At 38.1% G+C, this 72,089-nt stretch overlaps 2 protein-coding genes across 3 annotated transcripts in view; one reads left to right on the plus strand and one right to left on the minus strand.

Annotated features, from left to right (window-relative positions):
- BRD7 (bromodomain containing 7) overlaps positions 1 to 5,911 on the plus strand; it is a 15,007-nt gene extending 9,096 nt beyond the window's left edge. Inside the window, exons 11-17 of one of the 2 annotated variants that reach the window (XM_082005599.1) lie at positions 377 to 509; positions 1,428 to 1,539; positions 2,705 to 2,761; positions 3,147 to 3,258; positions 3,409 to 3,552; positions 4,616 to 4,759; positions 5,718 to 5,911. In XM_082005599.1, coding sequence (XP_081861725.1) covers positions 377 to 509; positions 1,428 to 1,539; positions 2,705 to 2,761; positions 3,147 to 3,258; positions 3,409 to 3,552; positions 4,616 to 4,759; positions 5,718 to 5,782 — 767 coding nt within the window. In that variant the 3' untranslated portion in view covers positions 5,783 to 5,911. The remainder of the gene's footprint in view (positions 1 to 376; positions 510 to 1,427; positions 1,540 to 2,704; positions 2,762 to 3,146; positions 3,259 to 3,408; positions 3,553 to 4,615; positions 4,760 to 5,717) is intronic. The other variant, XM_082005600.1, reaches the window with a different exon arrangement.
- A 2,944-nt stretch (positions 5,912 to 8,855) lies between these two features.
- Positions 8,856 to 40,644, minus strand: ADCY7 (adenylate cyclase 7; the record flags this gene model as incomplete). Its single annotated transcript, XM_082005909.1, has 26 exons — positions 8,856 to 9,678; positions 9,796 to 9,920; positions 10,499 to 10,613; positions 11,406 to 11,513; positions 11,951 to 12,097; positions 12,729 to 12,884; positions 13,450 to 13,531; positions 14,752 to 14,915; positions 16,300 to 16,338; positions 16,936 to 16,998; positions 18,205 to 18,342; positions 19,921 to 20,005; positions 20,713 to 20,810; positions 21,615 to 21,687; positions 22,678 to 22,758; positions 23,598 to 23,641; positions 24,572 to 24,757; positions 26,050 to 26,182; positions 29,701 to 29,859; positions 30,103 to 30,230; positions 32,994 to 33,105; positions 33,420 to 33,568; positions 35,853 to 36,002; positions 36,821 to 36,985; positions 39,035 to 39,235; positions 40,474 to 40,644. 26 exons carry the CDS (start codon positions 40,642 to 40,644, stop codon positions 9,532 to 9,534), a joined length of 3,219 nt encoding a protein of 1,072 aa, XP_081862035.1. The 3' UTR covers positions 8,856 to 9,531.
- Positions 40,645 to 72,089: the final 31,445 nt, after the last annotated feature.

A 72,089-nucleotide genomic window follows, 5' to 3' on the forward strand; every position in this document is an offset into this window, starting at 1 on the left:
TTACACATACAAAAATGGAGGCGTATTTAATAAAATGTTTATCTATACTGAGAAGAGGAACTATACCAGATAGATAAAGGTTTTTGCTAGCTTTGAAAGGGCGTAGTGGGGAGCCTGAGAACCTGTTACCGGCACCAAACTGAATTTTCATACTGTGTTAAGGCTTTACAGTATCGTTAATGAAACATTTGTAAATAAAAGTGGATTTGATGTAGGTGTTATAGTGTGAACAGATGGTATTCTGTGAAAGTTTGTTTTCACCATAAGAAATATGTTCCTAAAAGTTTCTTTTTTGGGATTGTTTTACAACCCCTTCTCATTTTTATCTGATACATGCATATCAGAGTTAATAATTAGTACTGTTGTTACTCACTAGTGACATACCTGAATTATGGACCCTATAGTTCCTATGCTCCAACGTATGATTCTACATTTGCCAACATAAGCAAAGAAGATTCTGACTTAATCTATTCAACATATGGGGAAGACTCTAATCAAGGATCTTTCAGGTAATCAAACAACTAGGATGCGTATGACCGCTTCCATGTACAGAAGTGGTTATGGGCAACTCTGCAGTATGGGCTGTGTCTTTGCTGTTGTATGATGTCACTATTGTCTTTATGGCCTACTGGGTTTTGTTTGTTCATTTTAAGAAACAAATACTTTAATAAGAGAATTTGCCTGTAAAGTGAAATTAGTCAAGGTTGAAGGATTTTGATGCTACTAAAACATAGGAACATAGAGTCTAAAGTCTAAGTAGCATTAGGTCCTCTGAAGGACTCATGTTCAAAGCCAGAAGAATGCTGAGTGGTACAACTGTTTATCCAAACTGGCTTTTTTTAACATTAATGAACTTAATTACTGCCTTGAGTGAGATGCATCTTTGTTAATGTCAAATACTGACCAAACTCCTATGGTAATAGCGGGAGAGCTGAGTCCAGAGACAGCAATTCCTAATTTCATTCTTAAATAGTGTGTGTACTGCTTAGTTTTCATACTATTTACTACAGTAATAATAATTAATTCTCATTGTTTCTATTCTTCTTCATTATAAAAACTTGAGAGTTAAGTCCTTTTGTTCTACGAGAATCTCAAAAATAGGATATACAGTGGTATAAATTCATATTAAACGTGGGAATACTTAAGCACAGTGCAAATGGCAAGTGCCTGTGCAAGTTTGCTTTGTTTGATGCAGCTGCCTGAGGCGGTATACTCTTCCTTGTTTTCCAGTTTTTATTAGGAATACGAGTAGGTTCCTCAGCTACAAAGGGCATGGGTAGTTAAACTGAAGCAAGCCGTTTAGATCAAATTCTGTGCTACTTTCTGTGTTTTCTATGCTGTAAATACTCGTTTGACTTGTAAGTAACTTTTTTCCACTGAATATTTGGTATGAAAGTAGTCACCATAATTATCTTTTGAGCTTTCAGTATTCACGATTTTTTGATCAAATCACAAGATTATCCCTTCTTAATGGCCGATAGTTTGCTGGATGTTCTAACTAAAGGAGGACATTCTAGAGCTCTTAGAGAACTAGAAACGGTAAGAGCAAATTTGTGAACTGTCTGGTCTTTGGTTTTAGCACACAAACTATAAAGCTAGAGAAAGGCAATACTGATCCCATTGATGGGCTCCCTTTTAATTGCTAAAATGTGAAAGTGAAGCTTGATCTTTGTCCCCAGTGGACGGATTTTCTGGAAAGGGGTTATTCTGACTTGTTCATTAGTAAAACCTGAAAATTAACAAAATATTGTAGATAGAGACGGAGTTACACATTCTTTCCCTGTCTACTCTCCCACTCCCATTAGCACTAGCTCCTGTTCCATTTAGTAAGAAAATATCAATTAGCAGTTTTTTTAGAAACGAGGTGATTATGGACAGGCTTTCTTGTTCACATGAGAAGTTTATCATGTTCTTAGCAGCCACAGTTTAGTTCAGGAGAATTAGTAACTAGTTTTTCCCTTTACTTGCTGCAGTGCTTTTAAACTCAAATTTATGTACTATGTAAAAATACTAAACAGCTACTCTTCAAATTCTTAGGAGATTTCCATACCTGTACACATCAAATGTGACAGGAATCAAAGGGGCTGATTTGACAATCCAAGAATTAGTTGAGAATCTGTACAGGACAGCTGTTAACTGAAAGTCTTGATTAGAGTTTCACATCTGTGTAAACTACTATCTGAAATAAACAGATCATAGGCTTTTACTAATGGGTCAAATATTAGCTAAATTAATACTAGACATAGTTCATGGATCAAAGATCAACCTTTGCTTAGCATTCCTAGTTTAGCTCTTTTCTAATACCCAATAGTGACACTGACTCACAGGGTTCAACCACTACTGTAGCAAGTATTGAAGAGAAATACAGTTATGTACAGAAACAGAAAACATTTCAGCCTCTAGTAAGCAGCCTGCCTCTTCTTCTTGCCACCCCGTAAATAATCTCTGATGTGACATCACTGGGGAAAAGCATGTGGACTTTGTGAAGAGCGATAAAATATGTGCTGTAAAAATGTATTTTAGTGGCATTAATATCTGAAGAAAGCCCTCTAAAAAAAGGCTGCTTTTGTAACTTGGTTTACAGAGAAAGATCATTGTGACATTGTGTATTTACCTGACTTTATAAAAATACTGAATTTTGTAAGGTTTTACTCTGAACCTAAAGATTACTTTTAATACCTTTAAAAATGCTGTCTCTCTTCAGCCACTGGAGGAAGCTGAAGGCCCACATGAAAGAAGCGATGCAACGAAAGATGTAAAGGTAAAGTTTTTCTATATGAATTAACTACTCTAATCAAATTGTCTAACCCTGCGGTTAGAAAACTGCCTCAGCTTTGGCCTTGAATTTTGGCCTAAACTCTGGTTTAGGTGAGCTGAAGGATTTATTTTGATTGTGATGCTGAACGTAAGTTAACTACATCATTTATGAATGCCCCCAGTGTTTTTGGCAGATGCCATTTTCTATTTGAGCATGAAATAAATGGTAAACTGAGTAACTGTAGAACAGTAAGTTTCACAGGGTGTCTTTTCAGCTCTCCCTCTATCTTTTCACTTTTTTGTAGGCTAATTTTTTCCCCAAAGAATGTTGTTGTTTCAAGGCTAACCTAAATATTATCTCAGTTATTACTTAGTGCCTTTTTTTTTAGATTACAGAAATTGATATTGCTGCCAGGTTGGACTCTGCTAATAACGACAGACTTACAGCACTAAAAGCAGTTACAAACTTTGGCATGCCTATAGAAGAGTTTGATTCTGAGGGTGAGTTTTCTTGGTACTTGCACTTCTGATATATCTGTAACCATTCGGTTTCTCAGTCCCTTCGCATAGTCAGCCTGACCCTATTTTATGTCGTAAAGTCAGTCAATACACTCTCTTACTAGTTAGGACTTTCTTTTCTTCATTAAACAGAGGCTGAAATCTTCCAGAGGAAACTTGATGAAACAACGAAACTGCTGAAAGAACTCCAAGATGCTCAAAATGAGCGACTAAGTACAAAACCACCCCCTAATATGATATGTCTTCTGGGTCCATCTTACAGAGAGATGCACTTGGGTAAATACACTTTTTTGGATCATTGCTGCAGACTGAACAAGTCCCAACTTGTATCAACTCCAAGACAGACAAAGGTTTAGGAGTTACAGTGCAGAATACGTGCCCTTGTAGGCCTAGAAGATAAATTTTTTTGTGTGTAAAGCCAGATGAAAGTTTTGAACAGTAATTACAAGTATTTCTTCTTACTAATAAACTTCCCTAGAACTGATTGGGAGCTTTCCCTATGCCATGGGACAGACAATGGCCCAGCACCTCTAACTCACTCCACTATTTTTACAGTGTCTTTGAACAGGGGTTGCTTATGTGCTACGACATTCTTATTGTAAGGCTAGCTTTATTCCAGGTTTGATCTAGTTAACAGTCTATCTTATTATACCAATTAATACCAATCATTCTTTAATTATTTGAGCAAAGTTTCTCGTCTCGCAGGTCGCCCAGCCTGTGATAATGGCAACCTCCTAAGATAGGGCTGTGTGCAGAGCCTGTCTCTCTTGCAAGAAAAACGAACTTCTGCAGTACCAACTACAGCATATGTGGTCTAAATGAACCACCTTGCTGTGATAAGATAAATCCCCCATTACTGACAAAATACTACTACGTTGTATTATAGGCATTGTATCAGTATTATTATAGTTGTATGATACCAGTAGACGTGGTATTTGATCTCGTTTACCTTTCTTAAAAAGTCTTAAGTGCTTACAGTTTCCTTCCTGAAGGAAACCACATTCATAGCAAGAACAACAGTCTCCCTAGTTCCTATGCAAAACTAAAAACACAACTGCTGCGTGGTACCACTGCTCCTCTCCCAGCTGCTGTGTTACTGTGACCCAAGCATCGCGAGCTTCCTCGTTAACTTTCAGTGTTTCTGGATGGCAGCAGCCATTTCACTCCTGTTCTTCTTAGCCATCTCTTTGGTAGGTCCCAGTCTCCCTTGCGTGATTGCACACAGGGCAACAAAATGTTGCAGAAATGTTATTTAACAACTGTTTACAGGGTGAAGGGCTCATGTCGGCCATTTTGTATCTATATGTAGCATCTAAATACATCCACTTACCTTTTCTAGCTGAGAGGGTGACCAATAACCTGAAAGAACTTGCACAACAAGTGACTCCAGGGGATATTGTTAGTACATACGGAATCCGGAAAGCAATGGGAATCTCTGTTCCTTTACCTGATGCAGAAGACAGCTGGGTAGATTTGACAGAGGGTGAGTATGCAAAGATGTATTGTAGCATCTGTTCAACTAAAAAACCGCATCTGCAAATCATTAGACTGGCTTGTGGTAGAACTTGCAGTAACTTAGTTCCAACTTGCAGTTCTTTTCCCCTTTTTAAAAATTTGTTTCTCATGGAAAGTTGCTGTGTTTGGTTTCAGTCCAGAATTAATCTTTTGGATGTATGGAACTTTGGTTCAACTACATAAAATAGTTATTTTACTATTCAGCTTATAGCATTGCCAAATTTTAATGCTTGGCAGTCCATTCAATTTTAGTTTTTCCATTTAGTGTGAAGTTAGAAGAGTTAAAATTCTGAGGACATCACGCTTCCTCCATCTCCCGGCTTTCGGCTGTGCACTTATGCCTTTTGCTTAGTTTGGCCAGCTGTAGTGCTTTGTAAGTTGACAGCATCAGTTCAACTCTCTCATCCAGCCAAAAGTAACTACTGGTTTTGCTGGATTAAGGAGTCTGGTCAGTGGAAAACCTATGTGCCAGAACCAGATCATCTCCCCCTTATGGCACGTACATAAACTGTAAAAGGATACCCAGAGTTTGTGTTCACCCCCAATTTTTAAGGCAGGTAAGAATGTCCTTCCAAGAAACGTAATTCACACAACAAATTTACTCAGTCTGTGGCTTATAAAAAATTTCAATTACGATGTTATTTAATGAAAGGAGCGGGGTTACTTCAGGAACTTACCTTTTCAAGGAAACTGCTCAAGAAATCTCAATTTCAAAATTACTGAGCAATTTCTTTTTTGTAGCACTGTACAAGAGGAGCTCCGTAGCTGAAACACAGCATTTTCTTGGGCTGTTACAGAACATACAGCTCGCTCAGGGCTATGTGCACAAACAGCAGCTGACTTCAGGAATACTCTATTGTGTAGGCATGTCTTTCCTTTAAAGCATATATAAGCTAAGTGACCTGGTATCCGTTGTGACCTTTCAGACTTTCAGGAACCCAAGAAGACCATCACCATCCCTGAACATGAGTGTGGTCCAGTTACAGTCTGAAGCTTTGGTCGAGTTTACAGCTGTTTGTTTGATTCTGTTTAAGAACCAGAAAAACTTCCTTCAGGTGCATTCACCAGGTGTGTGTATATTGTGTGTTAAATTACTTCTCTTTATTATATTTTGGGACTGATGATGTTTGAAATTGAATGGTTTGTTTTAGAGTTACTTGGCTACATAAATGCACTAAATCATTCTTTTTGCATTCCGCATTATTTTAAAGCTCCTCTGCAGCATTTAAGTGTTCCTAAATTAAGTGTCTGGAAAAGTCAAAGCATAAGTGAAAATAGTATGGTGCAGGGATTCAACCAGAAGTTTCTAAAAGCAAGGTATAGACGCTGTCTCTGAAGCTGGTTGGGGCAAAAATTGTTAGTGCAGTTCCTATGATCATGAGAAATAAACTTTTTAAATAAAACTGACATAGCCTGATTAATTAACAAAAGATCATCTTTGTGAGACTTTGAATGTGGGCGAATCTCCTCTACCATAGGCAGCAGTAAGCATTGTCAGATGGGGCTGCTTTTTACCCCATGGTCCCAGTATAACTTTGGGCTCCAGCTCCATCCCAGTAGCAACTGCTCACGCACGCAGGGGCATGGAACTGAACTAAGACGTAGCTTAGGAAAGGAGTTTACCTTACTCCTCTCTAAAAATGGCTGCAGAAGTGTTTATTTAATTGTTGTTAAAGTTTAACAATTCTTAAAATTCATTCCAGAACTGTCAACCTGGGTTTTTCTTCAGTAGTTTCAGTTGTCCCAGAATAGTTCTTAATAAAACCATTGCTAGACTTTTTTTCCACAGCTGTAGGTAATTGCAGCTGAAATACTACTCCAGGGAATGAATTTTTCCATTAATATTAAAGTGATTTTCATGCTACAGAAGACAAGATACACAACGGCCCTGCCAGGCAAATGGGTACTGGCTCACTCTACAGTACCATGTGTCCCATCACTTACCGTTCATACAGGGCAGCAGAAGGACAGAGGTGACAGAAAACTGAGCATTGAAGTTATTCTTTAAGCTGGTGAACACAAGTATGGCACTCTACGTATTTTCCACTTACTTACAAAATAGGAAGTCTGCCTCCTTTTCATGGGAATCTTCAGCAAAATAATTGCAAAACCAAACAAGTTTCAGGAAGTTTTTTATTTAATGGTAAAAAGAAAAGTTTGTTCTTTAAAATAGATTGCTAATTCAAGACATTATTAGCTCTTCAGACTAGATACAGTGCCATTTTTTCAGTTCAAGAAAACAATAATGCTGTAAGGAAGATTTTTCTAAGAAGGTTACTTCTTCAATCTTACATTTCACAGTTCGCTCTCAAAGGGACTGAGAACAGTTACTTGAACACAGTTGCTTCTAAAGTTGGACTTTTTCTGTGGTTGAGTATCGCTCTCATATCATACAGTTCCAGTGCTAATGAGAAAGTCATCCTCAGATACACCCCCTTTTTCATTGCGGCACAAGTGCATAAATGTCCTTCTGAAACTGCAACAAAACCCTACGTCTTCCAGTTTGAGAGCCACAGCTCTTCATACCACTTCCATAAATGAGGTGAAGTTGAACTTACACCCAAGCAAGTTACCAGCCTGACAGGCAATATAATGTAAACAAAAGCATTTCAAAATGCTGTTACGAACAGCGAATTTTCTTTCATCGATAACTTACATCTACATTCTACTAGTTCTGTGAACATAAACACTTCAGAGCCAGCTCTAGCTATAGGCATAACACACTTCTCAAAATACATTCATGAGGCAAATGGTCACCTTACCTAATATGTGACATCAAAGACTGCTGAAGGAGCCTCTGACACATGCATGGTCCTTATAAAACAATAACTACCTCAAAACAAACATTTGCTGACCATCTGTGACTACAAATACACAACATAAGAGTAGCAGAAGCTAGGGGCTTATTTAACTACAACACTGACCTTATACTGACGAGACACCAAGTATGGAACTTCCTTCTTCAGCAGTCCACCTGAAACCAAGGTTTTCTAACGTGCTGTTTTCTGTTGGAGACTTACACAAACACAGTTTTGACCTACCAAATTGACAAAGGCTGTCAGCACAACTTGTAATCCACAGTTGGACAAGAGTTAAGATTTGTTCCTGTCTTGAAACATAGTCACTTCATCTTCTAAAGAAATTACACAGTAATTAGAAAGCAGCAGTGATGCACAGGACCGCTTGGTAAACACTGTTCCAGTACGGTTTAGTATTAAACCCAGAAATATTAGTAAATGCTGCTTTGTAGAAGAGTAAGGCTCAACAAAACAGATGTTGGACTCGTTAAGCGCTGCGCTCTTCAGTCGTACTACATGTGGGCTATCGGGGAGGGGGGGAAATCCAGCCTTAGTTAATACACATAATTGGGCACAAGATCTTAGCCTTACAGAATACCATCATCTCCACCAACAGAAAACAGGTTAAGTGACTACAATAAGTAGAAAAATGCTAATTTAGAAATAAGCAAAAGCCATTAACAGCTTAAAAACTACAAACTAAACCAACTTACAGCAAGTCAATTTCCGTGATCTTACTAATGCTCTACAACATACTTTTGGTATTGAGGCTCTGCTGAAACATTTCCATTATGAATATGTTTTCCCATACATCCTTTTGTAACCTTCAAAACCAGTTTGTTTCATAAACTGCACTGCCTTTAAAAGGTATACAAACCAGCCAGCAGCTAGTCAAACTGAAGAAACAACAGAAAAGAACCAAAACCAACCCCACCTCAGATACGGTTCTGTTTCTACAGTATCTGCTATTGTTTCTAACACTATCTCACTAGTTCTGTTCTTCAATTCCCAAACAATGCAAAACAGATTATTTTTCTTCCGTAAGTGCCCTCAAGAATGCAGTCGGCATGCAGAATTCCTGCCAGGGGTTATGAAAGCCTGCCTAAGCAAGCACGCAGGATAAACTGGGGATGCTCAGTGCTCCTCAAGATCGGGTATATTTTTTGAAGTTTAAAGCCAGAATCTTAAAGACAGTCTCTTTTGTGACTATAAAATGTGCATGCAGGTCCTAAATACATGTAATACAATGTAAACACTCTGAATTAGATGAAAGTTCTGAACTGCTGTTGGTCATGAAAACATTTGCATAATACAGGGTACTACTATGGAGGAGGCAAAGATAATAAAGTGATCCGATGCTGCACAATTAATTTTCTTTTTCCCGAAGGAGGTCAGCACAATTAACATATGTTATATTTGAGTTTACTCGTGCTCCTCTTTCCATTAGTCAGCCATCTTCTGCTGTGAAGTCTGCTTAGCATTAAAAGGAGGATATGCAGGGCCCAGAGAATCATCTCACATGTCTGTGACAAACGCAATACTGTAAGCAGGTGTGTGTCAAAGAATGAAGCAGCAGAATGTTTTAAGGTGGTAATGAGTTCGACAGTGCATCCACATACGTCGTTACAGGAGCTGTTAAGACTCCCACAGTGCAGGTAAGGAAAGGAACTAACTGAAGATGCTTCACGGCAATGCCAGGAAAATCCTCAAATTATTTCAGGAAAAAGTATTCTTCAGACTTGTGGTTACACGTCTTCTAGGAACTTTTCAGAACTTCCAAAAAAAAAAAAAACCAAAAACAACACATTCTTTTATCTTGAGATGTAGAAGACATAGGAATAGTATGTTTTTAGAATAAAGTCCTTCACATAAGGAGGGAAGTTCGAAGTCTTCACAGAAGGGAGGCAGTTCTAAGTCTATTTCGATTAACTTCATTGTAGCCTTAGTTCAGTCCCATACCTTGGAATTTGGCAGTCTCAGTGCAAACAAAGTAAGTCCTCAGTTCTCCCTTGCCTTTGACATTAATCAGTCCCCTACATTCACACGAATATCCCAACTCCTGTAATATTTTACTTGTTTCTTCTGTGACCTTTGTGTGAAAAGAATTAGAAACTCTCGTGAAATTCTTCTGATTTATTCACGTTTTTAAAAATTTCATAACCAATCTGAAATAATTTCTTGGATGTTCCAAGGCTGATATGCTTACCTGGATTTTCCCAAGTTCCCCTGTACTCTCCATTCGGCTAGCAACATTAACAGTGTTGCCCCAAATATCATACTGAGGTTTCCGGGCACCAATCACACCAGCAATCACAGGGCCATGATTTATCCCTTAGTATAAACAGAAGCACGTGTCATTACTGAAGTAGAAAGTTATGTGATACCATTTATTAGCCCTAAGTCACAAGCTTCAGGGAGAAAAAAAAACCCCAAAACTTAACACGTTTCTAGGGAGCAGTATTACCACTGTTCCATAAATATTAGCACGGTGGCTCAGGAGATGTGAAGTGACTCATTCGTTACAAAATGGGAAGTCCAAGAAAGCGCTAGGGCAAAGTTCATGCCAAAGCAAAATTCTTCCTTTGACAAATCTGTTGTCTTTAGTCACCAGTGAATAACAGGGTACCTCCCTCTTCGTCTGCACCTGTAATTTTTTCCACACTCACCCAGCTGCAGTCCTCGTATTGCTCCCTCCAGAGGTTAGAAAAGCCCACCCGTGAAGGAGCTTGGCACATTTAAAAAGCCAGACTAGGCAACACTACCTTCAGCCGTTCAGTATTTTACAAGAAACCAAATACTGTGTTCAGGGTTAAGAAGGGCTCCACAGCCCTCAGCAATTTAAGTCATCCTACCTCATTTTTAATTTTTATTGAGCTGCAGAGTTCACGTTCTTCATAAACTCAACTTACCAATACGTAAGCGGAAATTGTTAAAGGAATGTCGGTTGATGCCATCCAGTTTACTCATCAAGGCAATTCCATATTCCACCATAATCCCAATGTGAGCATGCTGTCTTTCCTTATCCTATGCAATTCATATCACATATTGATGATCAAATTACAACATAGAAGGCTGTGTCAGGCTACTATTCCAAACCAGTACTGTGAGTGAATAAAGTACGTTTCTATAAGGATAAGTCCACTCATCCGTGAAGCTGTGCAGAATTGCACAGTTCAACAAACATTCCAAATGGATTTAAAAAAAACATGATAAATTCAACTGGAATGGCTAGGAGGTGACAAGAATGATATGATTAAATTTGATAAGGAATTTATGTCTGTCCTTCAGGATTCCGGATTTAATTTTACATACATGCATCCCAATGTCATACACGAACCTGCTACAGTAAAAGTAAGCCTGCGTACAGAAATCGGTTTTAATTCTTCTGGGTGACAGTTTCAGATTCAGATCTAACGTGGCATTTGAGGGTTCTCTTTTTGTGCCAGTTCTCAAGTATCACAAAAGCTTACTGTCCAGTTCTGAGATGGCCTTTTCCTTGGCAGCCATTCTTTGACTTCCCTGTTATTAGAGCTATTCTGTTATGCATCTAGAAATATTAAGCTACTAGAATCTGTAGTAAAGATGTAAAGAGTATTGCTGGGGTTACAGACTTAATACCTGCTTGGGAAGAAAGTGGAACTAGGAGATAAGTAGTGAATTCAGCAGGAGACAATATGCTTCTATCATCTTTTTCCATATTTCAGAAAGTCACTCATGGTGATGTACTTTCTCTTTTATATCACATTGCATTCTGCTACTTTGAAACGTACCTACGTACACACAGAATACTGACGGCAGATTTCAGAGACAACGTACCTGGTTGTTCTCTTGGCCTGGTGTAACACTGAGACCAGCTGCTGCCATGTAAGTGCTTCCAATGGTTTTTATTTTTTCAACACCACTAAATTTAGGTTTTAACAAGAGCTGTTTGAAGGGAAGGAAAATAGAAACCTGAGACTTTAATACCATATTTCAGTCTCTACAATAAGCACTAAACACCTCTAGGAATACTATCAATCACATGAAGGTTAGATAAGGAAGTACTGAGGATTAGTTTCACAGTTCTGCTCTACCTGCTCATAGGAGAAATAAAGCACTGAAATACTGAAATAAAGTACTGAAATTCAGGACTTTCACACCAAATTACTAATGCATTAGATGATGCAATTGAAAAACCCCATCGGATGGGAATATATCTTTCAAGATTGCGAGGCTGAACTCAGAATAACAACAGAATAACTCAGTTCAGGATACCAGCCTTTCCCCGCCCCCCCCCCCCGAATGCTCACAGATCTAGTGAAACGTTTTATTTTGCAGTAAATATGTAATCCAGTCTCCATTTTTGCTAGAAACTTAATTACCTCATCAAAATCAGCAATGATTTCATTTAACAGCCGCAAGCATTCTAGGCCTTCTTTATTGACATCACATTCAGTATAAAACACCTTAAAATCTGGTACCGATGCAAACATGACACAGACGCAGTCATAAGATTGATGGTACCAGTCCTACAGGAAAACAATATATTCACACGTTGTCAGCAGTCACCTTCCACCACAGGTACTCAAAACTGATTATTGTTTGTAACCAGTAATCAAATGACAGTTTTCCTGTGAAGTCAACTACAGTACTTTACAGTGGGCATCTCTTATCAGAAACATTAACAAAGTTGATCTGCCTAAGGAAAAGCCGAGATAGCCATGTATCTTAAAGATTCTCATCTCTTCTGGACAGTGCCAGTCTTATGACACCATGGCTGTGAAATCAGCAATATTTATTCTGATTACATGCTGGCAGAATAAGATGGATGTCTTAAAGAAAAATAATTCATTATCGATGAACTACTCACTGGGGTTGTTACTGAGGAGATACTATCTGGTCCTCAACTAACTTCATTGAAAAGAAAGCCTATCTTCTCTGTTAAAATACGGTCTTTGGAAAGCAGTAAATCCTTTTTACATATTTGCCAAACTCTTTGAGCCCATCTGGATAACAGATTCTTGGGTTTACAAAGGTCTTGGGATACAGGCAAGAGGCAAGGAGTACAGAACCTTATAGGCTTCTGTGTGCTTGTTAGCATGATGTTCTATGTCACAGAAGTCAGTTTACTGTCCTTCACACAGCAGAAATTAAACATACCTCATTTCGTTTGTCACCAATGAAATAGGCAGCAACGTGTGCTGGAAGTACATTTTCCAGCAAAAGCCTGTTAACATTCTCCATTGTTTCAAACTGTTCATGTTCTTTTTTAAACTTATTCTTCCACAAACAATCCAGCCGACAGTAATAGTCAATCTGCAAAGGGACCAAATGTGATAAATTAAATCTATATAATATCTCACTGAAAAATATTAGTCAATTTATTCAAAAAGTGTAGTAGCGACAAAGTTTCTTCAAAACCTTTTGAGCCTAGTTATGAAAAATGTGCTTTGAGAACGAAGGTCAGAAAAATATGAAGCAGCTAGTATGAATGAATGCCACTTGGGTACCATCAGGTGTATTTACCAAAATGACATTTTAGCAGTATGGTGATTATCTTGAATTACTGCCTTGACTTAGGATGAATATTGACATATAAATACAGATAGATTCAAACTGGAAGAACTTGAAAGTTCTGGCTTCTGTAATGCAAACACTATTGAAATATATAAAAATGTTTTCACGCTTTCACAGTAAAAATTTTTGCATTATCTATAACTAAGTACAAGTAAGTACATTATCTACAACTGAGTACAAGAATACTAAAGATAAAAATATATACCAATTTAGCGCACAATTTCAATGAACAGTACTTTTGCATTTTATTTAAATCAACTTGCTGCAAGTAAAAGAACTAACCTATTGCTTTTTAAATACATACCTGTTTTGCAAGTAAAATTAGGGTTATGTAAAACAGAACCAGATATAAATTAGTCATTATCCTTGGCTCTTTGATGAAAAGCCTGAAAACAAGAAAGTAATACAAAGTCATCTGTATCCTTTAAGAGCATCCACATGATTTGGCGGGGGTGGGGGGGAGAGAGGAAGAAGAGCACAGCAGAAGAGAGTGTCTTTGTTCAGACATGCCAGTGGCTGTCTGGTTATAGGTCCTATCCTAATAACGAGGAAATATTATCATTCAGTTCAGTACATGAACTGCATTCCACGTAATGACAAAATGGGTGCTGAAACCTTGTTAAGTAGCTATTGTAGTGAGATGTTCAAGTAAACATGGCTTTATCTTAATGGAGCCATCTTAATTTCCACTGCACTGAGTTGCAGCTTTCCTCCCCACACTGCCCCACAAAAACACAGCCAACATAACTTTGAAGTAGCAAAAGAAACTTTCATATTTGTGGAAGAAAAGATGATAACAAATAAAAACCTGAATTGCTGAAACAAAGACAGCCATTAAATCTCACCTGTGTACAGTTCCATGTAAATCTGAGATGCCACTCATATTTCATGGTAGGATCACTCTGTCTTACCACACCTATTAATTTTCACAAATGCATCAAACTAAATTCTCATTATATGAATAGCCTGCGATTAAGAGGCTAAATTAAAAGCTCATTTAGGCTTTTTTAAACTGTGCTGTCAGCTCACAGCCTCTGCAAAATCTAATCTTCAGCTATGAGAATATGCTGAGAATCTGAGAAACAGACTTACAAATGAACAGTTAAAACCCTTCCACATATGATTTCTCCTAAGTATTTTTATAGTTTCTTCAATTAGATCAGGTAAATTGCTGTTATTTTTCAAAATATGTGCAGTTAGCGAGGTAGGTAGATGAAGAATTCACTACCCTACTGACTAGCAAGGTCTCGCAAGCACAGCTTGAGCATCAGACTTTTAGCAAGGCTTTTCTTCATAGTCTAACTGAAGATTAACCTTATTGTGAGATTAATATTCTACCCCCTAGTCTTTAATGTAAGCTAAGCTTCCAGAGATCTCAGAAGCCATATTACAGAATTTTTCAGAACACACACACATTCTTTAAAAAAAAAAAAAAAAAAAGTGCCCTGATCTGGTCCAATATGATTTCCCATTAACTTTACAGGAAGGTTTGCCATGTCTGACTTACATGATTTTGATATTTCAATATTCCAGCAAGTGTACCAAAAACCTAACAGCTCCTTTAATGAAATATTACTGTCAATTATAAGAAACTTTACCACTGCACCTGGTACTGTTGCCATAGAAGCTCAAGTTTCTGTGCTGAAGGGTATTAAAAATGATGAGGTATACAGTCACAGCAATGGACAGGAGGAGAACTTTGAGTTCGAAGCTCATTTGAAGAAATACCGAGCAAGCAATGAACCCCAATATGCAGCAGTAAGCATAATACTGTAAAAGAAGAATTTAAAGAGCAGTTGCATTATTCAGGCTTCATGCCTAAGAGACTCTCAAACCATAGCAAATGCTCTACGTTCAGAATCATTGTAATTTACATAGAAGAAATTACAATCACTTGCTAAATACACTTAAAGCTTTATTTTTGATTGCACTAAAAGGCTGAACTTAACTTTTTTTAACTGTACTTTTTTGTTAAAAGACAAACAAAAAGCATCACACCAACATAAGCAGTGTCAGATAAAAACTGAAGAGTGTTGAGAATTTATCTTCTGAAGTCTATTAATTTAAGCAATTATTTATTCAAAGTTCAAGACTAACCTAAAGTAGGTTCATAGTCCAGTGAACAGGCTCTGAACCAGGAACTCCAGCATTCTAGTCCTACTTTTGACAGTGCTCTGCCTTTGTAACCTTAAGCAGATGCCACATTCCCATCTCCCCCATCTGTAACATGTGAAGACCATGACCTGTTCTCCAACCTTAGACAGAGATCCTTCGTAAGAACTTTGATGCTAATAATCATTATCAAGCTAGGGCCACTAACCAAAGGAATTACTCAAAAGTCTCCCAGAGGAATCACAGCTCAGGCGTGGTGTCCAAGGACAGCATGCAGCTGGGATCATTAAAACTGTCAGGTGGTACAAAGTGCGTTGCGCAGACAGGATTGCTCCCTCAGCCACAGGCATAGGTGTAAGATGCTAAGCTAGCATACTTCACTCTACAAACAACTCCAAAATTACCTCAGCTTCTGCTCCTCAAGAGTTTATTTCTCTTTATGTCCAAAGCACAGTTTTTCACTCATAATAGCACAGACCTACCACAGATCTGGAAGATTCTTAGCTAAAGAGTTAACGTTTCTGCTGAAGTGATTGATACCGGAACAATTTATGGGGCAACTCAGGATCAAAGCCCCCATAGTAATGTATTATACCAACTCTGTCATGCTAAAGGCATTCAGTCTAACCTCCAAAAGGTAATGAACACTCACAGTTACCACCCTGAAGCCAAACCTCTGAAAAAGAAACCACTACACAGAGAACGCCGACACAGGTCTGTTGGCCATTTAAGCCCTTTCCCTCTGTCAAGATACTTTACTGGGACACTTGCAAGTACAGCTCTCATCTCTCAGACTCAAACATAACCATCATCCTGTTCTACTGCTTTTCCCTCGAAGTTTGAGATCTACTTTTAAGCCTGAACTTTCAAAAAATTGCAAAGCCGTACTTTCTTCAGCACAGCAATGGCAGCTGAAACACCTTGGTTTCATGAAGAACTCTTCTGCTGTCTGATACCCAAAAAAGCTGGGTTTCATACAGCCACAGAACCTGCCAGTTGTCAGTAATACATATAAGCTCAAAGATCTGGGTTTTATACTTACATTTTCCTCAACGCAGGATTGAGTTGTGTTTCCAAAAGGCTGATGTACAGACACACAAGAACAGAAAATTACCAGATGAGTACAATGTGCATTTTTTATATATATATATATATATGTGTAACTTATCATTTGTCGTAAGGACTTAAATGAAAGGGTCCTCACACAACCTGCTGCACATTGTTCAAAAACATGTCCATCATCTAAAGGGGTGGCGAGGTGACAGAAGCATCCCAAACATTTGGATGATCTCAAAATAGATGCTACTTCTGAATTAAAGACACAAAAAATGAAACCCCCAGAAATAATTCTTTTGTGTCATTAGTAACTGCTGAATCTATGCTTACAGAAATGCTAGAGAACACCTTTTAAAAGGTGCCAAGTAACCAAAGCAAGCCAAGACTTCAGCTTTATCCACAAATATCCCTAAAAGATGCACAGTAAAGCCATAGCTAATGATAGAAAATACCCCTAAAAATGCCTTGTGGTAGGAGTAAAACCTTGTGTTCCACAATTTAAAAATGTTATCTTTATAAAAAGATGAAAAGATATCAAAATGCTGCCATCCATCTATATTACACACACCATTCAAGACTCGCTTAATTTTAAACTTAGAAATTAAGATGGTACTCTACTCACATAGGTGGTATCACACAGGTAATTTGATCCAGTAAAGTTTGCAGGTTTGTTCTTTTCAGTAGTCTTATTAGGGGAAAAAAAACCAAAACCACCATACAAACTTACTTATTAACACTTATTTATTATTTATTATATTAGCAGGTAGTCACTAATTTTAAGTTTTTTCTCCATGTATTACACAATGCGTCCTGATCTCGTTGCCCTTTCAGTGCTACTGCGACATAAATGCTGAAATATAATGATATCCCATGTAGTTTTATTAAACATATTTGCACACACAAGGTGCAGGAAGGTTAAAACTGCCAAGTATTTACTTAGTTATTTTTTAATTTAGGGTAACATTTCACATTATGGCTATGCTAATCTAACAGCTAACTGGCACAAACATGTGGTTCTGTCTCACCCCCCAGTTTCGCAGCTGCTGTTCCTGTTTTCTTTTAGGCTGTCTGGTGGTGTTCACATGACACCGCTGTGAGTCAATTCAAGGACCTAAGCCATCAGAAAAACAACCCCACAAAAGAAAATTAAGCATTTTCTGCAGTATAGCTTTCAGAATAAACTGCCCATGGAATCAGAAGAATGGCAGACTGAGCACGTGGGATCAGAAGGACATCACTTTCAGTAGCTAGCTGCCAGATAGGTTTAACTGTTAACAACATACATCACATAAAGCTTGTTCAAAAAAACCACACAATAGTGTGGTCTTGACTACGAGGTTACTCCAAAAGGGTTGTTTTCCAAATGTATGTACCCCAGGTGCAATACAACACTCAAACTAAAAGATGGAATCCATTTGCGTATTAGTCTAGCAGTAGCTACCCATAACGTCTTTAAAAAGAGTCAAGCTAGAGTCTTCCCTCACCCATCTGCATTATCACTAGCTAGTGCAAATAGCACAGTAAACTGCTTAAAATTTCTACCCACTGCAGACAAACATTTACACCCACGTTAAAAAAGATGGAAGACAATCTTAGTGATGATAGTTATAATCAATAGTTATTATAAATGCCATCCTGGAAGCAAGAAAAGGTGATGTAAAGTAGAACTCAGGTCTATCACATGAACTTTTAGTTCTACAAACTGGAAATTTTTACTTTTAATTTTTTTACATGGCGTCATGCATTATCCTTGTGTAAATCAACTCATGTTGCAAATCAGGCATCAGGAAAAGCGCAAAAAGCAAGATGCTTGATGAAAAGAATACAGAAAGTTACTTAAACTGTGGATATTACAGTAAGTTCACAGAATAAAGACAATGTGATTACTTACCAAATTAAAAATGGCTATAATCAGTAAGGCACCTATAGTGATGACTGCTAAAGGAAGCCTAAGTAAAGGCACTGTTTCCACCTTTTCTGAGATAGCACAAAGATGGCGCAGGAAAGGCCACTGTTCCGAGCAGCACTTCTGTAAACAAAATTAGTTTGTTTCAGTAACATGGATAACACTTTGATATGTGGGAAGAAATATTTCTAAATATAAAATACTTTTTCTCCACAGGAGAATGTCAAGACTCCTCCCTGGAATCCTAATTTAGAACGCTGAATCTAGTCATTCAGGTTAAATGCCTAATGACTTTCCACAGCTGAAAATGGAGATAATGCTTCCTTGTTTCAAAGAAGCTGGGTGCTAAAATTTTCTGAATTTCTGCTTTAAAAATACAAAATTATGATCTGATTGAAAATTCTAGAGAAATTTTACTAAAAATACAGTGACAACCTATGCTGTATTTTTTAGTTCTGGAGCTGTACTGTTATATTTGGAACTACATTTTCAGATTACTAAATTGAAACCAGTCATAGATAGTCCCCTTTCTTGCCATCTTAATATCCTCCATTTGTTGCTATAGAGAAAAACACCTAGTAAAGCACATACTGTTAACGATTGCAAGCATTATTCAAGGATGCTATACCAAAACACCCCCAGCATAAAACCCGAGTCTGATGCAATTGCAATCTTGGAATTTTCTTCTTCTTTTCTCCGTATGTTTTTAGATATGTAGAAACCACACGCGCTATAAAATCCATCCACTCAGATACACCGTACAGGCTATCTAACTGTACTCTTAAATTAATCACAAAACTTTCTCCAATGTACAGAGTGCAATTATTTTTTTCCTTTCTCTTTTGCACAACTTGAGCCTGGCTCTGTAAGAGACCGTTTCTTTCTGTGGCAGTGTTCCTGGGAGACCACCATCACCACTCTGCAATAGGCTGATGGTGGCATATTCCTAAGAGAACTTCAGAACTCCCTCTCACCCTTGGCCGAGCAGGACGCAGATTTGACAAGCATAAGGAACTCTCTAAAATCCCTTCCCTCTCCCACTCCTGCCTCCAGATAGTTCTTGGGCTGAAGATGGATTTTTTTTTTTTTTTTGTATTGTTGAACGCTGTGTCACTACGGGCTGTCTCTATGTCACTATATATTTTTAAACAGTAATTGCATACATTTAATAATGCAAAGAAAAAGGAATTACAAATGCAAAGTGTCCTAACTGATGTAATGGTGAATTTGGAATTCTAACAGCTATGAAATTGTTGCCAATAAATTATTCATATGTTTGTAATTTTCATGGGGCTTTATAAATTATTATGAAAACTAATCTTGAATTCAAACTTATTTTTATTTTGTTTCTAGTATAGAAAACATCAGGATTTACAACCAAAATTACTATTAAGGACAAACAGAAAAATAAAAGTAAATTTAAAAAAAAACAACGCCACTCAGCAAGTGTTAATATCTTCCTCCTTGCTCCTACCCATCTATTCTGACCCTCAAATAATTCTGAATTACAGTGAGAATTTTCAGACATGAAAAATCTGTTTCAGGCAATTAAATCTTCTGGTAACCTGAGGTTCAAGGCTCCTGGAACTCCTATTGAAATTAATAGCTCAATTCATCATCTTAAAAGACAGACCAAGTTGCCAAATTACATCCATCCACTTTTGAAAACAGGAAACTTTTTGTTTTTTAAAATAAACTTACCATACATTTCTCAGCAAAGCATACAAACAAAATAAGTACAATGATGACTGCAACAATGCCAAAGGAAATTCCTAGTTTTGCAGTTCTAAACAGAAGAGAAAGCATTAAACAAACTAGTGTTAAATGCAAATATTTTCAAACTTCAATTCAGACTAATATTTGCTTACAGTGTTTCTCTAAATTTAAATAGAATTTTTCTTCTAAAAGCACTGGATGACCATAACATTGCAGAGGTTGCACAAATACTACTTTAAGATATTCTACTCCTCACTAACAGCCTGAACCACTGCCCCATGCATAAATCACATGGAAATTGCACTGCAACAGCCATGAAAAACAAATATGCCATAAATTTAGAATTATCACACATCTGCTTTCTCGGAGGTATGACAAGAAGCTCAAAGTTCCCTCCTTGTATATCTACTGAGAAAAGGATCACTGAGCACATTTTAACAGCTAATCCTGTTTTTCTGTTGCTCACTCAATGTGCTTACAGCGAACTATTCTTCTAAAATAGTATTTCTCACTTAAGTGATCATCTCCCTGTGTGTACTAAGCAAACACAATATTAAAGAAATATTTCTATTTTACTTTCATACTGCTATCTAGGCTTTTATGCCAATAACATGAATGCACTCCTTTATTAAGGGGTAAATTAGTCCTAAGTGGTGTATGTTTCTTAAATGTAAACCCTCAGGAACTCCAAAAGACTTTAGAAAGTTTCATGCACATGAGTTTCACTTTAGCTATTTGTTAATTCGAATTATAAAATATTAAAATACTGACACTTACTTTGGCATTATAAACACCTGTATCAGAAATATACAGAGGAACACAAAACTGGCACACGCGAAGTAACTCTTCAGTTTTAGAATAGGAATGGTGCGATACTGAAACACAGATTATAATAAATCTTAAGGATAATTCCATGGTGTTTTAAAATTCTATTACATTTTTGTGATGACATATATATGCAAATTTATGCTGTACTATTAAAAATATACATAGAACTAAAAGTGAACAAAAAGAAAACCAAATAAAATTCACTTGAACATCGGTCAAGAAAAACAGCCTAGTCCAAAGCATAATTTCAAACCTAGAAGGAAATCCACAAGTGTGTTAAATAAGCGCTTCACAGATGCACGTAGTCAAAATCCTTATAAAAAAGGATATACACAGAAGTAAACCTGAAGTCCATATATATATACACACACACAGACGCCAATAACTACATACAGTACACCACAGCACAGTAACTAAACAACAGTTATTCAAACAGAAAAATAAACTCTACCTAACAAATAACAGTATTATACTTGCAATGAAACAGCCACAGAGAGCAAAGCGTTTTCATTATGGATGCAGAAATACTTTTTTTAAAAAATCTCATTACTTTTGAGAGAAATTCTTCATACAGTAAAGTTGCTAAACTCCTACTAACTCCCCTATGGCAAGAATTTAACCAAAGATTAGAGACAATCTCCTTTAATCGACAGAATTAACATTATCAAGGAAGAATGACCAACTCAAATAATGAGATCTGCTTTCCATTAGTTACTAAAAAAAACCTCTTTGGATGTGCAGTCATCTCCAGAATGCAGTTTCAGAATGAAAACAGACAGTTTCAAATATATCCTTATGCTGCTCTGAAGTGCAAATCAAAGACCAAAAAGGATTATTTTGCTCTTACCAACCTCTTTTTCAAGACCAGGTTCTGCAAAAATCAGTGAAAATCCACAGAAGTCATCCGACTTGCCACACCAGGGACTGCATTCAGGAGACACACGTTACAAAATGTATGCAACCGGCCAAGGAGAATATGCAAAAGCATCGCTGGAGTTGAGACTCCACAATATACAGGGTGAGAGTGCCACTGTTTTTACACACATCTGACAGTTATGCAAGGGTCTTCATGCTTCATAGCAGAAACATATGAGCGGTTACATTTTTATGTAGCCGACAGACAGATTCCTTCCCGAAGGTTTACAAATAGGAAAGTATAGTAGCAGATGTTAGGGATGGCTCACAGCCTCCAAAAACTTCCCCTAAATAATGTCAGGCCCACATTAGGAATAGCTGCGGTACAATGATAACAGCCTTGCTATAATTTAGATGAAAGAAAGAGTTTTTCTTCTCGAATTCACTGTTTTACATTTGACAGAAGTTTAAATACTGTGTTTTAAATGTCTTTAAAAACAAAACAAAACACGACACAACCAACAACATTGCCTGTGTTTGACAGCTTTTAAATGCAACTGTAGTGCCAAATGCACCACCTGCTACTGACAGACCATTTACCTTAGGTGAACCAGACACTAAAGCAATTTTATTATTACCCCCAAAACTGTGATTTGACTTTTTACATAGGCTTTGTTCAGGACTGCACCCCATCTCCTGACACTTCTTATTTTAATAAACAGAACACAAACATTAGCTTCCTATACCATCCTACACTGCAGTTTGGCTCGTTACTTCGGACAGTCGTAAAAAACATAGCAATAATTTTGTCTGTCATAGTACTATACCACATTGAACAGCCAGACTAACCATTGGCTTATTGCTATAATAATGCAGTAATACTCTCATTATATTCAAATTAAAAGGAACTAAAGTAAGTAAAAAACCAAAGACCCAAAAAAGGCAAGACAAAAATCCTGATAACTTTTCATTTTTGAGAAGCAAATTTTATATCAAGAAAATTGAGAATGCAGATTATTCTCAAAGAAAAGATGAAGGGGAAAAAAAAAACCTGCATACTTCGTTGAACTGAGGCCCTCAATGGTTGACATCATTTCATCATAGATATCTTCCTCTATCCTTCCCTTCTGAGATGAATTTCTGAGAACAAAATGAAGTCCATGTCACAAATGCTATTCAGAAACAACTAATGGCTACAGAGGACCATACTTTCAGGTAAACTATCAGGGAAAAGTTAAACGGGAATGCTCCAAACTGATAAACATATACATCCATAAGCACTTTACTCAGCATTTTTCTAGTTACTCAAATCATGCATTTTTCAAGACAATATTTTGATAAACTAAAAGAACGTTTCACAAGTGAAAATCATCTACTTAGTTAACTCAGTGGTACAGGTACCACTGTAAACATTTCTGCATATGGTGCCAATTTTTTAATACACTACAAGGGCATACAGTAATATTACTAACCAAAGACTTGTAAAATATATTTATATTTATTTAAATATATATATTTAATTATAATATTATGTTAAACTGTATTTATGTTGTACTATAGTACTTACAAACAAATCTAGCATCTAGCAGTAAGGAAACTAAAAGCTGAGGTACCACAAGCGGTTACAATAGATACACGTATACAATATATGAAGTGTTTTGATTTGTTTTCCACTGCTCCTTTGGTCCTTACCTCCCTACTCCCCTCCATCCTGCTACAGCCCATATAGCAAAATGCAACCTGAATGACTGAGGGGCCAGTAAGATGAAGGGGGGACGGGGCGGTTCCTTTTAGAGTCTGCTAACAATAACAAACATGAATTGAGAAGCCTTTTAAAGGCCAAAGATTTAGCTTAACCTTCCTAATGCAGGAATACCACACACAGATTAATCAACCAAAAGATCACATGCTTACAGTACATCGAACTGCAAGAGGAGCACAGGATCACGTATGTTAAAAAAAGAAAGTACTTGACAAACCTATCAGAAGTTCTCTGGCGCCCAGTGGAACACAAAGGTATTTCCTAAATCAAATAAGGAATTAAGAATAAGTTACACATTCAATAAGTGTCAAACAACTATTGAAAATAAAATTCAGGAAGCTGGCAAAAACATTTTTATCCACAAATAAAAGTCAACAACCATTCTCAAATAGAAAAGCTTATCAAAATAAATTCTTTCCAGCAATGTTTCTGTTTTAATGAGTGAGCATTTTCTGACAAAAAAAAATTAGAAAATGATTGAACAGATCTTCCCTCTTATTTTTCTCCACACACTGAAACAACTAACATCAGCAGAGGCAAGTAGACTGGAAACCACTTCCAAAAACCTGAATGGACGGATACTTAATTTAAAATTTACTACAGCTATCTGCCTACAGAGAGTAGTACAGCCTTGCTGCACCTGCAGGAGCACACCTAAAAGCATACACATCTCCTCCTTTCAGCTTTCAGGAAAGGCAGATCGAAGGAAAAATTAGTTTTCTTAAATTTTAAAATCTTAAAAATCTTAAGAATTCTTAACCTTAAAAATTCTTTACTGGTAAAATCCTGTTGCACACAAAGCGTGTGGAGGGATTGTTTATTTTCTACACATTTTAAGTACATGTTCAGTGCATCTGAAGGCTGAGATAAATTATCTTTTTTCCAAAACTGCAGGTAGCAAAAGCAGGAACCCAAAATGGAAAAGTGTCAGGGGAAATAAAAAAAGATAGTTTCGAAGTTTTACTTTGAAGGTTTACTATGAGTATAGCATGCTAGCGACTGGCAGCGTTTGTTAAGTTCTGACAGAAACCGTTGTTGCACAGATACCTTCGCGCTTCTGTGTACACATCTAAGACCAAGAGTAATAGCAGAAATTCAGCCACAAAACCCCTGTCAGATTTCAAGTTTCACACCACAGACATGAGGAGCAGTTTGCAAGTATAGGATGACAATCATTACTTCAAACCTCACCTTTCTTTGCCTTCCTTGGGAACTTGAAGAGTCGCTGCTCACACTTTCTCTGTGGTTCAAGTGGGCAAAGGGCCTGGCTGCTCCCCAGGACTCTAAATAACGTGTCATCCGAACAGACGCTCGCATCTTCAGCCCATCATTAACTCTTGCTTTAGGGAGATGATTATTTGACATGCATTGTTTGGACTAACAGAAAAAACACACTCATTTAGAAAACAGAAAATGATACCAATTACAAACTCTGTGTACTTGAGACGTTTAGGACTATAAAATCAAGCCATTTAGGAGGATTCTGAACACGTATCAGCAATGTGTCAGCCAACCTCGATTCCTTTATCTCATTTAATTAATGTGAGCTAAAGCAAATCATGACATAATAAATTTGCTTCAGCTGCCTTTACAAGCCTTCGCTTGTAACACTGCAACATTCAAACTTCCTGGTTTATTTCCGATGATGCGAGAGATCGCAGGATCTGATGAACAGACACAATTTCCTTGCAGTCAGCACAACAGCAGGGGAAAAGGATTCCCAACTCCTGAGCCAGGGCGTATCGCAACAGTGGTTGGGAGAAGATCCCACAAATTACAGACTCAACATTAGATTATATCCCTACATCACAGGTGAAGGGTCAGGCAGTATATACAGGGTATACAGCAATAACCTTGTGGGTCTAAAAGGAAGCTAAAACTACAGAATAAACCAATACATCAATGACTGGTTATTCTCTAACATTTCACATCTTCAAGTGAGCAGGGACCATTTCAATACACTTAGATCCTCATTCTGAGAATATGTGCTTGTGTACATGGTGGGAGGGGGGCGTGCAGTGTTGAGTACATAAAACATGCAACAAAGACTGAGTTCTTGCTAATTAAAAGGGGCTCTATACTATTCTTTCCTGTAAAGATCCTGAAGGAAAGAAGTTTGTAATTTTCATTCTTTTTTCTTTTGAAGTATTTTACTCATCAACCACAAGCTGATTCAAAATAGCGATACTTTGGGTGTTTACAGTTACCAGGCTCTAAAGGGGCAACCAACAGTTGCTAACTTTATACCTTGAAAAGAAGGTGAATCTCACATCCAAGATAGTGAGGAAGATGATGTCAGAAGCTATTTTACAGGGAATACTTTATCTGAAAGTGGGCACACAATACAGGTATCCTTTTATGACCTCATCACCCCTTTTGACCTGGATTTGTGAGAGACACATCACGCAAATACACAGAGTAAAAATACTTATTTGACTATGTGGGCCACATAAGAGGTTATTACCTTCAAGCTAAGAGTCATGTGATAAAACAGTAGGATGTGTTTTCAGATGTTAAGTCCCAAATCCAAGCTACTCAGATGACTCATACCATGCTTTAATTCGGTTCCTGAATTAAAAAGGTGTATGCACCACAAACACCTATGTTCTTAAAATGTAAATGTATGTATATATTTGAATAAATATATATGTTTAAAAACATACACATACCCTTGGATCAACCACTAAGTAGGTTTTGATATTCATGGATTCAAGGTAAGGATCCCTCAGGTGTCCATTCCCTTCTTCTACTTCATAAGCTTTGCCTAGGTGATTTAATGTTGCTTCAGTGATGTGTACACGGCTGAGAAGAGGAGAAAGAACAAGAGACCCAAACACTTACAGAAAGGTCACACTAAGCATTTCATTTACATTTCAATGGCTACTGCTGACATTTCTGCTTTTCAGCCATCTTGTGCTTTGGCAGCCAACTGCAAGATTCTGCCAGTACTTAAAAAACATATTTGCAATCCTTTACTGCAGTTCTTTGTCGCACATCTCTCATAGCAAGTATGCTAAAAACACTTCCCAGAATGAGATAGTATCAGTATAAAATTAAATTGAAATAAGCAGACACGTTTAAGAGACAAGAAGAAATGTGATCAAAGGAGATCTGACTACTGACAAGACAGACAGACTCACAGGCAGGTTGTTTCAGATGGCAAAAGCTGAAAGGAAAGCTCACAAACCATAAGCGAGGACTGTCTCATGCTAGAAACGCATGAGGAGGGGAGGAAATGGTTACAAAGTCTGGAAAAAAAGCTGGAAAAGTTTTTTTGGTCAACTAGAAGGATAATTCTGAAAGTCTATCTTTTCTGACTGAAACAATCAGAGGAGAGCATAACAGCAACAACAGCAACACACTTCGAAGGGGAGCAGTTAGTATTTTTCTGTTCCCATTCACAATTTCCCTTAAACATAATTTAGGTCGGTATCCTGAATTACATCTTTCCATATCCATTAACAGTAATATCTTTCCATAGAATTTCTCAACAAAAGACTTGAGTGTGTTCATAAAACAGCATTTCTCTCATATTCTATTTTCTCATTGTTCATCTTCCCACAGCTTTTCTCACTTTCCTTTGGCACGGAGGGGTTACACACTGTGCTGTCAGTCCTACAATCTGTCAGCACAGAGCTGGGAAAAGAACATTTCCAGAATAGAAGCTGGGAGTGTGCAGCACTCCTGCCTAACTACAGAGAGCAAGGGGATCACTGTCCCACCTGCCTCTTCTTCCTTATGCTGCATGTAGGTTTCCCTAAAGATAATTTAGCCAAGACCTGGAGACAACTGGTTGTGGCTTCCCATGAGAAAGAACAAAAGATTCCTCAATCCTTTTGGAGCCAAAAGGTAAGAGTTTTGGAGCATGGAGGATGTGTGCTTTCATTTGTTTACTGGTAATTGTCTCAAAAAAACCTGTTTTTTCAATTGTTACCTTGATTATGCAGTTTTGCAGCCAAAGCAAACTCTCAAATCTGAAATTTTAAAGCTTGCTTTAAAGCATCATTTTCTCCCATAGGTAGGGACTGAGGCATACTGGGTGATGTCTGTATTAACTGAGCCTTAAAAAACAGTCCTGTACTGCAGCAAGTTTTCTGTGGTTTTCCACTTATCTCAAAAGGTGGTACATTTGCTCACTATCCACCATTTTCCATTTTACCAAGCTGCTTCTCCCCTCTTCCCCAAATCACACACTGACATACATTTCAAATCTTACTGCGAACTTCGTTCCATTTAAATTACTATGCCAATGATTTCTCAGCAGTTACTAACGCTTACTGGATTCCAGGATCAGCACATAAGCAAAAGCTGCTACCTCTAAAGCTGCCTCTCAAAGGCAAGATGTAACATGCACTACTGCACCTACCACGCCAGCACAGAACACCCAACATTGAGTGCACTCAACTTCCTATGCTACCACACCTGAGAATAGGGTGGTATTTTGAACTTTCAGGTATACACATATTAGAGAGAATTGGTCATGAATGCATTTTTAATTTTGGTTTTACACCAGTCCTTTCTGCTTTACTAGTGTATTACGTTGTTATGAATGCAAATAATTTTTAAAATCAGAAAGAAGATGAACAAGGATACTGTCAATGGAAATAAAATATTTATATAGCCAGAAGTTTTCCTGCATTCTTTCAAAAGCATCTAGAATTCCTTCATTTACAGAAACCCAAAACATACCTACTTCCTATTTTAAATAAAAACCTCAAACCGCTCCCCATGACAAAACTTCTGCTTCCAAAGGAGCAAGACTATCTAACGTTGGAATGGGGAATCCCAGACACATCATTTTTCCACATAGCAGGAAACAAATATAACACAACATTTGGATGACATAGAAACCTGTCCTCCCTGTAAGGCTCAGTCTTCCACACATGCAAGGTTTCCTCTGGCTAGTTTTGAAACACATGACGTATAGATATAGGAAGTGTAATGTTTCAGAATCAGCAAGCCAACCTAAACCAGCTTTGTTCTTTAACAGATGATCAAACATAAGCACAAAGAATGTAATGGAATAATTGAAGTTTTCAAGATTAGGCACTGGTCCTAAACACAACTAAGAAAAGTATGCTTTCGTGCTATATTCAGAATCATGTTGTTTGCTTTACCAACAAAAGAAACTTTACAACTCTGTTTTCTTGTTTAACCATGCTGAATCAACACATTAGAACACTCAACCTGGATGGTACTGTAACTATTAACCAAGCTCCAATTAGTTGGCTTTCTGTTACGGTCACCAATGCAAGAAAATAATTTGATACATCCCCTTACCACTTTGCAAAAATTAATTTTTAAGTTACAAGCATATACCTAAAAGCTGTCTGAGGCATGGAAATAATAAGAAACCCTATAATGTCACTGGTCAGAATCACTTTCCAAGAGAAACCGGTATTTTAATGCTTAAACATTATCCACATGAATGCCATTCAATTAGTAAGTGCTAATTTGCACAGACTACCAAAAGCCTACAAAATTATGGTCTCATTTGGGAATGGAAAAAGGGAAACTCTTAATTCTAATCCCCAAGTTCAATTTAGAAAATAGGGGGGGAAAAAGTATACTTTCCTAATGAAGAAAATACAAAGTGCTAGTGTTTTTAAAATACATTTATATTTGTCCTTTTCAATAAGCATCTTCAAAAAGGCAGCATGAATAGCAACCTCAGACCCAACCCTCTACACAGCTGAGCAGCACATGGCAACTTACATTACTGCTTTGCCTCTGCTCCATTCAGGAGTACTCACTTTCCTGACCACTCTGCCCATAACAAACGCTATGCAGAGAGAATACACAACAACCGACAGTTCTATCCTTGCTTCCTCCTCATCAGGCTGCAGTTTACTCTCCAAGTTGTATTTTCTTGAGGGGGTGGTGGTGGTGAATATATAGCTAATATAAATCAAGTGGGACTGATCGATACATTAACAGTAGGTAAATATGCAGCTTTGCCTTGTCAACATCAGTAGCACATCTATTCTTTCGCTAAACTTACAAATAAAGTATTATCCCTGTGCACAATATGGATTAACTAAGTTAATATAATGCACTGCTGAAGGCACACAAATTTCTCCAATGAAGAGAAGGTCAAGCAGTAGTCACTTGCCTAAGAATAGAATTTTATAGTTCATTGAAAACAGAACCAGAAAATATTAACATATTTTACAGCTCTGGTAAGTACATATTTCTCCTATTTTCATCATCCCATTATGAGGATTTGTGTCATGGCACAGTTAAAAATTCCAGACTCATAAACCAGGATTATGAAAACCACGACGACAGAGTGAATCAGCACTGACAGGGAAGATCCTCACCCAGGTACGCCTGCGGACTCCATACGGTTTGCTAAGGACACGTCGTGTGACCAGACGTCATACTGCCACTTCCGGAGGCCAATCACTCCGCAGAGCACGTTCCCAGAATGAATACCAACCCTCATGTTGATATCCACTCCTGTGGCTTCTCTCACCTGCCTACGGAGGGAGGAGGGCATTAGAGCATAAGTTACACTTTTGATTTTCTCTCCTCCTTCTTGGAGATTCGTTAAGGTTTAGTCTCATTATACACTTAGTGCAATGACAAGAGACAAACTTACGACCTAATGCATACTACAGCTAATAAATACACTTTGAATATTGACAAGAAAACTAAGAATTACTTTATTCAATATCTTCATAGCATTGTTAACTTTAAAAAGCCTTCTGTGCTATACTTACTTTATTGCTTCACACATGTCAAGTCCCATTTTAACACAGTTCCTGGCATGAACCGGTAAGGACACAGGTAGGCCTGAGACACAGTAGTAACAGTCTCCAAGGATTTTTATTCTCATGCATTCATTCTCCTGTGAAATCATGGTAAATATATTTAACAAGAAAAAGTGAACTGCAAGTAGGCTAATGACACCAAAACTAGGACTTGTCTATATAGTTTTGAGAAAGTCAGGCTTCGTTCAGTCCTACTTCTCCTTTCTCACATCCAAATGCCTGGACATTGCTCGCTGGAGGGTAACAGAAATGACCACTTCAAGCATTTCTGAAATAAAATCATCATACTAGTTTCTGACTTTATTCTTGGAACTGTTTGCAACTGAGAAGCTATAAATAAAAAAACCCCACAAACCCAAAAACTGTCACAGAATTTACCATCTAAAGGATGAAATCTACTTATCTATCTTTTAATCTTCATCTTAACACCTGAGTTATCAGCAGTTTGTTCACCTTTTTCTCAATTTTTGCATGGCAGACTCAAAAGTAATATTCTGCAGTGTTGTAAAACCTGCACAGAATTTAGGGAGGAATTAGGAATTAAGATGCCCACCTGGTAGCTTTGCAAAAGCAAAATGAGGAGTTTTTGCTTCAAACACGACTGAAGAGGAAGCCAGCACACACTACAGTTTGCTATTGCTAACAAAAAATAGTAGTACTATCTGGCAGCAGAAAACTTTTTCCTAACTGTGCAACAGAGGATACTGCTGTCCATTACTGGCTGGAGAGAGGAAAGGGCAAGAGCGAAGAGGTCCTCATAGTGTCTTTTGTTAAAACGTTACTGAAGAATTTTAACTACAAGGTTGCAAGCAAGCCAGGGCTAATTCTGCGAGGCTGTCTAGTGTTTGACCAATGACTAGAGATGGCTTTAGTTGGGCCAGCTGACACCTTCAGCTGCCCAACCCACCCTGCTGTAGGAACAGCCCAGCAATTCTTCAATCATCTCCAAAATACCCTAATTTACAACCAGCCCAAATCAGTGACAATTCACCAGCCTAAGTTGTTCTCCCCCATCAGTGAAGTCTTAAGAGAACAACCATCATTCTCCAAAATCTTAAGCCACGCTGTAGATTCTGAGCATTGCAGCAAGGGATGAGCTTAGATAGCCCCGTGCTTCAGTTCCAGAGATCAACAGGGGAACCTTGCCCTAGATTAGAGCTGTTAGACTTCAGTATCCAGCTCAGTGTCCAGGTTAGCTACTGACTTTTATTAAGTAAATTGGAGCCTACAACATTTTTACATTATGGAAAAGACGACTGTGAATACTCCCCAGCAGAACAAAACCAGCATAAAAAGCAGGAATCTCTTCTTACAGCTCAACCACAGAGCTGCAAAAAACCCAGACTCACTAAATCCGGACATTTTTTAAACAGTGCAATTTGCAAAAAGGAGTGAGAAATTAATGTGCAAAAAGGAGTGAGAAATTAAAACATATCACTCAAAATCTGGAATCTTTTCTGGTTTTGTATCTGAGGAACAGTTGCAAAAAATGACCAAATGTCTTCAACCTCAGCTTCTACTGTGGCATAAAAAGCTCATGGCAACTAAAACGACATGACTTATTCTGTGTGTTCTAAGAAGCTGCTTCGCAACAATGCAATTACAATACAGTTAGTATGACTCTCTTATCTTCCAGTACTTGACGTTTTAACAGCAACTGAATTCATATAAATACAAAGATTAGCAATGTCATTTAATCAAAAAGGTTAACTAGGATTATAACCGGGTTTTAATCAGTGATATATTTAAGAATTTATTCAATGACATCCACAAAGGTTTCATTAAAGTAATTTCACTCTTCTGCTATATTAATAGAGTTTTCCCACTTTTTCTGAAGAATTTTTAGAATTTCACAAAACCGAGATTTTCCAAATCCATTAATTTTCTAATTTGCATTCAGTATATCCAAATATACTCAATTACAAAACCAAATCAACATCTTTAAACAATGGGAAATTTTGATAGATAGTCTTGGCTTATGCTTTACTAATGCTAATTTCTAGAATCGGAATTTGGGTTGGTATTTGTTTTTTTGATGTCACATAGGCTGCAACAAAATGCAGCATTTATTTTCCTAAAGCCATATTTGCCTCATAATACTAACAGAAAAATCAATGGATATGACAGAACATATATCCAAGATTAGGGTCAGTTTTACAGGATAACAGAAGTCACCACACAGAGTCAATCATGCAACCATGTATATGATACAGTCCCTGCAATGTGAGGCTCAAAAACTCAGTTTGTGATGACAACTGCAAAGAAATTAACCTTAAGCAGCACTTGGAAGTTACAAGAACTACTGCCAGCCTGAAGGGCCTTAATGAGGGTATGTCTTAATAGGCACCATTTTAATCTACTTCCCTTTCTTACACTTTTCTGTAAGTATCCATTACTAATTATTACGCCTGAGATAAAGAACTCCTTGGTCTGATGCACTGTGACTGAATTTATGAATTTAAATGTGTGCCTGAGAGTTCTCCATTTGTAGAGCCAACAAAAAATCCTAATTGAACACAGCAAAGCTCCTCAAATAGAGCTTGTATACAGCGCCTCTTACAGCCCTATTACAATCATTTATTGCCATCAGACAATTCCCTGAACAATACAGATAAACCTCCAGACTTAACAACTGAAATTACAATATCTTGCTAAATTTCGTATTTTTGTTTTAAATTTTGTTTTAATGTGATTTTGCTAGTTAGCTTTAAAGCCAAAGCAGTCTTTCCTTCCTGACTCCAGAAGCACTAACACCAACTGCCTTCTGTCACGCAGAGAAGAATTCTTGTTTTTCCATAGGTGGCCTTTATCCCTATTGCACAACAAACTGCAATACTTACCTTTGCAATCTGATCAAACTTTCCAAAAAGTTCATTCAGCATCACTACTAATTCCTTAGGAGAGCAGTCACTGGCAAGGCGAGTAAAACCTACGATGTCTGCATAAAGAATGCTAGACAAGAACAAAGGGAAAAAACAACACAATTGAAATATGAAGATATGTCTATTCCACAGTCAGCTTAAATATTAAAATGCATTTAAGAGAAAGCATCTCTCTTTGTAAAACAACTCCAGAAAAAAGGGCTCAAGTATCTCAACTGATCTAGAAGACAGCACATGAGTTCAGGACACATGATCTTCCACAACAGGAAAGAAGCTCACTTCAGCCTGAAAGACTACCTCCAAATTTTAGTTTCACTGGACCATATACACTGATAAGAATCAGCAGCTTATATTAATACAATTACTTCTACAGCTTCCACTTACCTAACATTTTGGTGCCTTTTTACATATAGACTATGGAAGTTGTTGTCATGCATTTGCCTATTATCATTAGTTTCCTTCAGTCGCTCTATGATTGCTAGCTTCATTTCCATAGAGATATGAGCTGGCAGTATGGATAAAAGCAAATTTTCCTAAGAGAAGAGGCAAAAAAATAAATTATGGAAAATTCTTAACACAGTAAATTTGAAACTGCAGGATTTTAGTGACTGCAAGAACAAATTAAAAAAACCAAAATGCCTTTATTCAAATAGCTTTTGAGTAATGAATGTCAGATTTTCCAAAAAAGGCTTTTACATTTCCGTTCTCAAAATCACTGATTTTACAGTTAAGTGAGGTTGTTTTTCCCTTTGTTTCTTGCGACCTAGATGTGGCATATCTCTGTAATGACATGCACAAAAATTCAGTATTCAGTACTACAATTTCTGGATAAATGAAAACTTATTTTTTCCACCAATCTCTGTGTTATGTTAACGTCATCTGATAAAGCTTCTGGTAAAAGCTTATGTTCTATAATGAACAATCTACACAGTATTAAAAACTCTTATGAATTCTCAAATGCTGGAAAGGCAGCAACAGATACAAAAGTGTCAAAAACATGCTGCTTTAGCTTAAATGAACCAGGAACTGATGCCCCCAAAATAAAGTCTTTTGAACCGAGTGAGACTACAGACTCTTCAAAAACCACTTACATTGTTTGACTATTCAGTGCACTGTTTTACACTGGCTTTGACTTAAAAGCCCATTCTTCAAAGAAGACCCTGCTAAGTTGCTGGGCAAAAGAGGAAGACAAAAAAGAGAATACTTGTAACACTGGAAGGGCTCTACTGCCCCAGAGACAGTCACCACGGAAGAGGAAATGTTGTGTGGAACAGCTACAAGCAGTTTCCTACAAGCAGGAACTTTTTCAGATGACATCGCCAGCAAGGTCAAAACATTGAGTAACTGAGTAAAACGCTGTCCCTTTGGACCAACTCTTTGTCCCCTTCTCCTGAATAGCTGACGCAGCAGAATACAGATGCCAGTAGCCTGCCAGGGTTACTTAACCAGTGCCTGCCACCAAAAAGAAATGCCTTGGGATCACACCGGGAGGAGGGAGTCCTTGAGCATCAAGCACTAGACTACAGTAGGTACAGACAGCAGTTTAGTGTGAGGCTGCCCCCAGAAACAGAATCACCTCCTTCCCCTCCTCAAGCATTTTAATACTAGGAGAGTCAACCTTGGGGAACAATTTAAACTGAGAGCAGAGCCCCAGCGAACGTAACGGGGCCATTTGAGGATGACACACTACCCAGTTTTCAAGGAAGTGATGATGAACCCTGAGCGGCATTTCTCACATCATTTTCACAGAGAAAAAGTGGGTGGCAAAAAGGAAAGTGAAAATTACAACACAGATTAAAAGAAAGCCATCCATAGACTTAAGCACATCTACACTTCAAACAAGCAACCATTAAAAAAAAACACACAACCACAAAGCAAACTATGCTCTTTACCACATAGCCCAAAGAATGGGAGCACACTGCCTGTGTAAGCTGATTAGATGCTTCCCTGGCTGCTGCATGGGGAAATTCTGCCAGGACTTTCATGCAGATTTGTCATCTCATCTAACAAGATTAGCATCAGAGGACAGATCACACTAGCAGTGTGGCATTTTCTTCTTTCCAATTCGATCAAGTCAGTCACTTTTCAGCCCCTTCCTTTTATCTAGTAACTGGTGGGCAGAGAACTCGGCACACATCAGCCTCCTAGAGCTGTTGTTCTTAACCCTACTTATACCAGGATAAAAGAGGAAAAGCACCCTAGTTTCAGCTTTGATACTTCTTTACAATCCTTCCTCAGTAAGAAATTCATGTTCCTTCTTTATTCTTTAAATACCACTGGAGTTTATGGAAATAAACTATGTCATACTTGAATACTGTAATTTATTATACAATTTTTTTCTCCCTTAGGCTCAAATTTTCTCCTTCTAGCAAAAGAAAAACAGTTTGAGACAAGAAAATACAAGAACAAATAATAGTTTAGAATTCAAAACAAAAATAATGCAACCAAGGGAAGCATGAAACTAACTGCTGAAATTACCTTACAAGTATTTTTCAGGGCATTAAGGGCATGTTCTTTTAAGTTACCTTGGGCCAGTCCCAGTAACATGTTGTACTAGGAAAAAAGTAACTAAAATAACTGGCAATTACATTCCTGTTACAAATACTGTGATTTTCATATAGACAAGCCACAGAGAACAGCTTCCTCCCTTTAACTTCCTTCTTTTGTTACAAATGGCACAACTTTATTTTTGATACTAGGTGGGTATCACAAAGATTGGACCAAGCCTTTTAACATGCATTAGTCACCAGCCTTATAAAATTATACAGACTTTAGAAATGAAAACAAGCAATTCATAACATGAATTAGTTCACTCACTTGTTGCCTCTTTTCAATCTTCAATTTCATTCGGACCTGAATGCACTTTAGTGTGTACCTATACAAATCCCACGAAGCAACCTGCATTTGGCGTTTGTGAAATGCACCCATCAAGTTACCACAAAGAAAAATGACAGCATTGGCAAGTAGCTGCACAAGAAGAAAAATATTTATCTACTGCAGAACAGTCATTGACACTTCACTAATACACGTGCTAGTTCCTTAAAAACAATCAATCCCAGGCCACATTCAATTTTTCTCTTACCCGGTAACATACCAAGTCATAGTGCTGCAATTAGCCAGGATGTGCCTGGGAAATACCTGCTAACTTTCAGAGTCACAGGCATTCCTGTACAAACATACAGTAGTATAATGAAACAGAAAATTCTGCTCCATCGTTTAGCATTTGTTTGCAGGCATCGGTGTTTGATTTAGGGAGAAACCAGTCTACAAATTCATGCGTCAGCATGCTGTGTGAAGCCTGACACACACACCTGCATCAAAAAAGCTGGGGTGCTCCTCTGAACACACCCTATTAATAAGTGTTGGGAACCCTGAAAGCAGCCAGTAGCACTCCCAGGGCTTGCTGACTCCCCAGGGCAGCAATGGCCCTTTTGATCCACCCTGTAAGCAGTGCCAGATGAAGTTAGATAGGACCCATCTGAAACAGCACAGATTGGAAAGAACGACTGTGACAGAGTTTGTCACATTTTGAATAACTTAGTTAAAAAATTAAAATAGTAATTCTGCTGCTTTCACTTAGGTCAGAAAACCAATATGCATTATAGATGAAAATAATTGCAATTTTATGAAAAGCGTGCAAAACATACCGGGTGCAAGCTCCAAATCCATTTGTTTGGAAAATCCACGTGGAAGTTTGGAACTTACCTAAACAGTATAGTTAAGCCACTATCAAATGGTAATATGACTAGGATATTTAATTACTTAACCAGGTAGTATTTCCTTACCTGAAATAGAATGGATTCCTTGTTTTCCTGAGAAGTCATGCCTACCACGATGCTTAGAACAATAATATGGGAGAGAGCAGAAAGAACGCTAATTATGACAGCGCCTCTCATCCCAAAGGGTAGCATGGTATAAACTGTGAAGATTATGAATAGAAAGAATGGCACCTTTGGAAAGAAAAAAAAAAAAAAAGAGAGAGAATCACACACACACGTTATTAGGCGCCTGCCAAAAATCACTACAGAACAAGGAGGGAAGTAGCAGGATTCTTGCTCATTTTCAGGCTGAGCAATTAAATACCAACCTTTCAAAAGCAGAATTTAAAACATAAGGACAGTGGTAGTCTTAAAAGTGTTGGAGGAATTAGCAGCTATAGATTCATAGATAAGACAGCTTACCATGACATATCACCTTTATTTTTTTCTGTTGTCCTTGCCCTCCATCCTTAATTTATCCATTACAGCTGAAGATGCACTTCGTACATCATGTATCAGGAACAGAGTGTTGCAAGGATGGCAATATTGAATAGAATCAGATTTCTCACCTTCTCCAAGTTACTATTCTAATTTTAACATCACCTGATCACATGTGTGTGTTTACTCCGTATATGATGAAAACCAACCAACACGTCCTGGTGCTGGCACAAGAGTATAACCGTTATTGCCACTAACTACATATTTAACTGCACAGATTTTACAAAATGCGCAACGGTCCACTAAATTGCTAGGGATCGGAAGGAAGATCTATAAAACTTAAATCCATATTTACGGGTTTGTTATAGTGTTTAGCTCATATGTATGGAAGTTAACAACCCTGATCGGAGGACAATATTGCCCTGTTCCTGGCTCAGCTCCATCTCAACATTGCAGCTCAACTTGTGCTGTTCCAGACGTGAGCTTCCTTCAAGGAAGTCTCAAGGCCCAGACTGCACTTCAATGTCTTCCAGACGAGCTAGCATGGTTGGGACAACAACAAACAAACAAGCAAGTGAATAAAAGTTTTCATTCAACAAAAGTAATCTTTTCATGTTCATCTTTACTATCTTAGCTAGACTAAAAAAAAAAAAAAAATCTTTTTCTGCCATACGTACAACCCCTATCACACAATGTTCTCAACGCTGTGTAATAGTTTTATAAGCATGGACAAGCAAAGGTCACACCCGCATTTAAACAGTAGCTTTAATTAGTGATAAATTCATAACTTGAGATAAAAGTCTGAAATGAACCTATTCACTTCTACTTTCTAATCTAGAGTCTCCTTATATTTTAGGCTTTAAATCAATATTAATGAATTACTACCACATGACAACAACGCAAGACATTGTCCTGCAGCACTGAAAGCAGCAAAACCAAATCCTGCTTCATTACATGTTTGTGCTTATAGTTAAGAACAGTAAATTTTGTTTTTTCCTGTGGTAATAGCTTCTTCCCTACATTAAAAAATACTGAATAGCAACTGTAAATACATGGTGTTGGATCCAGGCCATAATACAAATCAGATTTTGGTTGTTTAACTGATAATTTGTATCTATCTTTATTTGAAATAAAGAGGGGAAGGGGAAGAGTCAGTAAAACAAGATAAAAAGTCATTTTTATTTCATTAAAGACTCTTCTGTTTACATTATGAGAGCTTAGGAGGAGTTTCCTACAGATTATTATATTTTTGGCATCGTGAAATCGCCCGTCTTCTGATCAGAGATAGTAAGCAATGAACTTTAGCCACACCCAACTATGCCAGGATGTGTCATTAATTCTTATTGTTCGCTTCACCTCTCCCACTGATTTGAAAACACGCTCCCTAGGGCACACCCAGCTGTAGAGTCCTTTATGCGTCTCTTGAACACCACTTCAACCCATATAAATTAACAAAGTAAGTATAATTAATGAAAAATCCTCATAAAGATTAATTCATAGTAATTAAGATTTAGTAAAAATCTTAAATAAAAATATAACTAAATTACAACTTAAAGATGCAATTTCCGCATAGATTTATGTGGTTCTTCAATTTTCTCAGCTGAAATGTATTTTCACTATAATACAGAATACCAACTAAAATTGACTATAATAAACCAATAAAACCAATTTACGAAAGTGAACCTAAATCTTAAGAGAAAAGTAAGCCGATATAACATTCAGGAAGAATAAAGCACACAGACACATTCGTATATACTGACTACCAGTTTTAACTAAGTACCCGAATGAACAAGATAGACATACCTGTTCCCACAGTTGATAATCATTTTCTTTTTCAAAGAGAGATACGTATCCTACGATTAAGAAGCAAATCCAAATCATAACTCCAAATAACGTGAGCCATCTCCGAAATAGGGACTCAATACATAAAAGTAAGTACATGACTGCAAATATGACAAGAGCAGCACATACTGCAATAATGAAGGCAAGATGATAATGTGCTTCCTGCAAAAGCAAAACAAAGTGTTGTATTTGGTTTAAATGCCCGCGTTAGAAGAAAAGGAAAATGCATCTATACTGTCCTGGAAACAACTTAGATAGCTTTAACATATGCTAACCTGAGTTCTTAAGTAGTCTAGCTGTGGCAGCATTAACACTTTCTGAGATTCACACATACAGAGATAATATAATTAATACTCTTACAGATACTCAGTCAACCACAGTTCCACCATTATTATTTCCCAAATCAGTGGTTTTGTCTTTTAAACTAAGTTCTAACTATACTATATTGTACAATGCAGATGTACCCAAATTAAATGCATTTAAGTTCAAGCTTTGCTAAAAAGGAGTGTAACAGCTCTTTTCCTAAGTTTTACAGGGCATGACTTGTAACATACAAATGGTGTTGCTACTTCTTTTCTTTTTTAGGAAATAAAAGCTAAAAGGGATACAAATGCAATTGGTAAAATTAGATTTGTTGCTAAAGAGAGACTTAAAGACAGTGTTAGAAGGCAATGAAGGATTATAACAGCTTATTACCTTTTACAACATTATCTTTAAATCAACTCCCCTTTCTACCAGCTGTCAACTGGGGTGGCCTGAAGAACACTCAATTTCTTTACAGAAAATTGTATTACACTACGCGATAAAAAATTCTTTAAGCTGCATCTTTCCTATGCCAATAAGATCCCTGCTCTTTGCTAACTATTGATTCAACAGATCACCCATTGTACTGGGAGATTGTTGTTGTGTTTTTACTACCAAAAAAAACCCCCAAAAACCAGCAGCAATGAATATCTACAAATCCTTAAAAGAAAAATCACTTCAGGCATTCACAACCAATGAATCACTATATTATTTTGCATTTCTTAGATGACTCTCAAAAGAAAATATTAGAAATGCAGGACATTGTAACTTTTGAACTTGTTCCTTCCTTTGCCCCTTTATTACTTATTTACTATCATAGCTACCATTTAGCAGAGATTATGATGTGTTCATAACATACAGGAAAGAAACAACAATCCTTATAATAACTGTGCATGTGTCTGACAGTCTCCTCTCTTCCCTGTCCCCTCAAAAACATACGCAGCATTACATACACAATTACTTGATTTCTTTCAACATTGCAACTCCAATACGATGTGGCTCAAAAAATTATTTAGCCAGAAATGTTTTGTGTGCCGTTATAGTGATTCCTCATCATCTTTGAAAACATTGAACACAAAGAAAAAAAGTATACTCACATCAGTGACAAAGAAGATTATAATTAGAGTAGTCCAGAAGATGATTGCAATGAAGAGCAGCAATAGCAGGAGCGGATGCTGCTGGCTCGTGTAGCGGTACTTCTCATAGAGTGGGTCTGATATCCTGCAGTCATCCTTTTCATTGAAGAAGTATTTACCTTTAGCTGGCATTTTCTCCCAGCTTGGCTGCTATTTCTCTCAGTTCCCAGTGCACGCAACAAGACACAGCTGAAGCTACTGCTTCAAAGAGAAGTTTTGTCTTTTCACTGCTGCCTCTGCGATCTTTAGGCACGCCGAGTAACCCACGTTCTCTGATTTTACTTCTCATGAGCATTAACTTCAGATTTCCAATGCAACCAAAAGCAAAAGAGTAAGCCTCCCCAAAACCATAAGCAATTCATCATCAGCTCCACACGTGAATCACTAGATCAACTTGTATTTGTGCAGACAGAAGTTTTTGGTGTGGGTTTGTTTTTTTTATTATTATTATTTTGCAAGTCTCTAACTCCTTTCCATAAGCTTGAATCTCACTTCCTGGGATGAACTCTGCAGAGAGACAGTATTATTAAATTTATTTATTCAGTTACGTGTACACAGCATTCCCCAAGGGGAAAAAAGAAAAAAGTACATTCCTTAAGCTTCCTATCTGCATGCCCTAACCAGCGAGCTTTAAAAGCTCTTTCTTGGGCTTCCACCCCAACAGCCCTGTACATGGGCAACACTGCCCAGCAGCCGCAGAGGCAGGGCGCAGGCAGCGCTCGCCAATGGCTGCTCTGCGCACACCACTGCGCCTTTCTTTAGCAACTGAAACATCTTCATATGAAAAGTGTACTACATTTATTTTGTTTCCTTTTGAGCAAGTGACAGTTTCCATGAGCATGTTCTGTAACAGAATACTAACAACTCTTTTGAAATGATGTGTACATCTGTGTGTATGTGTAGATATAGATAAAATCTTTAACCACAATACACATTGTTTGCATTTTTTCAAAATATGCATCTTTTAGAAATCCTTTCTCTTATTGCTTTCAAACTTTAGTTCAAAGGCGTAGAAAATGAGAATACAGCTGTCCAAGCCAAAATTCATTAAACTTTTTTTTTTTAAAAGACACTTCACATCTAATTCTATATATTTCCTTCAGCTCTCATTAATACCGTTTCCGAGGCAATAGGTGTGTTCTGTTAACCATGAACATTAAGGAATGAACTGTATTGTTAATTACTAATGACCAATGTTTTTCAAATAGATTCATGAACATAGTTCACTCAATGCCAAGAGACATAAAAACAAAAAAAAGGAGGGGGATGGAATGGAGGGAAGCATGAAAACCAGGATTTCAGAAGTCTTATTAAAACTTGATAAACAGGACAACAGCTTCTCTGCCACTTGACTGCTGTCACCATGGTGCCCAAGGCCATTGCTCTGGGGAGAAAGAACACACTAAAAGACTTGTAGAAAAGCCAAATCTTAGCTTTGTTCCTCTCAAAAGGCAAAATGCTTAACCACGCACATGTGTTTAGACTGCATTCACACAACTGCCAAAAGTGGTGTTAAAGAAAAAGTTTCAGAAACCATACCGAGTAATTTAGCCTATGTAAATAGCGCCAAGCACTAGCATACTATGCAATTATTAAAGACCAAGCAGGCAAAACCAGATATACCAATACTGAGACTGGACAAAAAAAAAAAAGTGCACTTTTGCAGCAAAATTAGTATCTACAACTTATTGCCCAGAGTATATCACAAACTTGGATTAATCACAAAAAGAGAAAAGACCATATTGCATCACTCCTATTCAGTAACACCCAGAATAAACTCACATATATATTACAAGCCAAAATAAAATTGAAGACATCTTTCAATACATCTTTTCCATGTATAGTTAATGGCACACCTAATATCTCACCTGTACTGGTTATTAGTGAGCTTTTCTTCATAATAAAAGGCTTCTCACTTTTTACCTGAAAAAATTATTCTGGTACTCATACCATCTGCCTGTGCATAATAATGCTCTTGCAAAGGTGTGTGAATGCATCTCAGAAATCACAAACCCACACTTAAAGGAGATGCCAAGAAGAAACTGAAACATTCAAATCACGCCCTAACGCATTTTCCAAGTCATACAGGTGACTGCAGAATTGCTTCACTTGAGTGTAGGCCTTTTTTTCTGAAGAGGAAACTACGAGAAGGTGTGCATAAGGGCAAGTATTTTCATCTTAATTTGTCTTTCAGTAACTAAGACAACTCACTACAGACAGTGGGAAGGTTACGAGACTGATGTACCAGAGGGGCAGACACCTCACTGAACGGCCTTTACCATGAGAGTGGGGGTGCAGGAATTGCCTGATGTGATCCACTTTACATAAGAGACAAGAGACTTGCTGTCCCACTTTCCCCTAAATGTGTATTTTCAGATTAAAAAAAAACAATTAAAAAGTTCTCTATCAAACTTGCAGAAATATGATTTTGAGGGTAATTTTTATGATAATAGGTATTTTGAGAGGCAATTTTTCCAGTTAGCAGAACCAAATCAATTTTCTAAAAATAACTATTAATTGCTAAGCAGTAATACATTCGCAATTATGAGAGACAAATAATCCTGTCTTGGGCTACTTAATATTGAAATCCAAGAAAAGTTACTTCACAGCTTGCTTTCCACAATTTATTCTTTTGAGTATGTCAATGAAAAACCAATACCAGGGACAATCTCTATTCTTCACAGAACTATACTGTGGCTGTGGTTCAGTTACCTAATGTTCAAAAGATGAAAAAGATGTCAAATGGCAGCTTGGAACTATCTCTGAATACTGTGTAAGAATTTTACAGACACCAAGTTGAAGAGACATGTCTCTGCAATGGTTTAATCCATTTTAATAGAAGAAGAGATTGCTACCTTATCAATTTGTTTATTCCTCCATTGATCTTCATATCTTACATTGCAAGTAATCACGAATGACTCCTGAGGCATAGCATATTCTTCTCAAATCCCTATTAGGTACGGGAACCCCCAAACAGTACTTTATTGGTTTACCAAGAATCTATAATACGCTGCATAAATGCTACTTTGAGATGAGTAATTCAACTCTGAACTAGTTTCAGTTTGCATCCCACCTACCACTGTGACTACCACCCCCTTTTTTAAAAAGGTACCACAGAGCAACTTGTGCTCCTTCAGTACAAGTTAATTTTTTTAAGCTGCAAATTACTTGCAACACACAAAACTAGCTACTTGAGAATCATGCCATTATGCATTAGTTGAATAAACACATTTTTACATGTGACAAACGAAATGACCTGCCAATCATCATCTTACAACAGAAATACACATACACACACATATTAGTACAGGAATTGTATCTCAGCTCCAAAACCACTGCAAACACTTAAACATCTTTTTGCCTTTTTTTTTTTTTTAACATTACTGCCATTACCTCTTTCCATTAACATACAAGACAATTTTTTTTTTTTTTTTTAAGAAATTTTAATAGTCTTAGCTGAAATTCACCACTTTTTGTGCTCTTCCCCCTTCTCCGAATTTTTTCCAGCAACCTTCTGGAACACAGACTTGGGATAGAGAAGATTGTCTCACAGATGGCATCACACACTAATAAAATCAATTTAACACACTCCTGTTTATATATTTAAGGATCATGTGAGCACTGTGCACCACAGCATCACTTTTGCTTTTTTTGGTCATTGTTTCTCAGAGATTTGCTGTTCTGACACCACAAGAGAGGTGTAACCCTGGAACAGCAACAGGCTGCAAAGAACAAACAGCACTCCCAGAAGCACCAGTGGCAAACACACCGAGCCAAATGGGGGCTGGATCTGGGCTGCTGCCATCAAACCATGGAGCTCTGATCATCAGTTTATCAAGAAAAAGCCTTCTTTAGAAGCCTTCACTGTGTTCGGAAGAATTAGAAAGGAGAAGGAACAATTTGTCAACCAGATTAGTATATATAAGCAGCAACCCCAGCAGTATGGGTTGGAAACTGTGCTGAGAACCTACAGGAACGTCTGCCAAACAAACGAATACGATTTAGTCAGATCTGGGTGAGCTCCACAGCCATCTGCATGGCAATTGATGTGAAAAGCATTTGGTCAGATAAAGAAATTTGCCCAATGAATGTGTAAGAAAAAACACTGGACATGTGACAGGCATAAAAAAATTGGACAATAGGATTCCTTCCAGAACATGAATCAGAACAGCTACAGCCTTCCAAATCTACCCTGTTCCAAGCCACTGGGAACACAGTTGTGTTCAGATTCAGCAACAGAAACTTATCCAGGTTAAGTACTGGGCAAGACCTGGTGCACACACAGCCACCTTTCACTTGCAAGCAAAAAAGGCATTTCTATCTTGCACAAATCTGGGTATTTCTGTCTGGTCTATGCTTTCCTTCCCATAGACAGGAATTTTCAAGCATAACTAAACTCTCTGGTCTCCTACTGATAGAGCCATAGGATTTTCTTACCAAAAAATATGAAAGCAAACTTTTCATTAGGCTACTAGGCTTGCACTGAAGCTCTTTTGTTCTTCTGAGCTAGTCAAAACTGTCCACAGTGCTTTGTGTCAATACACCGTGTTTTCTTCGGAGCTGGCCTGGACTCAACAGTTGCAGGATAGACATGACCTTACTATACAGCCTGTAGAGACCACATGTTTTAAAGAAAACTGAAACATGATATCATGGGCTATAGTAATAAGTCATATTACAAAAGTCAGAGAAGCCTCTTTCTTTTACAGTTTGCTCAAGATAAGTAGCTACAAAAAAGTAAGTCTCTTCACAAGGAAAACTAATCTGGGGACATGCATCACACAGACCAACCCTTTACTGAGGCGAAGCAGAAAGTTAAGGACAGATGAGGCAAATCAGCTGATGGGGTGAGAACACAATTCCTTGTGCCTCCAAAGCAGCAAGGACTTCCCTCATTTCCCATCTCCAGCTTTGTCATAAACAATATGCAATGTATCACTAGGTACCAGCCTTCCCCCCGCATTTGCATTGCGGACATATTTTCATAATACAGCTAGTTACTAAACAAAACATTCTTCCTCCCATCTTATTTTCTAAATAGGCTACTACTACTTTCCAAGGTGCATCAGCACTGTTATTTTCCATTCTAATAGCCAATTGCCACCCAAATAATTTTGTTAGCACCTCAAATTTCATTCTCTGGGCAGGTGACCATCTGTAAAATAACGTAAATGTTTCTGACATGGAGGTGATTTTTGCCTCCCAGCAATTCATTCAGCCCTACCTGTGCATACTCCAAGCCACACAGGTGAAGCAAGCACTGAACAGCCAGGAAAAATCAAGTCAATTTTTCTATCAGCTTGACGTAGAATCACATCAAATTCTTGCATCTCATAAGCCCTTTGAAGCTTCTGTCTGTGAAGGTTTTATTTTGCTGAAGCAATATTGAATGGGGAAATGCTGTGAAGCTCCAGGCTTCTCAAGATGCCTCTCAAAATATATTGACATTAAAAATTTGGCTTGAGTCTTTGTCCTGGTAGTAACTAAAGGGTCTTTCCCCTGTGCCCCAGCTCTTTCGACCAGCAGTAGGCAACTATCCAGTAGCTCCTTCTTTCAGTTCCAGCAACCTTTCCTGCTGTCTGGACAACTGCCTCAACTCCGAAAAGTCCCTAGTTCCCCACTGTCTGCTTGGAGCCAAAGGTAGGAGCTGCTTTTCTGCGCACATCCATCCCAATTATTTCTTGGTCACCCACTTTCCATCTAGAGCCCAAGTAAGTAGCAGAGGCCCTTGGGTTTTCCCCAACAACATCCAGGTGTTTTCAGTCATCCAGCATTTGTTTCAGTCACACTGCATTGGGCCCTTCTTTTTTTTTCTTTTTTTATTTTTATTGAAGCACTGCAGGTCACACGTCATCCCAAGGGTGTTGATGCACGGGGTAACTTCAGCACCTCCCTCCCCAGCAATCATCTGCAAGGAGCAATGCAAGGGCAGATGGAAAAGGAAGGAACGGGAGAACATTGAAGGCATCGAGAGCAGAGCAGAGCTCACCACAGCGACTTCTCTCAAACTGTGGCACAAAGAGCATTCCCCACCCTGGCAAAGCAAGTTGGAGCAACAGAAAGAGTGATGTGCTACCCAGGACCAAAATCGCACTGGTGACAACAGAACAGCTCTTGGGATGGCCCTCCTTTGTTCTCTGTATTTGCGGAGCATGAGCAGTTTTCAGGTGGTAGCTCGGTCACAGGCTGGGGAGCGGATTTGGTAAACCTGCACCCTCCTGCCCACTCTCTCGTTTGTGTAACAGAATGTGTGGACAGGCAGTGGTCACGTCCTTTCTCCCCTCTCTTGGGAGACTTATTCACAGCAGCTACTGACCAAGTTATTGCCTTTCTGAATGGGATCCGAGCATGTTGCAGTTCTGTTCTTCATTTCAAAACTACTGATGTATTCACAAACACATCCACAGTAACCTGGACAATTTTTAAAGTATTTTTTCCCTTAGCTGTTCATTTGCCAAGGACTCAAGTCTTGCTCACCTAAAACCGTCTGTTCACTAAAAAGCAGTCTCACCCATGAAATATTACAACACACCCTAATAGAAAGAACCAAGTGAAGCAATATACACTGCCTTATTCCTCTCAATAACTGCTGCACAAAAGCAGAACCAGATTTTCCATCTTCAACTACTACAGCACCAAAGACAGAGGGTACGGTTTTGACTTCCATTCCATCTTTTGATTCACACAAGTGACAACAGTGTTTCTGAAATTACTTTAGCAATTTCCATGACAAGAATGATTGCTCACCATAATTACCTATTAGCAGATATTAAAAAGAAATCGGGAATCTATAAACATCCAGTAGAATAATGGAAGGAGATTAGTAGATGAATTATGAATCTTTGGCAAAAGTAATCCCCAGTCTAGTGGACTCCACAACTAATTCACTCTAGGAAATGAACGTTAGCAATCCAAATGTACACCACAGGAAATACCATTCACATTAACACTTCTTCATTTCAGACTCTGCTTTCAAATGCTAGCCTGCAGCCACCTTCACTTTTTCTACTCATATAAAAATATTAAATGAAGAACAAATGCATTTTTAATCATCTATTTGCTAGTAGTGGTAAATATTACTTGCACAGGTAAGTTTCTTTACAAAGGTAAAGAGAGGCAGAAGAAATCCCATCACATGTCAGAACAATCAAGGTAAAATAAGACACTACATCACCTAGACTGTGCCCTTGAACATTGAGAGCCACAGTGATGAGAATGCTAAATATACTGCAAAGAAAGCGTTGAAATTGAACTTCTTTTATTCACATTCTTATTTCAGTAGATTGCTTCTTCTCGTGACGTTTGTTTCCCAATAGTCTTTAAAATAGGAATAACAAGTTGCGTAACTTGAAAAATTTTTCAGTCACTAGTAGAAATGGAAGATGTGCAATAACAGAGGCTGTGGCTTCACAAACACCTGAGCCCAAGAGCCAGCTCAGACCACCAAACAGAGGAGTTCCCACCCACTCGGATGCCCATCAGTGCCAGCTGCACAGCCCACCTGCCCGGGCACCCAGCTCCTGCACCCGGCGGGCTCTCTGCGGCGCCTACTCACCAAGTACAACTGATCCAGGTAGGACAGAGAAATGGTGACAGAAGACAGCTCAGGAAACTGAAGATTTGTAATTTAAGACTAGATTGCAAGCTAAGTTACTAAAAAAGAAAGAAGAAACCATATAACCACATTGCTGCAACTGAATTACATTACAACTGTTCTAAAGTAGTTTATTGTGTAAACACATGATGGTTCAACCAAAAAATCTATTGAGCCTTATAATTAACTGCTGGGTTTCACCAGCAGAGAGGTTAAAAAAAAAAAAAAAAGTCCTTTCATAATACCGGTTTTCGTAAGCAGCAAGCTCCAGGGTGTAAAAAGATATATCACACCAGAAGGGAAGCGAGCTGTGCTTTGCATCTTTCAAAGTCCAAGGTGCGTGATTATTTCATGATTCCCAGACTCCCTGTCACATCTTACAGATAGATTTTCTGACTTTAGCTGATTTAAAATTGAACTTACCACTACAAAAGTCAATATTCCACTTAACTGCGTTTTCAGTGACCTATTTAAAATTCATGTCTTTGAACGCAGCAGACTCAGAAGTCAGGATAGCTTTTCATTGTGTAATTTCAGTTTAATCATATCAAAAGCAGAATGCTTGTGCAGTTATTTATTGTAATAAACCCCACAATATTAAGCCATACAAACTGCAGGGAAAAAAACCCTGAAACACAGACTTGAACACTATGAGGAAAAAATAGAGTTTTCAACTGAGATAGCAATAGGGAGGGAGCATGTGTAAAGCCTCAATAATTTCTACTAGAATACCACAAATTTTACAGAAATTAAAATCCCTTATATTTTCAGAAGATTTTTTTTCTTAAGGAAAAAAATGTATTACACTAGGTAATACTCAGCCTATATTGAAATTATCACTAAGAAAAAAAAAAATCACTTCAAGGAAGATATGTTTAAACTGTCAAGAGTTTTTTTTAGACATTATCATTTAAGATACAGAATTATAAGCATATGGCAAAAAAAAGTTCTCGGACTGACAAACTTCCTAAGCTCAGTATAATTACTTAATTACATCTAGAATGAAATCTCTCTCATTTGTATAGCAATATTTTAAGTATGCCTCAACTTTTCTACCTCACTAAAGCAATCAAGAAGCACAGATTGCTCATGTGACAGACCCAGAGTACAAGGACATAACTTGACCCTTCTAACTATGGATAGATATGCCGACAGATGTTCAAAAATAAAAAAAGTTATATCACTGTGAACAGGAGGGTAATGGGCATGACACATTACTCTTATTGTTTTCTGTGTTTCAATTATTTAGGGGGAGTGTTATAGTTAAACATAGAAACGCATCTTTCCCACCTCTAGCGTAAATAGTGTATTTGCACAGAACAGGTACAATCAGAATACGGCCAGAATACGGGATAAGGGCCACGTTATGGGTGGGAAGATGATAAAACCTGTAGTGAGCAAGATAAGAAATTAATTGCTATTTAGATTCAGTCCAACTAAACCCAGTAAAACAGAGGAGGAGGCTCAAAGATAAAAACCTCTCTCTCCTAACTACAATAATTCCACTCCACTGAAGTGAGTAGAAATATATAGGGGCAACTGAAATTCAACTAATGCACTGATGTCAACAACAACTTGGGTTTCTTCAGGTTTTTTTCTTCCCCAGTCTCTAATTTTTCAGAAGAACTAACTGAATAGTAGGTAACAGACCTTTAAGGCTACTCAAAGCACAGATCAGCACTATATTCCTACTGTACTCTGCTATCAGTACAAAGTTCTACTACTAAACCAAGTATTTTTTAAAAAAGATTTTGCCCAACATTGTAACCAAAATGCAAGAGTAAACCATAATGTAAGAACAACATCAAGTGATGTTGTGTGTCTGCAGTCAAAGGCCAAAATGGTTGTTTCTATCTGAATTTCTGAAGACTCAACAGTATCATCTGCATCACTCTTCAGATTAGTATTCCTCCCGAAGCAATCAGACACACTGGCAATCCCACTTTGGAAATAAACCTCAGCCTAAGTCCAAGAGATGGACAACGGGAAGAACACGACGGTGCATCAGTATCTGGAGCAGTGTACTGCAGGGTGATATTACAGTACAAATATTTTTGTTAAGGTATAAAATGCCCTTTAAGTTTAAGAAAGCAAAGCCTTTGTACTATTTATGAAACAAGGGGAGAGGGAAGCAGACAGATTAAATCCAATCCCTCCTTTACTTAACAACTAGTACCTCAAGAGTAACTCCTACCAAGTACATGTTTTAAAAATCTAATGTCTATACACTATTTATTACAGGGGAATTTTAACGTTTCCCAGACTTCTTCACATGTCAGCCATGCAACATTTGTTACACCATCACATCTGTACTTCACAGGCAAAAAAACCTAGAACTAACACTTGCAATAAGGAAGTTCCCTCCCTTGGAGGTTAAGTATTAAAAACACCACCAATGAGACATACCTATGCTTCTAATAGAAGCATTGTTTCTACAGTCATACCCTACCTCAGGACATGACAGCAGTCACACACACAGTTCTTTTTAAAAAAAGTTTTCCAAAATGTAGCATTGGGTTTAGCAAATTGTAAAAAATTCAGTCCTTTGCGGACTCATTCTGAAATAAAACAATGATAATGGGATGCAAACCTCTGAAAACTTGTATTTTCAGTCACACTTGATAGCACCACACACTTCAAAATTGTTAGGATTTCTATACATATTTTTTACTGATCCAGATGACATGCCACATGAGCAAAGAATTCATGAATGCCTCAGTAAGCTCTCAGATCATGGAAAGAGCCAAGCCATGCAGAAGCAGTGACAGCTTTCCACAGACAACCAAACACGCCTCACAGGATTTTTTTTTCCAGGCTAAGTTTTGGTTGTCTACTAATATAAGGGAATGTCTAAACACAGACCTAACCACTATCATTTCATCTTATCTTTCATTTTACCATTTTCAAAGATTTGCTTGGCAGCCAGCCCTACTATTCCCAACTCCAACAGGCTACTGAAAACCTGCACCATGTAAAGCACTGACTCGCCATGGGAAACATGGGTATCTCACCTGGCAACAGCCAGAATGAGGTAGACACTTTCAAAATAAATTCTCCTTCAGCAGTTTATCCTTTGGATTTGCTGATACTAAGCCCAGTTAACTAGCATCAAAACAAAACTAGTTAACACCAAAAATTGTATTACTATAACATAGTCACAGCAAAACCTCAGGATATGGCAAAAGTCACTTTTCTAAACAGCTATGCAGTTACTGTCTCAGAGCAACATTAAGTCCACAGAAGAACTTTCCAAAATAGCAAAGTATGCAGCCACTACCCTAGTAAAGGTTATCACTGATCAGTATCTAAGCAATCCCTAGGGCTGTGTGCAGCCATTGAGAAAGCGCTTTTTACCTGCACTGTAATGCTGAGCTATGCATAACAGATTACTCTGGGGTTTTATGGTCCTAAATCTTACTGAGACTACTGATTAAAAAAACACATGCTTGTTGTTTGCTTACCATTACAGGCCGCAGGATTCATCGGCAAAAGTCGTATTTCTCCACTCCCCTATGGTCTGTGTGAGCATTTTGAAGTTCCTGCAGTAGCGTGAGTGCAGCCTATTCGGGTATGATCCTTGACACTAAATCTTTTACGTATCGCACACACCAACCTGCAACAAGACAGGGAATCTTTACTCCAAGGACCACTGTAAGCATTAACAATGCTTCTACTTCTTCCCCTTGTAGTTCAAGGAAGAAAAAACTACTCAATCTCCATCTTCACATATTACGAACCTTTTACACAGACAATCAATAGAAGAAAAAGTACTTAACTATTCTGTGGCAAGCTGCAGCATAACTTGATTGACATACTTAATGATAGATGGAAATGTCTGAGAAGAAGGCTGGAGACTGAACAGAGGTATCACCTTTATGCTAACTGATCCCAATACTTTTCAAGTAAGGCCTGTGTGACAGCAAAGGATACTGTGCTAAAAATAGGAGAAGAATGTTTTACTAACTTTCATTACCAAGAATGCTGTAAAAGCCCTGAATTTTTCATGAAGTTATTACACACAAGATCAAATATCAGCAATTAAAAAAACACCCCAAGAAGAAAAACTTGAATAAAACAATGTGTAATTCAGAACAGCATAAACTATTATTTGGGACTTTGGATCACAGATCAGCAAATATGGCAATATGGCAGGAAAAACAGCTAAAAAAAAGTTTCCTCCCTGCATCTTGCAGCTTTGGATAAAGGCTTATCTACTGCTGGTGTGGAAATGAAGAGATTCTGCCCACTAGGTTTGCTTGTCTTGGAGCACGAGTAAGGCAGAAAGGCACATTGCTAGGACGTCATGAACAGAAAATTGTTTCTTCAGGTAGGCAGATGATCAGAAGACGTTATCATTCTTGAACTTAGCGCACCAGCTCTCTAGTAGCAGAATCCATACCATACGTAAGAGCTCTTAGCTTTGTCTTCCTCTTCCTACTTTATTGTCTTCACATGTGTTATGGGAACAACTGTTTAGATGTGACAAGATGCCAAAGATGTTCAATACCTCAGCGAAGTACCAGGCACTGGTAGCAGGTTGCTGAGGTTGCTCCCTATTCATTGTTGGAATCTAGTACACACTCGCCAGGGACAGGAACCAAGAAGGGGAGTAAATGGTTATACAGAAGTGTTGAAACAATGACACAGAGGAGAAGGGTCCCAGAGCAAGAAACCGGAATTAAGATGTCAGTGGGAAATTCGATACAAGTTAAATAGCTGTGCTGGGAAGGGAACATATCAACACCTACATCCTTGTTCACCCCAAAGCTCTGTCAATAGAGACCCTTCTTTGGAAACTGAAAGGCAAGCTAAGCTGCCAAATAATCTGGCACAAAATCAGAGTGGATGCAAAGTATTTTACTGGGAAAAAAAAAAATCAAATAAAACTATAGTATTTTTCTGTTAAATTTTTGCTAGGATATACAAACTACTTTAATCACCACCCAAAATAGGCACTCCATCCTGTCACAGTGGGTTAAACACCCAGTTCATACCTAAGCCCTGGGACAGTTGTGATCAAGTCCCATTACCTTTTGGCCAGGAGTTAACACAACCTAGCCAAGCCCAACGGGCACCAGTATTTATAGAAGTTAGGTGGAAACTGGAGGTGATTCTTAAGAAAAAGGTCAAGATCTTGACAAAGCCTTCTGGCAGCCTTGGAGATTGATGAGAGAGGAAAAAACAATAAGACATCTCACAGAGTTCATCTGAAAAGGCAGATACAAATCTGCCATGTCTGTGCATGTGTAAAAGCAGATAAAAATAAGACTTTGTTTAACCTCTGTTACGTGTTCAATCTGGAATGTCCAAATAAGCTGCTGCTTTACTTTCACCTTATTATGTACCCAGTATTAAGGATGAGTCCCTGATAATGAGCAGAAAGATGCCTCATGATCCTTTCAAACAGACCAATACTGCCTGGAGAGCAATACTGGGCAGCAGTTCACTGGTATTCAGTTGGGAAAATGAGGAGGATGCCCCAACAGTTAGGGTGTCACAGAAATTGCATAATGCATTTTAGAAAAATATACTATGACAGTTTTTTTTAAATCATCCCACTTCAGGGATTTTAACAGAGGAGCTAAACAACCTAGAATTGTTGTTTTCAATGTTTATGAAGGTGCTTAATTCTAGCAATTTGTACTTGCAATGTACTTAGCTTTTAGAGAATTAATTTAAGGACTATGCCAAATTCACAAAGTTTCACTGTTTTTTTTAAAAATACTTTATTTTTTAAAGATGTGCCTGCAAACATAACTTTTACCAGAGCCCCTGATAGAGTTATATGCAAGATTCACTTTAGCTGCAGAAGGATCAAGCTGCTGCTCCCCCAGAAGTGTTCTCGGGATCAGGTCCTGAGGACAGTATACTTCCTATCATACACAGACATTATAAGCAAAGATAACGAGCAAGAAAAGTACTTTACAGCAAAATGTAAAGGGGCGGGGGGTAAGAAAGAGGGGGGAAAAAAAAAATCTGTCTATATTTGTAACTGAAGCTCCTCAGAGGCACAGCCTGCTGATAAGCAGCAAGTTTCCGGAAGCGAGGTGATACGCAGACTAAGTACTTTGAGCCATTTTTTGATCTGCAAGACTGACAAACCCCTCCGCATTCAACACTAACCACAGGCACCTATTTCCTTAGCAACAGCTTGCAGGCCATTTTCATTTTGAGTGAAGAACGTTTAACCAGTTATATTATGAGCACTGCACCTTGCTGCTGTAACAGCAGTTGCTTTTCACACCTACCAAATTGTTATTTGCGTAGTATTGAGCTGGTGGATCAATGCTGCACCTGCAGCACAGATCTACTTTATTGTGGTTTGTTTTTTTTTAAAACTATCTAAAACTTATCAAGCTAAAACTGTTAGAAGGTGAAAGAAAACCTACAGTACTAAACAAAAAAAAGTCTTCCTTTTGCTCTTTAGTAACATCTCTGTCTGTTACCTTATTTTTTCAAGATTTTTCCTTTGCTTTATGTTTGGAGTATTAGAGCACAAAGAAGAAAAGGACATGACAATAGTTCTTGGTTAATTTTAGGGAAACTTCATTAGCTTAAAGAAACAACAAATTTCACACAACAGAAAGTCCACAATAAAAGAATGGATTATTTTTGTATTATGAAATCTATCACACTTCAGCTAATGTAACACATTTTTAGAGCAAAGACTTACAAAGTTGTTTGATTCTTCCCAGTTTTATTCAAGACATCTGTTCACTGATCATTCACCAGCATATTAAACAAACTGTAGAAATCCAGATTTCACTGTGGTTATGGAAATTATACAAAGGTTAATAAAACATCAGTTTTGTTTGACTCCTTTTTCAAAAAAGCAGCCTCCTTCACTTTTTTCTTTTGATCCAGTTATGAGATATACTTTCTATTCTGACCAGTAGCTTAATTTTTTAAACACCAGTAGAAATCATTCATTATAACAGCTTTGACTACTGTTTTCAAAAGTATTCACACTATCCTTACTCAGACTTCCTGACTGGTTCAGTGGACACCTCCACAAACCTCGGTACAGAAACACTGCGGTGCACCAAGGGTTTCTGATTATCTAGTTAGTTTATTCATTAACTTAAAAATATAAAGTTGCCAAGAGCCTCAAGAGTTTACCCTGCTAGTAGGCATAACAGCAACACCAATACTGCTGGAGCCCTAATTTGAATACTTATCCTGAATATCCACAATTGTAGAAATATCTTCATTCAGTTCAAATTAGTCACATTTACACTGACAAGTGAAATATTTTACAGGAAATCTCTTGTATCATTTTTGAATGACATCACTAATATACATTCTGAACTGAAATACTGAAATTCATTTGAAGTCTTTTTGGGCAAAATACAGTGGTGTAAGGTGTACCCAGTACAGGTTTGGAAGTATTTTATATCAAATCTGTAAAAAACCCCATTACAAATATTTTAACCGAACAAAAGTATTTTAAAACAAAAATATTATTTGTATTATTAAAATACCCTGCTATACTTCAACTATACCTTAACATGCAGATCCTACAGACACCGTTTTATAACACTGTTTTTTCCCCCCTCAGCTTCATATAGTCCATATTTAAGAACTCTCAATATTTTTCAGAAAAGTTTAAAATACATTTCATATTATCTTTTTAAAAATAAACAATCATTTCTAAATCAAACTAAAATGATTACAAATACTAAGATGCTTCTTTCTACTTTACTGCCTTGCTAACACTTACAGATCTTCTAAAAATCAATTCCATGTTATCCTAAATGACAATATAAGGAAATATAAATTGAACTGATGCTTAGCTTAAAATTTACTTTATTCAGAAACATCCAAGACAGTTTACTGCAGAAGCAATATAAATGCTCAGGAACAAAAAAGAAAGTCAGAACAAAGCAAACAATATTAGGTAAAACTGGCACTACTTCCTCTCCCATACCACCTTCAAAATTACATTGAAAACCACAAGAAGAGTCAAGAGTGTATTGATTTGTCCCATAAAAGGGATTTTAAAATTCCTAAACTACAACACGAAGGAGCATGCTGACTGTATGTGTTACACCTCACTGAATTGCCTTCATTTCCTTTCATCATTTTAACTGTTGTTGCATTTGAACTTGGCTACCACTGTCTTCTAAACTCACAAGAAATGAGATCCTCCTCTGGATAAACCTAGAAAATTGAATTTCTACACAAAGACTGGTTTTTAGTCTCTTGGGAGTAGTATTTAATTAATGCAGGAACTACTTCCTGAATGTGGGAAGTTTGAAGTAAGAACACACATGCAGAGCCAATCTTAAAAGTACTGCTGAGAAGGTCTCCAAGAGTTTCTGGTACAATCTTTCCTGCTCTAACAGGTCTAAAGGTTATGTTGCACTGCTGGAGTGGTTTTAAGTCTCAGTAATTAGGTTTTTCTACCTGATACAAGAACTGAAGTAAGAACTTGGGAAACATTAGTTCATATTTAAACTATTTACATCTAAAATTGCAATTTTTTAAAATAAGCAAATGCAACAACAGATCATCGTTACTACAAGGCTGTTTCAAAGAATACATGGTTTCCGCTCTTGCAGCTGCAGCTCTCCAACTTCACTAGAAGCTACTTGCCAAAACTCATTGTGGGTCTAACTAAAGCTCTTTTTCTCTCAGCACATTCATACCACTGTTGGGTTTACGCAGGTGCCTTGACAGGGCTGGCACTGACAGGGATTTACACCAAAACTAGCCTGAATAAAAAGCACTAGAGTTGAAACCCTATAGGATCAACCATAGAAGACAAAAAATGTTGCAAACTAATAATGCAACAGTGGACTTCAACTATTCACCTATAAGCAGATCAAATGGCATAATGAGATAAAAAAATTAAAAGTGACAGAAATTCAGAAGTCACAATCTAGGAGGTGACCACTCAAAACTGAGAAAAAGCAATATGCTTTAATGAAAATGTAATTAAACTATACAACTACATTCCACAAAATCCCTGAGTTTATCTTTTAACCTTGGGGGAGTAAATAATAAGTTTTTATGAACACTACACACAAACAAAATTCAAAATAATAACGGACTTAAGCCATAGCCCTAAAAGCTGACCTGCTGGTAGTTTCCTAAAAGATAATTCATGATTCAAAGACTTCACATTCCACATAGAAACACAGTTACACATACAGAAATTGCTCAACCAAAACCCATGCTATGAAGCACCCCAGGAGCAGATCTGGGAAGAGAACCCAGGCTCAGTAGTTCACTGGCCAAATCTTATCTAGTAGATGATCAGGGAGCTCCTGTGAAAGCGCAAATCACTCATTTGATTTAGTGTCACAGCCGTTTCCCTGCTTTTCAAAATTCTGATTACTTCTAACTTTCACCGAAGTTCTTCAGCACAGTTCAAGACCAGGCCTGAAATCCAAATATTGCCAAAACCCCAAGAACGTTATTTCAACAACCACATCCTCTGGTTAATAAATTCCAAAGGTATTTTTCTTGCCTGCAATCCTGTCTTTCTATCCTGTGTACATACAAATTCTCAAAACCTTCTGAAGCCCTTATTCCTTGTATGAGAAGGATGACCAGTGTGCTTAAAGCACAGAATGCAAAACCCATTTGCTAACTTTTGGCTCTTCCACAGATTTCCTGCTGGCTGGCTCTAAGTGTGTGGTATCCCTTTTCCTCTTCCCAAGGAGCTGAGCTAATACCATCACCCACACACAAAAGGTGATGGCAAAATAAATTAATAGTCACAAGACATTTTAGGAATACACTAGTCCCAAGTTTATAAAGACACAAATAATTTTGGACAATAACAATGCATTACAGTGAACATCTGCATTGGCACTTAAATGTTTTGTTGGACTTCAATCTCACACTCCCAGAAACTAATATAATCCCTGGAGAAGAATGTCTGTTCAGTTGTGGCAGGAAGCACAATGCTGGGCTTTAAATATCACGTAATAATTAAGTTGTTGTGTAATATTATTATATTAAAAAAACAAATATATAATTAAATAGGAATGCATGATGTTAAGGCTAGCAGAACATCAGTCCTTCAACTCCTACCGACAGACATGGTAGTTACAAAAACAACACAGCGAATCAGTGCTATAAATTCAGTTACAGAAAGGGGGAGAATCTTTCATTTAATGCCATTTTTTTCAGTAGAATGAAATCAGTATCTCTGAGCAATGGCAAGACAGAACAGCAGATGAAATCATGAAGTTCCTTCCATTCCTTTCACACAGTTGTAACACAACCACTACTTTTTTACATTCGATTCAAGCTGACACATGCATCATTACCATCACTTCCTTATTTCTGAAGTACAACTCACTGCTCCAGCAGCAGGGAAGGGCCTACAAGTGAAGCAAGACATATCACTACCGGGGATGTATTCAAATACAAATATCTACTACAGCAAATGCATGCTTTTTGATAAATCACCACTCTCCCCTCCCTATAAGTAGAGCTTAAATTAGTTTAATGAACAGAAATCTAGAGAGGAAACTTGCTGCTCACTTGAAACAACTAAACCCACAGGTCTTGACTACAGCTCTGCAACAGGGGCTTCTCCAGTAATATTTGCTCAACAAGTTTCTCCTCTTCTTCCCCCCTCCCCACCACTCCCTCTATCTTGTCACCACACCACATCATACTTTCATTATGCGCATGTCACTCTTTCTAGGCCCACACGCAGTCAGATCAGCTCACAAACAACCATTTTTGTCTCCTAGTTTTTGTTTCCTTTTGCCTAAGAGGCAAATGGGGTCAGTGATTCCAGGCAGCGCAGCCAGCACAGCTGAGAGTGACTGGCTGCGGAGCAGAGGCAGAACAAGGAGGTGAGGGGAGGAAGGAGCTCCTTAACCTGAAAATGCTGCTGCAGCCATCGCAGAAAGGAACTGTGCTCCCACGTGCGCCCCGAGACGAGGGATAGCCCAGAGAGATCCTAGACAAGATCAACTTCTTGGGGGCAAAAAGACCTCTCAATGCCTTTGCTATTCAAGCAGTCAGGGTAGTCTGTAATTCTCTATTTTAACACCTGACAGAAGCCATTAACAGTTTAGTTATACCCAGTCCATAATCTCCTGGAAATATTCAAGATTTTAATATACACAAGCATGGAAGACTCACCCCAGTCAGACTGGCTTACCTCGTCTCTGAAAACTGGAGCTGTGAATGAGGAGATCCAAGATGCTTTCCCAAACTAGGGAGGAGAGTCATAATTGCATCATTTTTCTACGATGAGCAGTGTCAACGATTTAGGCTCTGAGTCAGTACTGAGCCCGTCAATGCCCTGCGGCAGTCCCTGGGGCACTGTGCTATTAGAGGTGATGACTTTCACAACAGGCTGCCGAGCAGGATCCAAGCCGACTTACACTTATTAAGAAAAGAGAACTGCTACTTTATTTTTCAGTAAAAGCAAGAACATACTGCCAGTACTTTGGGCAACTTCCAGAACCAAATTACCATTAATGTCCGGAACACTTTCCACTTTTGTCTGGGGGCCTCCAAGATGAGTAAATAAAACCTCACGTACTCTTATTTCTATCAACACTCTGCAGAAAGAAAAAGCCAGGAAAGAGTCAGACTTGCTAGAATCACCCTATAAACAGTATTCACATCTTTTGACTGCCAGGTTTATGTTTCCACCACTAAATCACGCTTCAAGTTCGCTGCCTAAAAAAAACTCCAGTAATGGGGGGGTGGGGGTGGGCGGGGGGGCAAGGGGAAGTGCTCTTTACTTCCAACTTACAACTGTTGCACGGCAAGATGTAGAGGATTAATCAAAGGAGTTTCAAAATGAAAAGAACCATTTAAAAAGCTTAGCTCATGCTTTTAGTCAAAAGGGAGTTAAGAACACAAACTGAAAAAATATCAACCATTTTGTGACCACTTTGCAGTTCATAATACATATTTTATGTATCCTACACACACTCCCTAGGCAAATCACAAAACCAAGTATTTTTGCATTTGATTGCCAATCTAGAAAGAGATATGATTTCCCAATAAGAAAAGAAAAAGACAGAAACATTTATGTGTTTGTAGAGTGTTTCTGAACTAACACACTCCCCAAATATTTACAAATCCAGAATCCACCTTTACACTAACACTTCCCTCAGACATTTCTGTTGGTTTTAAATGAAGTAATTTAACTGACTTTCACAAAGTTTCACTATGAAATACCATGATTCTTGAAAGGGAAAGTATCTCAAAGGCAAAACATTAACAAATGAAGCAGAAACCACTGAAATACAATATAATGCACAACATGACAAATCCTGTATTCATATCTATCACTGAGTCAGCCCACTTCACCCAGGAGCTAACAGCCAAACGTTTCAGGGTAGGGGAAAACATAAGCCATATGCAACCCTTCAGTGACCTAAACCATGCATAAAACAGGCACACCTACATTTTTAGCTACTCTACGTATTACAGAAAGACATAAAAATGTTGTAACATTTATTTAGATCATAGAACACTGGTTCACACCTAGACTTTTACTACTTTATCACCATGTTAAGCCTAGGCATATAGACACTACAAGAAGTCAGAAATGAGGAAGGGAAAGGACAAAATGTAAGCGAAAATGTCTGGTATGTATTTTTTTTTTTTTTTTAAATCTAATCAACTCCTTAAAATGACTTAAGTAGTTACCGGTTGATGATATGTATTCAGGCATACATACGTTGGACTATACCAATAATTTCATCACCATCTCTTTGTTAAATATACATATAAGCCTATTCAAGCACAAAAAATAGATGAGAAAGTAAGTTGCAATTAAATACAAGCAGTCAAAACATTATAGTTGCTCCACAGTGTTTTTATAAAAGGACACCTGAATATGTTCAGTGACAAGCATAGAAAAAGGCTGCCTTTCACACAAACTCTCAGCTTTAGATGGAGTTTAAACAAAGCAGGGGGAGGACATAGCAGATTTGCAAGAAAGGTACTAACAGGTTAAGTGATGCTCCAAAAAAAAAAAAAAAAAAAAAAAAATCAGTGGGGTAAGAGAAAAACCGTTCCACTGGAAAACAAACTGTACACTGTCAGTAGCAAATATCAAGCACAAATTAAGAAAGCATTAAGAAAATGTTTTTATATTTAGACAATAGCTAGGGATGATGAGCACAAAAAGTAACATTCACTGAACTCTCCACCCAAAACACTGATTTATGAAATCTTGAATTCTTAGACAGGATGATGCACAAAAGAAGTAAAATAAAGTAAAATCAAAGCTGCAATCAAGCTTCCCAAGTACAAGGGATATTTTACACATCCGATGAATACTAGATGTCTGCTTTATCAACATCATGGCTGAAAATAACTCTCTCCTGAGAACATACAGCAAGGATTCAAGTCACCACAACAAATACTAAGATTTACAGAAAATTATATTCATTATAGCAAATACGATTAATACATCAATTCTTTTAAGTGTTGTTTGATCATAAATTTCCCCTAAAGTATCCTCCCTTGTCTGAGATGAAGCCTGGAAGCTAGCACAAAAATGTGTTTAATAACCTATCGTTTAAACAAAAGGCAATACATAAAAGTCATAACTGTGTGGAAAAAATGCTGAATTAAGTACCTCTACATATGTGTGTAATTCTAATGTTTCTTCCTGCAGTTTATACTGTGAAGGCAGATTGCGGTACTGGGGTGGAGCCCTCCCTGCTCCTGAGGAACTCCGATCACGGCCATGTGTTTCCCCCACAGAGCCCATACAGACCAGACCAGAGGTCTGATCCTTCCCCCTTACAGACAGGGAGCAGCACTTGGCCTGATGACTGCTCCTCCTCCAAGCACCTGAGTGACTTTCCCAGTTTGCCCTTTTTTATGACCCTACAGAAACGATCAAGAAGAGGTCAAGGAATAGGGACAATTCAGTGAACGTCGCATGAAGGAACTCAGACGACATGGTAAATCCAGGTCAAGAAATTCCAAACAAGAAAAGGCATATCCTCATTCTGGCAGATGTCAAACAAAAGAAAAGCCAGGAAGCTCGTCAGTAAAAGTAGACGTTTGTCGGTACCCCAACTTTGAGAAGGCTGTACCTCTAGTCATGGTTCAGAAATCAGTCTCTTGCACAAACACGCTATAGTAAAGTACCAAACCAAGGTAACTGCATCAATACAAAACCATATGTCATATTCCAGAAACATAGCGTGTAATCTTAGCCATATATTCCTTAATTTAGTGTGCTTAAAATCAAATTAATATTTCTTTATAGGGAAACTTATGTAAAAATGTAAGTCATAGGCCCAACAAAAGTGCTTAAAAGTTTGCTGACTTCTCCATTAAGACAGGAAGGAAGTTACAAGGATGATTTAGCCCGCTGGCTCACAAAGTTAGTGCTTTATCAGAATATTAATAATAGCAGACATTTTTAGCAGACACTAAATCACAAAACTGTGCTTTAAACAAAGCTTTTAGCACTTGACCACAGAGCAAAAGTCAACTTAGGCCAAAACCAGATCAAAATTCATAATGCAAGTGAAAGACAAGCTTACAGTTTTGAAATGCCTTTTTTCTTTTCAACAACTCGCAACCAAAAGCTATGTTTGGCAATACTGCAAGGAGGGTGCTCCCCTCCAGGTTACTACCTTGTAAAAAAAGGCTTGTTTGTTTTTTTTAAACAGAGAAAGGGCAGGTGAGTAAAAATCAGCGCTGCCTACCTTTCCATCCTGGTGCCTTTATATCAACATAGAAAAGAATTAACGATAATGGATGGTTTACGGGAATACAGGCAAACATCCCAAGCAGCTTAGAATTACATAAAACTACATCTTGGGATCATTCTGACACAGGTATTATTTCCTATCAAAAGACGTACAACACAGTTTGTGTTCTACAAATGATCTGTCCAAATTATCAAATTATTCAGGTTTTAAAGATTTTTTTTCTTTTAAAGGCTACCATGGTAAAGAAAAATAACTACCTAGCTACACAAATAAATTATTAGTAGATCGATTAAAACATGAGGATTAATAGCATGCAAAATCTCCCATAGTAACTGCCAGTGCACAAACTCATAGCCTCCTGTAAAAGAAAGTAGAATAATCTGCCTCATATTTACCTTTTGTAGGATAACATTATACACAGGTAATAACCAAGGCATTTTAGCTTGTTCCCCAGCAACATTTTGTGCAGTCGTCCTCTTAGGTTAGAATGCAGACCTGTTACATGCCCAATTACTGTGTAAAAACTAGCGTGGCCGTAATTACCGAGTTTGCTCCCCTGATGTAAAGAATCTGTATTTCTGTTAGAAGATAGACATGCAGCCTGACTGCATACACTTCTGGAGTGGGGGAAGAAACAATGCTATCATAAGCAGCCCTGCTCTGTAATCACAAATTCCTCATGACTATCACAGGAACCTACATACATGTTCTGAAGTTCAGCTGGACATTAGTAACGCTCTTTGAACATAATGTTTTTCTGTTGAAGGAGGGGAACACAGTTAGGAAGGGCTGGTTGTATGGCATTGCACGGACGGAGGAGCGGTGCTCAGCCTCCGCTGCTGAACAAGACATCATTATAGACCATCCACAATTACCTGGTCCGTTCCCTAGCAGAACAGGTGGTTAGTGCCTGTAAAAACCAGTTTTTCAGGTCTGAACCCAAATTGTGTGGTAACCACGCAACAGGCCACCCAAGGGTTTGCGACTAACCAGAGGGTCACACAGCAGCAGAGTGAACATGGCAAAAGAATCAAAGTCTGCTGGGATCCTTCTCATGGAGCAAAGAAAATCCTGCACTGGGGGCATCAAGTACAGGAACAGGGACATGGGAACCCTGGAGAGCATAGACCAAATCCCAAAGAACATTCCAAAGAAGGGAGATTCAGGGAAGAGCATGCAGTATAGTTTGTTTCGCACCGACCAGCAATCTCCAGCATCACCTAGAAAACTGCTTTAAAAATTCCCCCCACAACTAGAATCATAGAATAGTTTGGATTGGAAGGGACTTTAAAGGTCATCTAGTCCAACCCCCCTGCAATGAACAGGGACATCTTCAACGAGATCAGGTTGCTCAGAGCCCCGTCCAACCTGACCTGGAATGTTTCCAGGGATGGGGCTTCTACCATCTCTCTGGGCAACCTGTACCAGAGTTGCACCACCCTCATTGTGAAAAAATGTCTTCCTTAGATCTAGTCTAAATCTACCCTCTTTTAGTTCAAAACCATTATCCCTTGTCCTATTGCTACAGGCCCTGCTAAAAAGTCTGTCCCTACCTTTCTTATAAGCCCCCTTTAAGTACTGGAAGGCTACTACAAGGTCTCCCCGGAGCCTTCTGTTCTCCAGGCTGAACAATCCCAAGTCTCTCAGCCTTTTCTCACAGTCCACACTCCTTCTGAGCATTGCTGTGGCCTCCTCTGGCCCCGCTCCAACAGGTCTATGTCTCTCCTGTGCTGAGGGCTCCAGAGCTGGATGCAGGACTCCAGGTACGGTCTCACCAGAGCAGAGGGGCAGAACCACCTCCCTTGACCTGCTGGCCACGCTGCTTTGGATGCAGCGCACGATATGGTTGGTCACCTGGGCTGCAAGTGTACATTACCAGCTCATGCCCAACTGGCTAGGTGTCTTTGTGACTGTCAGTTATCTCATGCTTCCAGGAGTTAGGTGTTCCTACCAGACAGGACTCTGGGTAAGTTTACTTCAAACAGATGCAGAGAGTTAGCAGTGATTTTAAGGTCCAAGGAAGTTGTCTCCAAGGTCCAGGTTCAGTGAGTGAGCCCAGAGAGGCAGCACCCAGAACCCCGAGGTGCTTAAAGCACTCACATATGGGGTGAACACAAATACAGCTAGCTGATGTCTTGCAGAGAAGGCATGAATCACGGTAATAACACCGCTAACCAGCATACAAGAAGAGAACTTATTAAAATTCAACCACAACACTGAAAAGAGGGATGGAGTTGTTCCCCACTCAGAGTCTGCATGCTTCCCCTGCCCACTGCTAGGTCCCTGCTCTGCATGCGCTGTTCAGGTCACAGCAGCTAAAAAATGTTTCTGGACAATTTGATCTCCAATGCATTAGGTAGCTGCATGCAAAAGTGCTTTTAAAACACATCAGGTTTTCAGAAGACATATACTGCCTTCCCGCTTTTGGAATGCCCATCTCAATGTTACCACTAACCTAGCCTGACTCTAGATCAGGGCAAGTTTTTCCCAGGTCCACTATAGCGTAGTTATACAATATAATTAGGTCTCCTCCGCCTGCAACCTACAGTTACCCCATTTCTGTGAGGGCAGTGCCACAGTTAAAGCAATCCTTCCTCCTCCCACCCCCCCTCACTTTTTTCCCCACTTGAAAGCCCCTCTATTTCTAGTGAGAATGTTTTTTTATAGCATGTAAGAACTGCAACATCTCACCCTCTTTCCAACTGCTCCAACTAAACACTATGTTATTCAGCGTGCTGAAAGCTATGCTGAATAGACTGCACTGGAGAAGTGCTGCCTCACTCAGTGCCTTAGTTTAAATGAGAAAGCAAATTAACCAATTTCCAGCTTTCTGAATTCCAGATTTCCCATGCTTTCTACAGCCAACACTCCTCAGACTTACCAGCAAGTACTAAGTTTGGTTGTTTTTTGCGGTTGGTTTTTTTTTTTTTTTTTTTTTTGCAAGTGCTTCTTAAAACTTTGGTTATCAACTTGTAAATGCACAAGCCCAAAGAATGGTTCCTGGGATACTGATACACGGAAGGTGATGAGAAGCCATCCAGAAAGATAAAAAGAAAGCAGCACAGTATCTTTTAGATACCGTAACCTCCAGAAATGACACTTTAGTTTTTCTTATACAAGATACATGTACATGTATAAATATAAAGATACGTATTTTTATTGGCAGCAGAGACAACCCCAAGAAAAGCCTAACCATCACTGATTAAGGATCCATATTTCAATGCAGTTCAAAATAAGTACAGCAGAATGCATTTCTAAACACAACAGCCTGCATAAATGTAGGACAAAAATTAATTCAACATGTAAAACAAGTGTTTAATGCTACTCTGGTAAACCAGTTTAGCTAGAACTACATCCAAATTCCCGGTGTAAACATGCTCAATAAACAGTTATGGAACACACAGCCAATATAAGAAAAGAACAACTCAATTCTTGTTGAGATTCTCCAGAATCCTGAAAAACAACGTTTCCCCCTTTATTCTTCCAATATATTAATTAATTGCAATTTAATCTCCTTTATCTAGCAACATTGTTAATTTATTGGTCTGCGCCTGACCAGAAGCAATTAACACCCACATGCAGTTCTGCTCACACTGACAACCTGTGTCACTAAATCATGTTCTACAACTCTGGAAGTGAACTCTGAACATGCAAGTCATCAACACATCAGCTCGCCAGGGAAAATAAAACTGCCTGTGTGGAATTTTGCCTATTGTGGCACTGTAAGAACTGTGTCAGATCATTTTTACAAAGTAACTATACTGGGTTTTTCCCTATTTCTTTGGAAGCCAAATATGGTGTTTATAGTGTTATCAAATAAAATTTCACTTACTCATAGCACCTCCTAGCTTTGACTACCTTTCAATAGCTATGAATTTTGTATTATGATGTTACATGCAATAACACTGCACTTTCTTAAGTGAATCACAATATATGCCAACACAACTGTCAGCAGAGTGCTGCCATGTATCTTCTGTCTTATTTTAAAAGTGCAGCATCCTGACAAAAAAAAAGGAGTGGGGGCTTGTAACTGTTATGGTATTACAGTTAGCAGACTAATACTAAAAAGTAAAACGTACTAAATCAAGACAGGATGCTCCTCAGGACCTTTCAAAAAACTATAGGTGATTTTTAGAAGTACTACAGTGAAATATTTTCACATTCATTTCCTGCTGTACAAGTAAAGCAGAGGAGCAGAGCTCTTTCTCTTAAGTACTGAAATTGGGATAACAATTCAATTGGCAATACCCCAAATCCAAACACAGTCCAGATCACTCTTCCAGCATGTCTGCTACTTGGATAACTAGGAGCACAGTTTTACAGTACAGCCACGTCAGAAGAGGAGGGAACCGTCCCCGCGTGTCTCTTCAGAAGTTCAACAATATGTTCTTGCCACTTCCTCTAGCCTGGCTATTCTGTTCCTATGGGGAGTGGAAAATCAGACTTTAAAAATGCTTACCCTATTAAAAAATCTTTTTGTCCATTTAGTTCCATGATTCAGCTCACCAGCAGGTCAGATGAGCACCAGTGCTGATTTCAGGGAGGGGTGGGAGCACAGAGGCAGGGAGCAAGCAGCACTGCCCGCTTTTAGTGACAGCTGCTCATTGAGCCAGCTTAGCTACAGCTTCATTGCATTTACTCCTGTGTTTATATTCAAAGTCATTTAGGAATACTTCTAGAAAAAATAGTATTTTACACAGCCATGATAGTAATTTTTTACATAACTAGTGAGCAGAAAGGAATTTAAAGTTCTCAGGACATTGCCAAAAGCATCTGTGCCCTCCTGTACATAATACACAATCCCTTGCTAAAAAAAAATCATTAATGACCTACATGAATGCTTCACAGCAGAGCAAAATCAGGCCCAAGAACCCAAACCCTAAACCAGCTCACCAGATTGCAAAGTGACTGCCGGATTATGTCTGTTCTAGAGGAAGAAAAAAGATTTTTCAGGTCAAAAGTCCACTGCAGTGGGCTCACGTGGGAGGAGAGACCTTCTAGGCCTTCTCAGGCCCAGCCAGGTTCCATCAGAGCTCCAGCCGTACAGCTGTCTGGACAGTCAAGCCAAAGTGGCACACTCCGCTCCGCTTGCTTGTTGCTAATCACCGCCAAGCATGGAGACAGCATGCATCTCAGGATCACAGCTCTAGCCTATGAGACACACCTGCTTGCTTTCCCCCCTCGCGAGCAGAATTGCAGATGCTCCTCTGACCCAACACGAGGGAAAAGGCTCATACACCCCACAACGCCTACCCTCCCTTCCGACAGCAGACCCAAATAAATCAGGCCAACAGCCTGCAAGTTATAAACCCACAGAAGTATTCTTTGCCTCTGTTTTTTCTCCTGTCTTCTAATAAGCTGCACTGGGCCTACACACGCTAGTATATGTACTACACATAGAATAAGCAGGACAATAAGAATTTGCACAATTAAAGTACCAGAATTGATTCACGGGCTTTATCTGTGATAAGAATTGTTAAAGCATTTTCACCTCAAAACTCAGTTCTTGATTAAAATGTACTAGTAATGGCTACATACATTTCTCACGTCTTCTGTCATTTATTTTAGTTTATTCCAATAAATGTGTCTCTCACAAATACGTAAATGTTTGTTACCTTGGCATTGAAATGACAGCCGCCTTCACAGCAGCAGGCTAAAACTGCCAGCAAAGAAGGAGCAGAAGATCAGGCAGAAAGCATCAGGAAGTGCAAAAGTTTTGATAGTGGTGCCCCCGCTTCCTTTGAAATGAGGAAATTGAAACTGAAATTCTATTTTGCTACTGGAATTTATTTTTTTGATTTAGTGCCACATAAGTTCAGTAGCAATAATAGAGAAAAAGACGTACACACACAGAAAAGCCGCAGTACAAAGTTCATCCTCTCTCAACTTGACCCAATCAGCTGACTTTGAATAAACCTCAGTGAGCTCGATCCACTTGAATCCACCTTTGACAGCTCCTTCCCAGCTGCACTCATTACCCAGCCCTTCCATGTGCTTTGTCATTCTCTTGGCACCCTTGTTTCCTCAGCATTTTGGTTACTTGGTTGGAAAATGGTAACTGAGTAAGAATTAGTCACTGCTAGGTGGTTTGATCATCAACTAGTTCTTTTCAAGACCTCACTAGTATTAATATATTATATGTTTATATAAATAAATAAAGCAGATAATGTCCAATCTGCAACATTAAGTGACAACTAAAACCCAGGCTGTATTACAAACTAGAAGCATCTTACTGAAATACTTAACTCATTGAAATGCTAACTCACCATTATTAGTCATAACACAGCTTCATAGAGTGAAAAGTAACAACTTTTAAAAAGTTATACAGTCACATGTACACTATTTCTACATTTATCTACCTATAAAACACTTCCAATATTGTCTCCTTCCTTGAAATAAATCATACACTCTTAAGACCTTACAACTTAATCAAAGGCCTTTTAAAACATCTTCACATTGATTATATTACAAGAGTATGCTTGCGGCTTTATAACCAGCCTTTTACAAGGCAGCATTATTAAAAAAGAATTTATTGCTATATTTGCTGAGCATCTCAGAAAAAACATTCCTTTTGTTGTGGGCTGAATTACAACTCCCATGTCAAACAGTACTCGTTTCTGCATCAGACAGAACAGAAGATGGTACAAAGCCCTATCACTCTTAAGCACACTGGCAATGCAGGACACAGGAGAATGAGTCTGAAAACTATCTTGTTCAATTATCTTTACCAGAAGGCCCTGCAAGCTACCTGAGCAGAGCAAGCGTATATCCACTACAGCAAACAGAGACACACATATAGCACTGGGGCACTTCAGGGAGAAGTTGCCAGAAACAGCCAGCCGTATTCAAAGAAACTTGTCACCTTTCTCTGACTTACGCTCTTTGTTACAGCCTTGGTAATCTTTGATATTTCTGTTTTTAACTAGAATGTGTTACTTATTCACTTAGTTTTATGCCCAGAAACAGAAGTTAAACATACCCTGTTTGTTCCTTCTCTCTAATTACAGACCAGAAATTACTTTTAATGCTGAAATGAGGATTACAGAACAGCTGTTAGAGAGGAACATTCTGGCCATTATCTGCGAAGGAAGCTCTTAGGAAAAGTGGTATATGCAGCCCCATGTCACATTCAGAGCCAGCTTTGACTTTGTTTTGTCTTTAAAGCACCAACAGACCTGAAGCCTCTGAACAGCAGGGCCTGTTCTGTAAAAATCAAAACAGCAGCCTGGTTGCCACAGAAGAGGTTTATTTGATTTTTATAAAAATGCTACTGAAAACAGGCTACACAAAACGATTAAGTTTAAAGGATACATTTTGACACAAACTCATGTCATAACTCCAAGCTACTGAGGTAAACCAATGCCTTGATCAGAAAAGGAACAGCAGCCCCATATTCTACTTAAATTTTGCCATTTATCTTTGAGTAACCTAGACAAAATTATTTCACCTTTTACACATTAATTTTACTAACTCTGAAGAGATTAACACTCAGCAGTAGCAATCTACACATGATGTGCAGGAAATAGTATTACAGCGTATTTACACTATTGTATGTCATGCTTATTAAGCAAAGAAAAACACTTCCAAGAGAAGGATCAAATGTATTCCTTGCTACTCTGCCTGCATATATGGACTATCCTGCTGCTTGGCAATGCAAGACAGAGCCTGGATCCTACTCGAGGTGACTCAGGAAGACAGGATTGTATCAGAGGCAAAAGGCAACAGTTAAAGTGATTTGCAAGTCTCTGAAGATAACAATGATAATGATTTTTATTATAAGATAAAAGTCTTATACAACTCCTGTTTTTTTAAAGACTGTATTTTTTCCAGGTGAAAATGTTGTAGTTTTTGAAATAAGAGTATGATGAAATCCCAAATCAATGTCTTTACTGTTTTCAAAATGTAAAATATAGAATATGTTTTTCAAACACAAGACATTGACTATTCATGAAGTACACCATAATGATCTAAGGAAGAAGTTGCACTTCCTTATTTTAATACAAGATGATCTAACTGCACAGTGGTTACAAACCATTTCACACTGTAACATCCTGTCAGCTTAACAAACAGTCATCTTGAAACTTTACAGATACTAGTTTAATAGATTATCTTCCCATTTATGCAGTTATTTGGTCTTTGAAAGAATCAGTTAGCTCCTCAAATGGCGCTTCACAGAGACTGCATTTAAGAACTGAAATACTGACTGGGCTCCAATTAGAGAGGAAAAGAGCTATCTTTGGCTCAGCTAGGTCCCAGTTTTCATCTGAAAAACCTTTTTGGTTTAAGTAAGGTCTGTAACTCCACTTTAACAGTATGCCTAAATCTTTGGAACTGCTTTGTGAACACAGATGCTTCTCACACAGAGCATCAAATACAGTCCAAAAGAACAGCAGAAACAGAGTAGTGCAGACAGCAGCCAACGCACAGTCCCTGCTAGTGAACACAGATCCTCACAACTTGGTAAGTCAAAGCAGCACTGAAGCAGACAGTTCTTTGTAACCTAGAGGAAAACACCTATTCCATTGTCTATCTGCTCTTACACACCTCAATTCCCAGGCTGTCATAATAAAACAATCTTTGATTTACACTAAAAAAATATTTCTATGTAGAAAAAGTCCCAAATGATACTTTCAATACAAAAGCCCCACAGATGCTTACTGCAGTTTGACTATTACATTTTATTAATCCAAAATGCCAAACAAATCCAGGTAGACTCTATCCTTTTCCAGAAAGATAAAACGTAGCTTCAACACAAACCACGAGACTGAGGGAGCAACTGCTGGCTGAAGTATTTCAGCCTATGTTTTACAGCCTTCATAATAAATTAAGATCAGAATGAGTAATTTTGATAAATTCTGTGTTGTTAAATCCAAGTCAAAGATGTTACCCAAGAATAAAACTAAGAATCCAGTTTAGAGATTTTTTTTTTTTTTTTGGTAATTCCACGGGGGATATTGTCTTTTATTTTTAAATATAAGAGCAACTGGCAATTACACAAACACCCACATTAACAGAAGGCAACGGTCATCTGTCTCTAGGCTAACACCTAAACTAATTAGCTCTCAACCAGCACCTGCTCTTTCACTTAGCACAAACTATGAGAACATAAATATCCTCATACATTAGGGAATGAAGTATCTTCCTTGTTTACTCTTAATGGCGTTGACATTAGCTTCATTAAGAAAAAAGAAGTTTAATGGCTGCTTTACAAGAATCCCCAATGACCCTAATTGCTGTTAGTAATGGCTTCTGGAAACATAAATAACATGCTATAACAGCCATCAAAAATCAGTATTGGCTTACTATTTTCCACACAC

The sequence above is a fragment of the Phaethon aethereus genome (genome assembly GCF_964289735.1).
Source record: "Phaethon aethereus genome assembly, chromosome: 13".
NCBI classification, from domain to species: Eukaryota; Metazoa; Chordata; class Aves; order Phaethontiformes; family Phaethontidae; genus Phaethon; species Phaethon aethereus.